This window comes from Dipodomys merriami, unplaced genomic scaffold (assembly GCF_024711535.1).
Source record: "Dipodomys merriami isolate MVZ:Mamm:240054 unplaced genomic scaffold, mDipMer1.0.p SCAF_50, whole genome shotgun sequence".
NCBI lineage: Eukaryota > Metazoa > Chordata > Mammalia > Rodentia > Heteromyidae > Dipodomys > Dipodomys merriami.
Window position 1 is genome coordinate 3,295,353 of NW_027206069.1, and position 70,162 is coordinate 3,365,514.

General features: G+C 54.0%; 1 protein-coding gene across 1 annotated transcript; it reads right to left on the minus strand.

Annotated features, from left to right (window-relative positions):
* Nucleotides 1-30,443: 30,443 nt before the first annotated feature.
* On the minus strand, nt 30,444-37,994 carry Dlk1 (delta like non-canonical Notch ligand 1). Its single transcript, XM_069997779.1, has 5 exons — nt 37,809-37,994; nt 36,528-36,591; nt 35,963-36,093; nt 33,338-33,479; nt 30,444-31,697 (listed from the first exon to the last, which is right to left on the minus strand). Exons 1-5 carry the CDS (start codon nt 37,873-37,875, stop codon nt 30,944-30,946), a joined length of 1,158 nt encoding a protein of 385 aa, XP_069853880.1. The 5' UTR covers nt 37,876-37,994; the 3' UTR covers nt 30,444-30,943.
* Nucleotides 37,995-70,162: the final 32,168 nt, after the last annotated feature.

A 70,162-nucleotide genomic window follows, 5' to 3' on the forward strand; every position in this document is an offset into this window, starting at 1 on the left:
AGCCAGCCGGTCAGCCCAACAAAGATGCTTCAGGATAGCTGCATTTCTTATCCCATGGCTGCAGGGCGGAAGCAAATGGAAGGGAGTGTGAGGAGGGGGTGGGGCAGGCGTGAGGACAGAGGCTGGCGTAGAAGCCGCTGCAGCCTTGGACGACTTAGCTGCGTCCTGGTCATTACTGTCCAGGTGAAGGGGTCATCCTTCCTCCACACACAGAGAGAGGCCCGCAGTTAGAACAAATGTGGTTCTTCAGCATCTGCTGATGCTTTGGTGGCTTCTCGGGGGTCCTAGAAAGACTGGGGGGACTGCACAGGGAGGGCTAGGGGAGAGGCGGGCGGGAGGCATTAGCAGAGGGCTTGGTGTGGGGACTTTGCTGTGTTTTGAACACCCAGCTGAGAACATTCAGGAAGGCAGGGAAGTCTTAGTCCTTCTTCGGCTTCCCCCATGGAGTTCCACAGGCCAGGCAAGTTACGCATGGTGGAAATCGGCGTGGCTTGTCATTCTGGAGGCTGGGGAACTCAACATCAAGGGCTGCGTTGGTGAGGGCCTTCTTGCTGTGTTATAATCCGGCAGAAGGACGAGCAAGCATGGCAAAGAGGAAAGCAGGCCAACCTCATCCTGTTTATCAAGAATTCACTCCCAGATGGAGCCCAGCACAATGGCTCACGCCTATAATCCCAGCTACTCATCAGGCTGAGATCTGAGGATCCTGTTCAAAGTCAGCCTGATCAGGAAAGTCTGTGAGACTCTTATTTCCAACTAACCAATGGAAGGCTGGAAGTGTATGGCTCAAGTGGTAGAGCACCAGCCTTGAGCATAAACGCTAAGGAAGATTGCCCAGGCCCTGAGTTCAAGTCTCAGTACTGACACGAAACCAAAACATTTTTAAAAAGGACTTACATATAAAATAATATACATATTGAAACCAACTCCAAAGATAGGGAAACAAAGGACTTTTGTCTTAATTTTTTTCTTTCTGATGACTCTGTATTCTTTACCTTATATATGGTATATTCACGTGCACAGCTGTGGGAGGGCTGGGGGAGGGAGAAAGGGTGAAAACGTGCAGCAGTGGAGTTCTTTGGACACTAATGAAAGCCAGTTATGCAACTCATGGGGTGGAGATGGGAGGGAGGGGCTGGGAGAGAATGGGGGAACAGAAGACACTGTCCCTATTGCCTGATGTATGAAATTGTGACCCTCTGTAGTTCACTTCTATAATCACAATAAATTAACTTAAAAAGAAAGAGAGAAAAAAGAACTTATTCCTAACCCACCAAAGACACAATCACCTCTTAAATGTCCACATTACCATGAAGACCATGAAACTGCACATACCTGTGGAGAAGTCTTGCCAACCAGAGTTCTTGTCAGATGACTCAGACAGTCTCAGTCCCTGGCAGCCACAGCGGGGACAAATAATGACCAGCCAGCCAAGGACGCCTTCTATTCACCAAGCTTCAAGGCCTGGCTGTGGCTCATGCTTTGAGGAGTTCACTCAGCCCTGGTTGGATCACGTTGGGTCCACACTGGCACCTTCCACCCTGGAAAAGAAGCCATCGTTCTTTGGCTGGAATAGACACCTTCCGTGTATCGGCTGTCTCCAGAGAAGCAGGGCCGACAGTGGGGCAGGGTGTTGGTTCTCAAGTAACTTGGAGTTCAAGTCCACAGTGCGGCTGACAGCATGGAGACCCAGCATCGCTATGTGGCAGACAGACATCGTCCGCTGGAGGCCAACTGCCCTGCTCAGGGACACCAGTCATGTTCTATTCAGACTCTCACCTGATTACAAGAGGCCCACCACATTTTGGAAAGCAACTTGCTTTGCCCAGGGTTCACCACTTTAAATATAAATCCCATCCCCATGAACACATACAATCAGCCGTAGCATCTGCAAAGAGGTTTGCTTATCCTGGCCAAAAAATAAAAAAATAATCCAGCCTGCCACTGTCCACTTCTTAACTTTACCCACTGTGCAGATGACAGGGTATGTGAACCACCAACAGGAGGTTTCATGCGGATAAAACCCCAGCAGAGGAGGGAGGACACAGCGCTCCTCACCGCAGGACCCGCCAGCCCGACCTCCACACCAGGCCATTTCAAGGCTGCTGGACCAACGGCTTGTTGTGGGCACAGCTGAGTGTCTGTCGCAGCCACTCCTCTGGTCCGGTGGAGGAAATTGTAACTCCCACTGGTGACCCAGCCCCTTGTCATCCCGGACAGCCGGAATCTCAAAGGAGATCTGCCAGCCAACAGAGGACAGCTTCATTGCTTCATAAAAATTCACCCACCGCAAGTAGGCAAGTTGATGATTTTCAGTGAATTTGCTGAGCTTTATGACCATCATCAGAATCCAGTCTAAAGACATTTTCTTCATCTCAGTAAGATCCTTCTTCTCCAGCCCCCAGCCTCAGACAAGTACAAAAAGAGCTGCTTTCTGTCTATGGATTTGTCCATACCTTTCTGGAACATTCTGTGTAAGTACAATCACAGATGATAGGATCTTTTGTGTCTGGCTTCCTTTGCTGTTGTTTTTAGAATTGATCTATATTGTAGCAGGCATCTGTGGTTCATTCGTGTGTGTGTGTGTGTGTGTGTGTGTGTGTGTGTACACACACACATACACTGAGCTTGAAATTTAGGGCTTCACACTCTCACTTTTTAGCTTATGGCTGGCACTCCACTACTGGAGCCATACATCCATTCCAGCTTTTTTGCTGGTTAATTGGACATAGGGTCTTTTTTTTTTAATCTTTAAGTAGCTGAACAAAGGGAGAGATCATCTTGTAGACTACTCTTCCTAGGCTGGCTTTGAATTGCCACCCTCACATCTTAGCCTCTTGAGTAGCTAGGTGTGAATCACTAATGCCTGACTTCCTTTCCCTGTTATGGATGGAGAGTATTCACTGGCTGGACAGGCCATTTGGCTTGTCTTGGTTTTTTGACTCTTACAAATTATGGTGTTGTGAATATCCATATAACAGGTCTGTATGGACTTATGTTTTCATTTACATATATATTTGTTCATATGTATGTGTGTATGTACATATAGCATCAGTATTGAAGCTTGAATTTGGGGCACTGCCCTTCAGATTTTTTTTTTTTTTTTTTTTTTTTTTTTTTTTTGTCGGTCGTGGGGCTTGAACTCTGGGCCTGGGCGCTGTCCCTCAGCTCTTCAGCTCAAGGCGAGCGCTCTACCACTTGAGCTACAGCGCCACTTCCGGTTTTCTGGTGGTTTATTGGAGATAGGAGTCTCACGGTTTCTCCTGCCCGGGCTGGCTTTGAACCGCGATCCTCAGATCTCAGCCTCCTGAGTAGCTAGGATTACAGGCCTGAGCCACCGGCGCCTGGCTTTCTTTTTTTTTTTTTTTTTTTTTTTGTCTGTTGTGGGCCTTGAACTCTAGGCCTGGGCGCTGTCCCTCAGCTCTTCAGCTCAGGGCAAGCGCTCTACCACTTGAGCCACAGCGCCACTTCTGGTTTTCTGGTGGTTCATTGGAGATAAGAATCTCATGGACTTAACTGCTGGGGCTGGCTTTGAACCTTGATCCTCAGATCTCAGCCTCCTAAGTAGCTAGGATGACAGGCCTGAGCCACCAGTACCCAGCCTTGCCCCTCAGATTTTTTTGCTGAAAGGATTAGAGGCGTGGCTCTGTTGGTAAAGTGCTAGCCAATGAGCAAAAGCATCAAGTACCAAATACAAATCCCAGTCTTATGATTTGTTTTGCTTAAGGCTAGCACTCCACCACTGGATCCATAGCTCTACTTCTAACTCTTTGGTGGTTAATTGGAGATAAGAGTCTCGTGGACTTTCCTACCCTAGCTTGCTTAGAACTGTAATCCTCCAATCTCAGCCTCCTAAGTAGTTACCATGACAGGAGTGAGTCATCAGGGCTTAGCTTTTTTATTTTTTCCTTAGATGTCTGGGAAGTAAACTGTTGAGACATTTAAGAAATTTATGCTTAAGTTAATTACTTACGTACTGATGCTGGAAACTGAACCCTGGGTCTTGCTCGCACTAAACACAGGCTCTGCCGCTAAGCTATGCCCTCTAGCTATGTTTAACTTTTTAAGCTGTTTTCTTCAAGATAGCCATTGTATTTTATATCTCCATCAACCACGCACGGAGCAGCCCATTTTCTCCAAATCCTAACTCACATTTGTTATTGTCTCTTTTTAATTATAGCACGTCTCGTATGTGAAGAGTGTCTCACTGTGGTTTGAATTTGCATTTCCCTAATGACAAATGTTGTCGGGTTTCTCTTCAAGTGCTTGTTAGCCCTTTGTTTACTTCTTGGGTGAAGTGTCTATTCAAATCTCTTGCCCATTTTTTAAAAATTAGATGTTTGTCTTCTTCTTGTGTTGTCTGTATATTCTGGTTTCAAGCCCTTTATCAGATATATGATTTGCAAATATTTTCTCTCAGTTTATGGCTCACCTTTGCATTTTCCTAATGTGTGTGTGTGTGTGTGTGTGTGTGTGTGTGTGTGTGTGTGTGTGTGTGTGTGTGTGTGTGTGTGTGTGTCTGTACTGGACTTGAACTCAGGGCCTTGTGTTTTTCCTTAGCTTTTTCACTCAAGACTGGCCCTCTACCTCTTGAGCCATACCTTCTTGGAGATAAGTGTCTCATGGACTCTTCTGCCTAGGCTGACTTTGAACTGAAATCCTCAAATCTTATCCTCCTGAGTAGTTAGAATTATAGGTGTGAGCCATCAGCACCCAGCTTCCTAATTATATATATATATATATATATATATATATATATATATATATATATATATGTATATGTCAGTCATGGGGCTTGAACTTTGGGCCTGGGTGCTGTCCTTCAACTCTTCAGCTCAGGCTAGCGTTCTACCACTTGAACCACATTGCCACTTCCGGTTTTCTGGTGGTTTATTGAGCTAAGAGTCTCATGAACTTTCCTGCTTTGAACCGTGATCCTCAGATGTCAGCCTCCTTAGTAGTTAGGATTACAGACACGAGCCACCAGTGCCTGGCTCCTAACAATGTCTTTTGAAGTACAAAAAAATTAAAAAACAAAAATCAGTTTAGAAGCGGTGACATTGTCCAAAAGGAAATATATTCTTTTTTTTTAAATATATTCTTTACCTGACTTATATAACTGCAACTTCTTTGTACATCACCTTTATAGTAACAATAGAGCAATTTTTAAGTTTATTTTTGAAATTGTCATTATAAAAGTGATGTACAGAGGGTTCTGGTTATATAAGTCAGGTAATGAGTACATTTCTTTTTGAGCAATGTTAACCCTTTCTAGCTCTCTTCCAGTACATTTTGTTTGTTTGTTTGTTTTTGTCGGTCATGGGGCTTGAACTCTGGGTCTGGATGCTGCCCTCAGCACTTCAGCTCAAGACTAGTGCTCTACCACTTGAGCCACAGCGTCACTTCCAGTTTTCTGGTGGTTAATTGGAAATAAGAGTCTCACAGACTTTCCTGCCTGGGCTGGCTTTGAACCGTGATCCTCAGATCTCAGTTTCCTGAGTAGCTAGAATTACTGGCGTGAGCCACCGGCACCCAGCTGACAGTTTAATTTTTGTTGAAACCCAATTTATTAATTTTTTTTCCTCTGTAGCTTGTGCTTTGGGTGTTGAATCTAAAAACTGTTGCCTAGCCCAGTATTACAAGACTGTTTTGCTGTGGGACCCTCCAAAAGCACATTTGCCTGCGTGTTTAGGGCTACTGCCCATGCTGTTGATTTATTTGTGGATGGCATGAAGTACAGGCCTAAACAGAGCCTTCTGCATGCTGAGAGGCAGGTGTGTTAGGTCATGGTTGGAGACCTCAGCCTTTCCTTGTAGAACAGTGATGGCACCTTCCTCAAAAATCAATTGACCACAGACAAACGCCCATGGCTCATGCCTGTCGTCCTAGCTACTCAGGAGACTGAGACCCAAGGATCTAGGTTCAAAGCCAACCTAGACAGAAAAGCCCATTAGATTCTTCTTTCCAATTAACCAGCAAAACACCAGACGTGGAGCTGAATTTCAAGTGGTAGAGCAGTAGCCTTGACAAAAAAGCTAAGGGACAGTGCCCAGGCCTTGAGTTCAGGTTGCAGAACACGCACACACTCACACACGCACACACAAATCAATTGACCATAATAACAAGGGCTTAGCAGCGGCCTCCCTGTCCAGTTCCATTGATCCATGTGTCCATTCTATGCTGAGCGAACACTGCTGGGATTAATGAAGTGGTATGGTAAGTTTTAGGAGTGGGAAATTAAAGTCCTTCCATTTTGTTCTGTTTTCAAAATTGTTTTTGCTATTTCAGGGCTTTCTGTTTCCATATAAATTTTAAGATCAGCTTGTCAATTCTTGTGAAAAAGCCTGCTGGGATTTTGATAGAGGTTGTGTTTGCTCTATAGATCAATTTGGGGTGAATTGCCATCTTAACAATATTGATTCTTCTAATCCGTGAACATGAAATGTCTCCATTTATTTAGATATTCTTTAATTTCCCTCAGCAGTTTTATAGTTCTCAGTGTACACCTTGTACTTCTTTTATTAAATTCATCCCTAAGTATTTTATTCCTTTTGATGCTACTGAATAAACATGCTTTTTTAATTCTCCTTCAGATTTCTCATTGCTAGGACATAGACATGATTGTGTTTTTTGGGTATATCAATCTTGTGTCTGTATCCTTGCTGAATTTTTTAATTAAGTATGATAATAGTTCTGTGTATATGCCAGGTGTGGCCTTGAACTCAAGGTTTGTGTTATCCTCTAACTTTTTTTTTCCCAGTCCTGGGGCTTGAACTCAGGGCCTGAGCGCTGTCCCTAAGCTTCTTTTGCTAAAGGCTAGCACTCTGCTACTTGAGCCACAGCGCTACTTCTGGCTTTTTCTGCTTATGTGGTACTGAAGAATTGAACCCAGGGCTTCATGCATGCTAGGCAAGCACTCTGCCACTAAGTCACATTCTTAGCCCTCCTTTAGCTTTTTTTCTCAAAGGAAACCCCCTACCACTTGAGCCACAGCTTTACTTCAGTCTTTTGTTGGTTAATTGATAAAGAGTTTCTTAGATTTTCCTGCCCAGGCTGGCTTCAAACAGTGATCCTCAGAACTCAGTCTCCTGAGTAGCTAAGATTGCAGGCAGGAGCCACTGACAACTGGCTTAAGTATAATAATTTTTTTTTTGTGGATTTTCTACATACAAGATCATGTGAATAAAGACAATTTCACCTTTTCTTTCCTAATGTGGATGATTTCACTGTCTAAAACCTCCAGTAGAGCTCTACTTCATTTGTTTTCTGTTTGATTGTGTGTTTTGTTATATGGCGCTGGGGATAGGGCCCCAGACCTCATTCCCACTAGGCATGCACCTGTCACTGAGTTACAACTCCAGCACCTACAAGGCTGAATGAGGTAGCAAGAATGAAAGTCCTTGCTTGGTTCTCAAACCCTCCAAAGGAAGCCTCCATCTCTCACCATTAAGTGTGACATTAACGCCAGGATTTTAATAAACCTCTCTTGATCAAGTTGGTATAATTCCTATCTATTTTGGATTTGTTGGAAGTTTTTAATTATAAATACTTTTTTTTTTGTCGGTCGTGGGGCTTGAACTCTGGGCCTGGGCGCTGTCCCTCAGCTCTTCAGCTCAAGGCGAGCGCTCTACCACTTGAGCTACAGCGCCACTTCCGGTTTTCTGGTAGTTTATTGGAGATAGGAGTCTCGCTGTCTCTCCTGCCCGGGCTGGCTTTGAACCGCGATCCTCAGATCTCAGCCTCCTGAGTAGCTAGGATTACAGGCGTGAGCCACCAGCGCCCGGCGTAAATACTTATTTTTTAAATGTCTTTTCTTTCTTTTCTTTTGTACTGGGACTTGAACTCAGGGCCTGGATGCTGTCCTTTAGCTTTCTTGCTCAAGGCTAGCACTCTACCACTTGAGTCACCCCTCACATCCAGCTTTTTGGTGATTAATAGAAGTCTCACAGGCTTCTTACTTCTTGATCCTCAGAGACATGAGCCACCAACATCTGGCTTCTCAAACTTCTTTTCTATGTCTATTTGGATAGTCACTGGTTTTTGTGCCTTATTTCATTAACGCAGTTTGCTAGATTAATGGGTTTGGGGATATTAGTCCATCCTTGCATTTCTGGGACAGATGCACTGATCACAATGTGTAAGACCTTCCATGTATTGCTGAGTCCATTTTGCTTAGGTTTTGTTGAGCATTAAAAAAAATGCATTAGCTTACTTTAGTGATACCTGGGAGATTTCATCATCACATTTCCACATTTGTTTACAATATATTCCAATCAGTCTCACCACCTCTATCCCTCTCCTTCCCCTATCCCTGCCTTCCAAAACTATTTTAACAGATTTCATTGCTCTATTTCCATAGATGCAATCAATCTACTTGGGCCATATTCATTCTGTCTTCTCTTCCTTGTTAGCCCAATGTGTAACAGTTGTTTGTCGGTATCCATGATATATACTGATCCGTATTTTCATTTGCTTATGCTATCTTTGTGTGTGTATGTGTGTGTGGGTGTGCATGCATGTACACACGCCAGAACTAGGGCTTGGACTCGGGGTCTGGGTGTTATCCCTTAGAGGCTGGCCCTCTATCTCTGGACCACAGCTCCACTTCAAGCTTTTTGGTGGTTAATTCGACATGAGAGTCTCTTAGATTTGTCTCCTTCAGTTGGCTTGATCCTCAGATCTCAGCCTCTTGAATTGCTAAGATTACAGACATGAGCCACCAGCACCCTGCTTCAACTTTTTTTAAAAAAAATTGACCAGAAATGGTTTGGAAGATGATGTATTCTGGAGAATATATGGTGTATACTTAGAATGAATATTCTGCTCTTGGGAAGCGGAACCCTGTCTGGATGTATCCAGTCTTCTATGAATGGGTTAGCAGGCAGAAAGCCCTGAGCTCCATCCAGCACTGGGCTGGAGTGACCCTCTCTTTCAGTGTTTCTGGATGCTGGGTGATAGCAGAGCGCCCTTGTAAATACTCATGTGTTTATATTAGTCAATTCATCCATTAAATTCCAATTCATCTACTAAAATCCTAAACCAGAAAGCGGTGGTGTTTGAGAATGGGGTCAGGGAGAGAAATCAGGCTTCATTGTAAGCAGGACTGCCGCCTTTATAAAACACCCGCAGGGGCTGGGGTCCAGCTGGTGACAGAGATGCCGGCCTAGCGCAGCGGCGGCCCTCAGCGGCGGCCCATCCCCGGCACCAGACAGACACAGCCGAGAAGGAACTTGTGTGTCTCTTCTTTACTCTCAGCCACCAGGCGCCCCTAGGAAGCAGAGTGAACCCGCCTGCCCCTGATTTGGGATTTCTCAACCACTACAAGTACACAAAATTGCATAAGCTACCCAGTTGATGGTATTTCATTAAAGTAGGCCAAAGAGATTAAGGTATCCATATGAAGCTTATTGTATGCGCAGATTCATATTTTTCATCCAATTTTGGAGCTTTCCAGCTTTGCTTATGTGTTTGCTCATTTATTCTTGATGGTACCAAGGCTTGATCTCAGGGCTCATACTATGGCTCAGCTTTTCTGCTCACAGCTGGTACTTTACCACTTAAGCCATAACTCTAGTCTGGCATTTTGCTGTTTAATTGGAATTAAGCTTCTCTTGGATTTGTCAGTCAGGGCTGGCTTTGACCCCCAGTTCTCAGCCTCCGGGGTAGATAAGGTCAAAGGTGAGAGCTAACAGTACTTGGCACTTTCCTGTTTCTTGATACTTTTCACATTTTTTAAAAATGGTACATTTAGGATAAATATGGGGAAAAAATTGGATTCTCATTTTCCTTCCCCAGGGAGTCTTGCTATGTTTGTTCATTTAGTGACTTTGTAAGACTAGATCTCACTATGTAGACAAGGTTACCTTCGAACTTCTAATCCTCTGACCTCAGCCTCTCTGGTGTTAGGATTACAGGCATGTCCCACCACACCTGTCAGGTAAATGAATTATTTAAGCTGGTCTCCCTCCATTGTGGATATCCTGAAATCTATGTTCTCTCTCAGAAAAAAAAATTTTTTTTTGCCTTCTTTTTTTTTTTTTGCCAGTCCTGGGGCTTGAACTTAATGTATGGGTTCTGTCTTCCTTGTGCTAGCATTTGACCACCTGAGCCACAGCACTACTTCTGGATTTCTCTGAATAGTTTATTGGAGAGAAGAGTCTCATGGTCTTTCCTGCCTGGACTGACTTCCAACTGTGATCCTCAGATCTCAGCCTCCTGAGTAGCTAGGATTACAGGCATAATCTGTCTCTCTCTGAGCTCTCTGTATCTGTCTGTCTGTCTGTCTCTCTCTGTGTTTTGGCTGGTTACAACTTCCCAAACTATCACCCCAGCCTCATGCCAACATAGCACTGGCCTTCCTGCATGGTTTGCTGGCAGTTGGTTGTCACAGTGGCTCCAGACATGGTGCTCTGCTCTGGAGTTCCACATTAGATCAGCGCCCCCCTTCCCACACCCCTGCCCCCGCCCCTGCAACAGCAAGGCTCTGGGTCTTGAGGCAGAAATGGCACACACTCTGCTGTTGTCCACCCAACTCAGCAAGTTTTATTGAATAACTGTCTTTCGATTTATTATATGCTTTGGTGAATTTCCAGAGGTCTGAAATGGTTGTTTTTTGACAATTGTGTCCAGTTTTATCATTGAGATGGGATTCACTGAGCACCTCCTCCCACCTTCCCACCCAGAAAACTTTAGCCTCAATTACAGGTCCTCCTTCCCTCCATCCCTCCCTCCTTCCTTCCCTTCCTTCTTCCCTGCCTTCCTTCCTCTTTTTTTCTCTCTCTTTCTTTTCTTTTTATGTATATATGAGTACTGGGGCCTGAACTCAGGGCCTGGGTACTGTCCCTGAGCTTTTTTACTCAAGGCAAGGGATCTACCACTTGAGCCATAGTTCTTCCAGTTTTCTTGATGGCTAGTTGGAGGTAAGTCTCATAGACTGTCCTGCACAGGCTGGCTTCAAACCTTGATCCTCAGATCTCAGCCTCCTGAGTAGCTAGGATTACAGGTGTGAGCCACTGGTGCCCCGTTCCCTGCTTATTTTCTGGATACTTCTTAGTACCTCTTCTCAGTGTATAGCAGGTGTCACGTGACGACTGAGCAGCGCTTTGTGACAAGACTTCAATGAACCTCAGGTACAAGAGTCCGGCCACCTTCCATAAAAGTCACCTTGGTCACTGTAGGTGTCATATGCCTAGGAGAGCCCCAGAGGAGGGGGAAGGGAGGCGGGAACAATGTGTGTCCACTGCTAGTTTCAAGATCAGCTGAAGCTGTAGTAGCAGGAAGTCCCTCCTACTGCTGATCCTGAGGAGAGTCTCTGCCCCGCTCAGGAAAGGAGGTCCAGTCACTCCCAGGAATTAGTAGGTGAACCACGCAGGACAGAGTGGTGCAGAGGACAGACTCTGGTCTCTACAATTTGACACCGATGGGCATCTTCTCCACCAAGCCGAGTCTCTCTGAACAGTCTCTGTACCCAATCCGAGGCTCGTTTCCTGTGCCAGCCCGCATCCCCAGGCTGGTCAGTGCTGAGGTGGAAGGGCCCAGGCCCGGCCCACCGTGGCCAGCCCCAGTGGACCATGCATCGCTCAGGCTTCACACTGGGGATTGTTGTTACACCAGCATGGCATCCGTATTCCTCCCAGCAGCCCCTCCAGGTTCCTGGACACCCCAGACACATATTGGTCTTGAGAGGGAAGTTCCAACGAAGCCCTTCTATGAAATTCTCCTCTCAGGAGAAGCCCAGCCTATGACAACGGCTGTTGCGCTCCCTTGATACAGCACATCAATGAGGCCAACGACGGCCACGAAGCGATGCTACTTCTCCATCTTCCCAGCACTGGCAGGGAGAAAAGGAAGGCACAAAGCAAAGTCAGAGAAAGCCGGGCGCCGGTGGTTCACGGCTGTGATCCCAGCTACTCGGGAGGCTGAGATCTGAGGATTGCAGTTTGATGCCAGTCCAGGCTAGAAAATCTTGTCTCTGATTAACTACTCAACAAAAGCCAGAAGCGGAGCTGTGGCTCAAGTGGCAGAGCACTAGCCTTGAGCTAAAAACCTTAGTTAGGAACAGTGCCAAGACCATGAGTTCAAGCCCCAAGACTGGTATCAAAGACAAACAAGCAAAGAGCAGAACGTTAGATGACAGATGTTAACGTTGAGGGCCACTGCTTGATGACTAGATAATTAGACAACGCTTTTGGATAACAGCGTCTAAATGATCATTTTTTTATGGTACTTTTTTTATTTTAATGTCCGGTCATGAGGCCTGAACTCTGGGCCTGGGCGCTGTCCCTCAGCTCTTCAGCTCAAGACTAGTGCTCTACCACTTGAGCCACAGCACCACTTCCGGCTTTTTTCTTTTTGCTTATGTGGTGCTGAGGAACTGAACCCAGGGCCTCATGCATGCAAGGCAAGCGCTCTACCACTGAGCCACCTTCCCAGCCCCTAAATGATCATTTTTTAAAAAGGCTACTTGCACAAGGCTGTGTGAGTTCTGAGACCTGACAATCACTTCTGACAATCTTGTGGCACTTGAAAGGCCTGGAAGAGAAAAGGAACAAGACCTGACCCTCCCACCCCCAGCACCCGCTCCCCACTCTGCCCATCGATCCATGACAGCAAGGATGCATCTCCTGCAGGTGGGAAGTAGGACCCCGTCCTGTGTGGAACCAACATGGTCCCCACCACACAGAAGGTCTGAATGACACGGTGGCTGGACGTCCTCACCTGGGAAGTGGACCAGAAGGTTCCAACTGCAAGCAGATGCTGCTGGTGATGGTGATGAATGGTGATGTGTGTGTGTGTGTGTGTGTGTGTGTGTGTGTGTGTGTGTGTGTGTGTGTGTACTAGTACTGGGGCTTGAATTCAGGTCTCATGCTCTTGCTTGTTTTTCTGTTTTCTTTTTCCTCAAGGCTGGTACTCTACCACTTGAGCCACAGAGCCACATCCAGCTTTCTGGTAGTTAATTGGAGATAAGAGTTTCACAGATTTCTTTTTTTTTTTGGCCTGGGTTGGTTTTGAACTGTGATCCTCAGATCTCAACCTCCTGAGTAGCTTGCGTTACAGATGTAAGCTAACTACGTCCAGCTCTGTTCTAGGAATTTGACAACCTCTGCTCACCGGTTGACTGCCTGCCTGGTTCTGCAGCCTGAAGAACACAAGGCCGGCAGGGAGGGAAGGAAGATGGCTGTGCAGTGGAGAGACCAAGAGAGAGCCTCGTCCTCAGTGGAGCCAAGGCCCCCACACGAGCAAGCCGGTGCGGGTCAGTTGCCTTTCAAGTTGGTGGTGTGAAGATGTTACAGAACCCCGGTCTTCTGACCCAGAGTGAAGCACACCCCTGGCCAGAGACCGGGAAGCAAGGGGAAGGCCCAGGTCCAGGTGGGCAGCTGCGCGCTGGGCCCAGTCCTGGGCCTGCAAGGCACCTGAACTGCCCAGCAGAGCTGAACAGGAGCAAGAGCTCCTGATGTGGCGTGGCTTCTATTCTCCTCCAAATTACTCAGGGTCTGAGTGTGTCCACCCTCACCAGCACACACAGGAAAGAACATTCTGGGTAACAGTTCAAACGAACCAAGCAGCCCCATTGCAAACCCACCAAGAAAACCTCTCGCCAACCTGGCACCCTATGAATTGAAGACATGCTTTCTCTCCGAGTTATGAAGAACAGTCACAAATCCACGCGTCTCTGTTACACAACAGTCACGTTGCTGCTCGTTGCACAACTGCCCTGCATGCAGTTTAGCACCCACTCACCCTTTCCCCAAAAGAGGCAGAGGGTGGGGTCCACCCTTCCACCTCTGTCACAGTCCCCCTCAAATACTGGAAAAGGAAGAATGACTCTTGCTGCCTTTATGCTAGATGTTGGAGAGGTAAGAGGTGGAACACAGGGCTTTTTGGGGCACACCACCCCTCCAAACAAAGAAATCGTTATTAGCCATCATTTCTGAACCTGGTTCCGTAGTCAGAACCAGAACTTATATTCCCCCAATGCCTGTGCCATGCTGCCTGTGCTCAAGCTAGCATCCCCCCATCCTGCTGCAATGCTTTAGGGAGTGACCCAAGCATTTATTTATGAAGCATTTGAGCCCCTAGAGTTCTTATCTGAATTGCATTATTATTATTATTTTTGGGTCCGGTCGTGGGGCCTGAACTCTGGGCCTGGGTGCTGTCCTTCAGCTCTTCAGCTCAAGGCTAGCACTCTACCACTTGAGCCACAGCGCCACTTCCGGCTTTTTTCTTTTTGCTTATGTGGTGCTGAGGAATCGAACCCAGGGCCTCAGGCATGCAAGGCAAGTGCTCTACCACTGAGCCATCTTCCCAGCCCCATTATTAATTTTTTTTTAATTAGGCTGAGTGCTAGTGGCTCACTCCTGTCATCCTAGCTACTCAGGAGGCTACGATCTGAGGATCACAGCTCAAAGCCAGCCTGCTCAGGAAAGTCTGTGAGACGCTTATCTCCAATTAACCACGGGAAAACTGGGAGTGGAGTTGTGGCTCAAAGTGAAAGAGTGCTAACCTGGAGCTCAAACACTGAGGGACAGCACCCTGAGCTTTTGCCCCTGAGTTGAGTTGTCCCTTGAACGCTGAGTTCAAGCCCCAGGACCAACAAAAAAAGCTGAAAGTGGAGGTATGGCTCAATTGGTAAAACACCAGCATGATCCTCAGATCTCAGCCTCCTGAGAAGCTAGGATTACAGGCGTGAGCCACCAGCGCCTACCTGGCAATGTCATTGATTTTAATCAGATCTCCAGCATACCAGATGCTGCCTTCAATATACAATGACAACGGAAGTGGGCCTTGGACAGAGTGGACCATGATGGAGCCCCAGCCAGCAACACGAGGAGCTCCAAGTAGCCAGGAGACAAGCTTAGCATCCAGCTCCAAGAAATGGCTGCATTTCAACACTACAGGCATGTTCCAGAAGATTGAAAGCTGAGAGGCAAATTCACATGCAGAGCTCAAGGAGACAGTGCCACCCTTCCATACAGTCCACCTACTGCCTGGTAATTGGCTGATCTCTCTGGGAGCACAGCTTCTCAGTGGGTCTCCAGGGTCAGCCATGCTGTGGATGACTAGCCCTGGTGGGGCTTGCTCAGCTGATGTGTGGCCCTCACCCCTCCCAAAAGACTGATGGTTCATGAGGTCATGTGACTGAGAAGAGAGGAAGAAAATGGCCTGACATCTGCTGGGCAGGCCACCCCGACCACCCAGCTAATAATGCCTTCCTCTACTGAGACACCCTTCAACTGTGGGTGTATATGTGTGTGTGTGTGTGTGTGTGTGTGTGTGTGTGTGTGTGTGTGTGTGTGTGTGTGTGTGTGTGCATGAACACATGCGTGTGTACGCATGCTGGAGTTTGAACTCAGGGCATGGGCACTGTGCCTTAACTTTTTTCATGCAAGGCTAGCCCTCTACCCCTTGAACCACAGCTCTACGTCTAGCTTTTTGGTGGCTAACTGGAAATAAAAGCCTCACAGATGTTCCTTCAAGGATGGCTTCAAACTTCAATCCTCAGATCTCAGTAACTAGGATTGCAGGTGTGAGCCTCTAGGGCCCAGATAGCCTTGGACAAATTTATTCATTCATTCATTCATTCAGCTGGTCTTGGGGCTTGAACAGCTTGGTGCTGTTCCTGAACCTCTTTGTGCTCATGGCTGGCATGCTACCACTTGAGCCACAGCACCACTTCTAGCTTTTTCTGAGTAGGTTATTGGAGATGAGAATCTCACGGATTTCCCTGAGCAGGCTGGCTTTGAGCCATGATCCTCAGATCTCAGCCTCCTGAGGAGCTAGGATGATAGGTGTGAGCCACTGGTGCCAGGCTGACAGTTGGTGATAATTCACATCCTACGCTGTGTGAGTCCCAGGGGTCTATCTACTTCCTTTCTGTTGGTGGTGGTGTGATACTGGAATATGAACCCAGTCGCTTCTTAGTCCTTAGTCCTTCTCACCAAGTTTGTTTTTAACTTCATTCCTTCTTTCCTCTTATTCTTTCTTCCTTCTTTCCTTTCTTATTTTCCCTTCCTTCCTTCTCTCTATCTCTTGTCCTTCCTTCCTTCCTTCCTTCCTTCCTTCCTCCTTCCTTCCTCCTTCCTTCCTCCTTCCTTCCTTCCTTCCTTCCTTCCTTCCTTCCTTCCTTCCTTCCTTCCTTCCTTCCTTCCTTCCTTCCTCCTTCTCTTTCTGTGCCTGTCCATCTGCCTTTCACTGTATTGGAGGTTGAACACAGGGCCTTATGCTTGCTAGGCAGATTCTATGTTACTTGAGCCACACCCCCAGCCCTTTTTTGTGTTAGATCATTTTTTTCAGCCAAGGAGTTACATTTTTGCCAGGGCTGGCCTCAGGATGTGACCCTCCTGTCTCCACATTTCAGGTAGCTGGAATTGTAAGCATGAGGTATCACCCTCAGCCTCACCTAGTCTTCAATTATCGTCTTTCCATTTCCCTGGCCACTCAGCCAAGCCATTAGCCACTACTCTAAAATCAATTGAAATCTATATCTCTGGCCACCTCTCCCTGGGGAGGAAGCGGACAGCCAACATCCTGTCTGCCCTCTGACAGACGCTCCTCCCCATCGTCCGGCAGCATGTTTGATTTGGGCAGGAACAGGTGGAACTACCTAAAAACTGGGATTGGAAATTTTCTTCTCCAGTGAGCTGAGCATAGCGCACATCCCACAAGACGGTGATTACAGACTGCCGGGAGGACACGCCGCCGCGACAACGCCAGCTGCTGCGCGCGGGTCACTTCCTCCCGGGGCAAATTTCTTGTGCTTTAAGGATTTTCTGGAACCTGAGTGCATGCACACGGCTTCCCCGTGGTGACGAGGTGCAGCCACGCGTGCCCAACGTGAAGACAGCTGTGCAGGTCAGCCACGCCTTGCCCGAGGGGCGGGCACCTCAGGTACAGGGCCCTTTGGCTACCTATGGCCAAGAGTTTAAGCTTGCCAGGCCCTGGGGACTCACACCTGTAATATTAGCTGAGGTCTAAGGATCTGGGTTCAAAACCAGTACAGGCCAGGCACCAGTGGCTCACGCTTGTAATCCTAGCCACCCAGGAAACTGAGATCAAAAGATAGTGACTGAAAGCCAGCCCAGGCAGGAAAGTGCATGGGACTCTTAGCTCCAATTAGCCATCAAAAAAAAGCCAGAAGTGAAAGTGTGGCTTAAGAGGTAGAGTGCTAAAACAAGTCGTTTAAATAAGGATACAGGTGGACCCGTTGCAGCAATGAGAAGTACAAGTTGTCATGTCGAAAACGAACTTTACAACTTTGGTGGGGGTGGGGGAAGGAGGATTGGGTGGGGGGCCGGGGGGGGGGAGGCTGGGAAGGGTAAACAAAGGAGGAGGCTACAACGCTTGATAAGACATGTACTCATTATCTTGCCCATGTAATTGTAACCCCTCTGGGCAGTATTTTCACAATTTAAAAAAAAAGAGGTAGAGTGCTAGCCTTGAGTAAAAGAAAACAAGTGAGAGCATGAGCAAGACGAGTTCAAGCCCTGCACACACACCCCCAGGACATATCAAAAATAGCTTCCCAGAGGCTCTCAAGGGGGTGAGGATGGCAAGACTTTGCTCCAAGATTCTATGGTCCACCCTGAGACTGCCCTGCAGGGGTGGGTCTCCCAAACACTTCTGCCAGGGGACCCCTGCCACACGAACGGAGCTTCTGGCTGACGTGGCCTGGCAGCCGGGCGGCTTGCAGAACGGCACGGCACGGGCCGGCACAGCGCTTTCTCTTGTTATGGGATTAGGGGTCAACTCAACACTGGCAGCTTTTCAGGTCACTCAGTCAATGGGATGGGGCAGGGGGTGGGGACACGCGCAGAGAGGGACGCATCCCTCTGACCTCCAACACACCATTGCCAGGAGCCGCAATCCTCTTATCAGGAGAGAAAGAGGTCCCGGAGGAGGCCATTCACCCTTCACTTTGGAAAGACCGTTCAAGATGTCCCCAAACTACCAGATTCCTCCAAAGATGTCTCCGAGGTGCCAGGTGGCTGGCTTTTTTTTTTTTTTTTGTCCGGTCGTGGGGCCTGAACTCTGGGCCTGGGCGCTGTCCCTCAGCTCTTCAGCTCAAGGCTAGCGCTCTACCACTGAGCCACCTTCCCAGTGGCTGGCGTTTTTGTGCCCTCTAACAGGCAAGCAAGTTAGCAGTGGCCCCGTTCGCAAGGTGCAGTCACCGTGAAGCACTGCAGGGGGTCGCGGGGGGGGGCTGCGTTAGGGGAGGGCAGGCAGCATCCATCAGGGTGCAGTGCTGGAGATAATACCGGCCCCCCCCACCCCACGTCGCTGAGGATTTCACCAACACTGCATTTTGGAAGCCAACTTACTTGGATGATCTTGACTAAAACGGGATTTGATCATGCATTCGCCAACCCAAAGCCGCCCAGTGCCAGGAGAGGCAGGTGGAGGGGCTCCACCCCTGGAATGGCATCTGGACGGGCCGTGCACAAGGGCTGAATGCCGGGCCACATGTCTCATAGTCCAAGATTTCTCTGCAGGTGCGCGGGATGAGGCTCTCCATCGAGTCACAGCTCTTTCCTTGCTGCTGGGACGGAGTTCACCCATCTGCTGCTACAACAAAATACCCTAGGCTCTGTGACTTACAGAGAAAAGAGGTGAATGGTGTAGCTTGCAGTTTGGAAGCCTGAGCATCTCAGATCCAGGTCCCATCCGTTCACTGGTGAGGGTCTTCCTGCTACATTACAACATGACAAATTGGCATCAGGATGGGAGCCTGGGTGGAGTCTCTGCCACCGCCATCCCCATGCCGGGGACTGAGTTCCCCACATGGGAAACCTTGGAGGGCAGACTCCGCCCTACAGTAGGGACTTAAATCTAGCACCCGTCCAGGAGGAGTACAGGGTTACGTTTAGTGTATTAGCCTCACAGAGGCACTTCTAGTAGCTTGTATGTGGCCTTTCCTAACATACTAACCCCCATTCCAGGGGCCAAAGGGTCCCTGGCAGATCTCTACATTGTTAAGGCCCCCTGCCCTGCTTCAGTTCTGCATTCCAGAGTTGGGAAGCTAACCACGGAGACAGAACTGAATACAATTCCATTGATCGGGCCTGGTGCTGGTGGCTCCTGCCTGTAATCCTAACTACTCAGGAGGCTGACAGATATAGCCAAGAGATGCTTAGGCACTTATCTCCAACTAACTAGCAAAAGGCCGGAATTGGGAGCGTGAATCAAGTGGTAGATCACTGGCCTTAAGACAAAAGAAAGCCAAGTGAGGCACCAGTCCCAGAAGAAGAAAAAGATCCGCCCGATTTTGCAAAAGCCCCCGCTCTGCAAGTGAGCAGGGATGCCCTGGGTCTCCGGGAATTCAGGCTGATGTAGAGCCAGCATCCTGCAATCACTGAAAAGGCTGAGAAGTTAAAGAAGTACTGAGTGAGAAGCCATGGCTCACACCTGTAATCCTCACTACCAAGCCGCTGAGATCTGAAGGAAGGTTCCAAAGGTTCCAAAGCCAGGCCACAGCAAAGTCCATGGGTGCTTATCTCCAATTAACTACCAAAAAGACAAAAATAAGAACTGTGACTCAAGAGGCAGACCCCCTTCCTGGAGCAAAAAGGCTCAGGAACAGCATCCATGCTCTGAATCCAAGGTCCTGTAGCAGCACAAAAAAAGAAGTGTGGAATTGAGGAAGGAAGGGAGGGAGGGAGGGAGGGAGGGAGGAAGGAAGGAAGGAAGGAAGGAAGGAAGGAAGGAAGGAAGGAAGGAAGGAAGAAGGGGAAGGAAGAAGGGGAAGGAAGGAAAGGAGGAGGACAGAGATGAATCAAGGAAGGAAGAAAGAGGTTCCTTTATAATAACAAAAACAATTAAAAGAATGGTGCCACAAATAATTGAATTATAAATAATAAATATGCTGTAAGTACTAATTGTCGAATTTATTTAATAAATGCATAGAGTATGTAAGTGTATTAATACCTGCCAAAAACGTTTGGATTTTATTAGGTTGATAATTCAATCTCATTCATTCATTCATTCAACAATTGTTAAACATACATATCTATTCTTTTCCTCCACTGATGTTCTGCATTTTGTTCAGGCCTTTTTAATTTAATGTGTGTGGTAGTACCCCACATTTCTTTATGACATATTTTATTTGTTCCTAAACTATATTCAATGTATGTCTTATACTTGCTAAGTACTCTGTGTAACGATTTCATGCTCAATACTTTTGTTTGCTAATTGTTTTATCTTTGGTTTCTTTGTTTTTTCTAGCTATGGGTTTGTAATATTCGCTTTCAGAATTATTTTCAAGTTATTACTTCAGTAATTCATTAATTTGTTTATTCTGTTTGATCTAATTTTTCTCAGCACACAAAATTGTGCTAATATAAAATATAACATAATAAAATGATAAAAATAATAAAATGATTATAAATAAATAAAAATACATAAACATAATAAAACATAACATAATCTTCTAGAAAAGAAGAAAGGAAGAAAGGGAGAAAGAAAGAAAGGAAGAAAGAAAGAAAGAAAGAAAGAAAGAAAGAAAGAAAGAAAGAAAGAAAGAAAGGAAAGAAAGAAAGAAAGAGTGAACAAGCTAGGTGCTAGTGGCTCACGCCTGTAATCCAGTGTGGGCAGAAAAGTCTGTGAGACTCTTATCTCCAATAAACCACCAGAAAACCAGAAGTGGCACTGTAGCTCAAGTGGTAGAATGCTTGCCTTGAGCTGAAGAGCTGAGGGACAGTGCCCAAGCCCAGCGTTCAAGACCCACAACTGACAGAAAGAAAGAAGAAAGGAAGGAAGGAAGGAAGGAGAAAGAAAGAAAGAGAAAGAAAGAAAGAAAGAAAGAAAGAAAGAAAGAAAGAAAGAAAGAAAGAAAGAAAGAAAGAAAGAAAGAAAAAGAAGGGAGGGAGGGAAGGAAGGAAGAAAGAAGTGCTGTACTGAAGCATGTTCTACAGCATTGTAGTAGATACCACCATGATGGCATTAATTGCAGGAAGGCGCTGGCTCCATCCTTATCTCCAGCGTGGGCCAGTGGCATCTTGAATCTTTTTCCTTTGAACTCTGGGCCTGGGCGCTGTCCCTCAGCTCTTCAGCTCAATGTGAGCGATCTACCACTTGAACCACAGCACTGCTTCTGGTTTTCTGGTGATTTATTGGAGATAAGTGTCTCACGGACTTTCCTGCCCAGGCTGGATTACAGGTGTGAGCCACCAGCTCCAGGTTAGCATCTTGACTCTTGAAGCAGGTCCCCAGGCCAGGCACAGAACCTGCCATGCTCAGCTCCCCAGGTGTGAGGAGGATGGAGCAGGTGATACAGAAGCTCCACCCTGACATGGCCGTGGTGGACTTGCATTGAGGTGGGCTGGTGCTCTCCCCCCTTCTCTCTCTCTCTTTCTCTTTCTCTCTCTCTCTCTCTCTCTCTCTCTCTCTCTCTCTCTCTCTCTCTCTCTCTCTCTCTCTCTCTCTCTCTCTCTCTCTCTCTCTCTCTCTCTCTCTCTGTGACCTCGGTGACCTGCCAGAGGACCTGTGGCCTGGAATGACTGCTTCCCAGAGGACACCAAGGAAATGGAGAATGAGTTGCTTCTGTTTGCATTCATTGTGAGGATAAAGTGCAGAGCCCTGTACGTGTCAGACAGTCAGATGCTCTAGCTCTGAGCCCCGCCGCTGCCCGCTTCCCACACTTTATGAGTGGCAAGGAGTGGCTATAGGTCGTTGGAGTGCATTTGGAGGCGCAAGTGGGATTTGATCTTACCATTACCACTCCCACACTCTAGCCCCATGGCCTCCAATGTGGGTTCTCCCTTCTCTGAGCCCCAATTTTCTCACCCGCAGCGCTGGAAGACACGGCATCCTCCTCCCAGGCTGCGAGCACACTTACACCACCACCCCTGGCACAACTGTGCATGAGTGTGCTCAGCAGCCGCTGGCCTGCCCGTCACCTTCTCTGGCGTCTCACAACCCAGGCATCGCTGGCATCAGGGGCCGGATAATTCTTTCTTTATTTTGATCTTTTTGGAGCAGTACTGGGTTTGAACTCAGAGCCTTGCACTTGCTGGGCTGGTGTTTTACTGCTTCAGCCACACCTCCAAACCTGCTCTTTGATGGTTTATTTTGGAGATGGGGGTCTAGCAAACTTTTCTCCCCAGGCTGGTGGCCTCCATGGCGATCCTGCAGAACAGACGGGCCTTCAAGCACGAGTTACCAGTGTCCGGCTTGCGCTGGTTACTGTTGAGATTAGGGTCTCACTTCCTGCCTGGTGCTCTCCTGGGTAGCAGTCGGCCATTTTAGGTTTTGTGTCATAGCCGGGATGGCAGGCATGTGCCACCACACCCAGCTTCTTTCTGCAGAGATGGAGTCTTGTGAGCTTTTCCGTCCTGCATCATGGAACCGTGATCCTCCCAATTTTGACTTCCACACAGGGTGGACGGCAGGCCTGTACCACCTCTCCCCCGCCATTGGTTGAAAAGGGATCTCATGTGTTTGTACAGGCTGACCTTGACCCATGACCCTTCCAATCTCAGCCTCCCCTGTGGCTGGGGTGACAGCAGGAGCCACTAGTGCCCGGCTCTTCTTTTGTGTTTCTTATTGGTGCGTATCAATTGTACAGTGGGGTTTCACAGTGCTATTCCCACATAAACACAAACTGTGTTTCGATCGAATTCTCCTTGTTAGTCCCCATTCCCTCTCTCATTCTCAACATGGTCTAGTGGATCTCATACTATATTCATATATATATATATAATATTCACAGTGTAGTATATACATATGTAATATATAGAATATATGTATATACTATATATATATAATGTGCCTCGATCATAGTCACCCCAATTACCTTCTCCTTCCTCCCTCTACGTCTAATACTATTTTTCTATCTAAATAATCCCCCTTTTAGAATCGTAGCATATGCTTCTTAGTTTTTTTTTTTTTTTTTGGGCCCGGTCGTGGGGCCTGAACTCTGGGCCTGAGCGCTGTCCCTCAGCTCTTCAGCTCAGGGCTAGCACTCTACCACTTGAGCCACAGCGCCACTTCCGGCTTTTTTTTTTCTTTTTGCTTATGTGGTGCTGAGGAATCGAACCCAGGGCCTTGAGCATGCAAGGCAAGCGCTCTACCACTGAGCCACCTTCCCAGCCCCCATGCTTGTTAGTTTTAAGTCCACATTTGCATATATAGGAGAAAACAGAATATTTGTCTTTTTGAGGTTGGCTTATCTTGCTCCATACAACAATCTCCAGTTCTATTCACTTGTTTGCAAACAGAAAAATTCTATTCTTTTTTCTGCCCAAATAATATTCCATCTCTGTATCTCTATCTATCTGTCACATTTTCTCTATCCATTCACTGGTTGTTGGACACCTAGCTACTGATTCCATATGCTGACCCTTGGTGACCACGTGTGCATGTGGACTTGCATTCATACGTATGTATGTTCTGTTTAGGTTTTGTGAGGCAGTATTGGAGTTTGAACTTGGGATCTAGTGTTTACTAGGCAAGTTCTATTCAGTATGAGCCAGTGGTACCCCTCTAGTTTTGACAATAAAGAATGTCACTGACAGCCAAATGTCTCCTAGGGAAAGCAGCTATCCTTGGCTGAGAGGCTCAGATAGGCACACTGTGTGTGCCTTTGTGCGCCAGTACTGGGGCTTGAACTCAAGGCCTTGAGCTCTTGCTGGGCTTTTCTGCCCAAAGTTCTCACATTTTCTCAGATAAACATTAGAATCCTCTTAGCAAGTGATCTAATGCAAGTAGATAGCACTGGACATCTAAATTAATGTGGGGATAATTTAGAGCTCTATAATATGATTTTTTTGTTTGTTTTATTTTTGGGGTGTCAGTCCTGGGGCTTTAACTCAGGGCCCGAGTGCTGTCCCTGAGCTTTTTGCTCAAGGTTAGCGCTCTATCACTTGGAGCTATAGCACCACTTTGGGTTTTCTAGTGGTTAATTGGAGATAAGAGTCTCACAGACTTTCCTTCCAAGGCTGGCTTTGAACCATGATTCTCAGATCTCAGCCTCCTGAATAACTGGGATCTTAGGCGTGAGCCACCATCTCCCAGTTATAATATGATTCTTAATCACTCTGTTTTCAGTGGGCTGGTTTTAGTGCTGATGTTTTGTTGTTGTTGTTTTTTAATTTTTGGGGGGGTCCAGTCGTGGGGCCTGAACTCTGGGCCTGGGCGCTGTCTCTCAGCTCTTCAGCTCAAGGCTAGCGCTCTACCACTTGAGCCATAGCACCACTTCCGGATTTTTTTTTGCTTATGTGATGCTGAGGAATCGAACCCAGGGCCTCATGCATGCAAGGCAAGTGCTCTACCACTGAGCCACCTTCCCAGCCCCTAGGGCTGATGTTTTTGTGTGCAAGAAGTGAGTTCTATTTGATTTATTGTGTTCTTTCTCCTGGCCATTTTCTTGTGGCTTTATTTGATTAATGATCATAATGGATATTTGAGTCATACCTCTGGGTTGCTTTTTCTTGTCTTCTCACTTTGGCTAGAGGCTCTAGAATGTTAGTGTCAATGGCCAATTTCATCTGCTCCTCTGCTCAGGAGGGAACAAATATCAAGGACTCAGCTGACTGAAGGGACAGTGCGGCAGGGTCTGCCAGGTCTCTCCAAGGCTGAAAGTAGGGCCTTAGCATAGCCACAAGTTATAAAGCTCTCCTCTATCAACAGAAACAGCCCACAAGTGAAGAAAGAGTACAGAAAAGGAGAAAATCCTTCCCAGAACACCCATCTAACAGGGGACACATATGCACAATATATAAAGAACTCAAAAAAGTTAAATAACCAAAAGACAAATAACTCCAACAAACCGGCAAATAAAACTGAACCGACACTTTTCAAATGAGGAAGTAACAATAACCTATACATCCATGGGAAAAAATGTTCATTATCATTGAGTTTCTACCTCACCCTATTAGAAAACAAGACTACAAAAACTCTGGTAAGGTTGTAGGGGAAAAGGAACTTTTACAGTCTGTTGGTGGGAATGCAAATTAATACAGATACTATGGAAATCAGTACGGAGGTTCCTCAAAAAGTTTAAAAATCGAACTACCACATGGTTTTGCTGTATCATTTTTCTGGGAAGACACCCAAAAGGATCAAAGTCTGCTTCCTGCATAAAGATATCTGTTTACCCGTGTTTATCGCAGCGCTATTCACAATGGCCTAATTACAGAATCAGCCTAGTGCCTACCAACCGATGAATGGATAAAGAAAATGTGGTGGGTAGATACAATGCAGTATTTTTCGGCCATAATGAAGAATGAAATTATATCATTTGCTGGAAAATGGATGGCATTGCAGATCATCCTATTAAGGAAAATAAGTGTCTTTGTGGTACACAAAGACAAGTATCACTTACTTTCTCTCATTTGTGGAAGCTAAGGGGAAACAATAACAAAACAAAACACCAAGGCAGTTAAGGTAGAAAGGGGCCCCCTGGGGAGGTGGGAAAGGAAGGAAAAAGAGGACAGGAGGAGAGAGCTAAGGAAAGGTAGCTGAGGAGTAATATGATTAAAATATCCTGCACACATGTGTGGACATGTGTTTAATGCAATTTATGCAAGTTTAAAAACAAAAAGGAAAAGGAAAAGATCTGGGTTCTGGTGGCTCTTGCCTGTGATTTTAGCTACTGAGGAGGCTAAGATCTGGAGTTAGGGGTCCAAAGCCAGGTCCAAAAGCCATGAGACTCTCATCTCCAGTCAACCTACCAAAAGACCAGAAGTAGAGTAGTAGAGCACTAGCCTTGAGCACAAACACTCAGGGACAGCACCCAGGCCCTGAGTTCAAGCCCCATGACCAACAGAAAAGAAAATCAAGATCCACCATGCGTCATCCATAGTGTGACCTGCCAGCACCCCCAGTCTGTGGGGTCCCGTGGGTTGCAGAACTGGGGGGTTCTCAAATTCCAGTTCATCATGAGGGACCCAGACTGGCTCTTGAGCACCAAGACCACACCCCACTGAGCCCGTGTTTTCCTTATTCCCTGTCCCAGATGGATGCCCCACCCCCCACTCCTGCCTTTACAGCTGTGCTTCTGGAACCTTCCCTCCACCTGTCCAGAGGCTGCTGAGTGTCCCTTCCCGGATGTCAGCTCTATGTCATTGGAACACATCCCCGAGCTCATTCCCAAAGGAAGTGTGTGGGTTCGCTGCAGCAGCTGGCCTTCCTGCTGGAGACCCGAGGTGGCCCGTGGAGGAAGGGCCGCAAGGCAGAGCCAGACCACCACAAAAGAGAGAAGAGGACACGGGGGAGGCCCACATCCCCTCCAGTGCCCACGCTCAGAGACCTGCCGGCCTCTCACCCCACCTGGCCCACCTTCCCAGGCACCTCCCTCGGGAGCCCACGCAGGGCTCAGGGCACAGAGACTCTAACACCTGGGCCTGTCACAAAGCAAAGCCCACCCATGCTGCCTCCCTGTTCCTGACCTCTCCAGCATCTATCCGCTGTCTTTGAATTCATGTATGAATGCCCAACTCAACCTGCTTTTCCAGAAAGTACTCTACTTGATCACGAAGGCTTTTGCAGGCGGACAGGGTGAGCTGGGTGGCGATGTCAGTGGGAGTTTTTGTCTCTCTCCTCTGGGGGCAGGTCGGGGGCACCAAGTGTGCTTTGTGTTGGTTGCCATTGTTTTTGATCAGGTGCGCTCAGCGATGTCTCCTGGTCTTCGTCCAGGCTGGGCCAGCGCCCCTAGCTTTTAAACTTGGGATGGTGTGAAGCCGCAGGCCAGCCGGCTGGGCGGGGCGGGGCGGGGCTTTGCCTTACCCCTGCCGGCTGCACCGAGGAATTTGGGGGGTCATATTTTCCCAGGGAATCCACCCCTTGCAATGGAAATCTCTGTATTTATCAACTCATCATCACCATGTTCCTTGCTTGCAGAACAGTGCCTGTGCTCTGTGGCTTCCTCTTTCCCCCCACTCCCCCTCCTTCCCCCCCCGCCCCCACCCCGAGTTCTGCTCTGTCTGTGGAGGAAATCCACGGAGAGCCACAGAGGGAAGAGCCCCGGGCACAGGGCTGAGGTTGTAGGGAGTGGGGGGAGACAGGAGTGTGGCCTCCATAGTGGGCTGTGGAGTAGGAGGAGTCTGGGACAGCAGGTCCGGGGCCTGGGCAGCTGGGGGCGGGGAGGGGGGTAGAGTGGCAGTGGCCTGACCAAGGAGAATCCAAGCCATGGAGGAGGTGAGGATGGAGGAGGTGAGGATAGGCCCAGAGCCAGGCTGACCCTTAGCCCAGCAGCGGCCACACGGCCCTTGGTTCTTGGGGTAGGGCGCCTTGTGGAACCTAGAGGGGTGGGCATGCTGGAAGGACCACGGGCATGGGCCCCTTGGGGTCCTGGGACTGGAAGAGAAGCAAGGGACCCGGTTAGGAGTGTGAATGGGGACCCCACACCACCCATGTGAACGTTAAACTCCCTGAGCTCGGTATCCCACAATCCTTCTCTCCCCTTGCCATAGCAACCACCCTCCATTAACCAGGGAAGCCTCAGATGGAGTTCTTGGGTTCTTGGGGTTCTGAGCCTTCCCCTCCAGCTGGTCCTGCTTAGGGCTCCAGGGCTCCTGTGTCCCCTTGTCCCCCACCCCCATATCCCACCATACCCAGCAGAGACAGAGAGGAGGTCCCTCAGAATCTGAAGGGAGCCTTCTGGGCTGGAAAGTTCCAGATTCCAAGTTCCCAGAGCCTGGGTGTGAAGGGCTGAAGCCCTTAGCTTTGCGCCCCCACCCCACCTCCCACCCCGGCCACACTGGAAGAGTTGGAGTTGGGCCAAAGCAGGGCCCCTCAAAGAATGAGCCCCTGAACCCCCACCCCGGCCTGTGGGTATGGCCGTCACCCAAGGGGACCCAGCGTCGTCGCGGACGCACACACAAAAAACCAAAGAGACAGATATAAATCAGCCCTTGTCATTTATTCTCAAGGAAACAAGGTATTTTGCATGTCTGGGCTTGTGGTAAACGGAAAAGCTAAAAAGAGCGCCATGGACACTTCATTTTTTTAAACATTTTGGTCACAGAATTATCACTCCTCCTCCTCCTGTTCTCCGAATTTGGGACCGAATTAATGAACATGTCTCAAACCGCTATCTTTGAGCTTCTCCGTTTTGTTGCGTAAACTACACACTACACCAAACACACGAGGTGTGGATGGGCAGTCAGAATCCCAACACTCTCAGCAGATCTGGTTTCACCATAGAGTATGGAATGGACCATTTCTGCGTGCGTGAAGACCTCGGTGAGGCTGGCAGCGCGGCTCCACCCGCAGGGGTGGGCGCACGCGCGCGGGGGACGCTGTTGAATTTGGGTGGGGCGGCCTCAATCAGGTGCTAGTTGGTCTCGTGGGAAGGTAAAAGGGTGACCCTCGGAGGGGGCGTCTGCTCAGGACTCTCCAGTCCCACAGTATGGTATTCGCACCACGTGGCTTCCTGTGTAGGGAGACGAGGTATGCCCCCCACCCCTCCCGGGCTGTCCCCCACTGCCCACGTCCGGTCCACAGGTCTCTGCACATGCCTTCCACTGAGCAGGTGCTTGGAAATGCTCCCTGATTGGGTGAAGGGTGGATGATGAGTGGGTGAGGAGCAGGCGGGGTAGGAGCCAGGCCGGGGCCTGAGTTCTTCTCTACCCCATGGAGGTAAAAAACATAAAATGAAATAAATAAAACATAGGAGAACCAGATTGTTCCGTCCAATCTTGGAACTCTGCACAGGGGCGGGGGTGGGGGTGGGGGGCGCAGGACAGAACCGTCCGCGCCTTGATTAAGGTCTCACGCGGAGAGCAGCCAGGCTGGGCACCGAACAGCCGCCTGGCGCATGCCAACGATTCAGAATTTTTTTTGTCTTTTTTAAAATTTTGTTGATTTCTTAAAACAAACTCAAAACTATGAGATGGGAGGATGACGTGGTTCCGTGGGAAGGAGGGCTGAGGTTCTGGGGGAAGGGTTCTCAGGGCTTGTGGGTGGGAGAGCAAGGAGACCTGGGGGGAGGGAGGGAGGGGTGGGCCCCAGAGGGGCGGGGGGAGGGGGAACTTGAGGGGGAGGGGCTTGGTGGTGGAGAGGTAGAGGATGGGGCAGAAGGGGAACCTCAGGGTGCGGCTGGGGGGGGGGACCAACAGTGGTGAGGTGGAGCTTGGCACACTGCCAGTGATTGGGAACTTGGGGTGACCAGAGGAGGGAGGGGCTTGGGCTGAGGGCTTAGGAAGGACTGGGGCTCAACGCTTGGGTTGAGGGAGGGCCGGGCGGGGCACTTGGGGGTGCTGGTCGGGCAGGCTGGGCGGGCAGTCAGGGGGAGGAGGAGTCCGGGCTGGGGGCCGTGATGGGGTTGATGTGTATGGCGGTGACGCACATGACGGATGTGGTATGGCTGTGATGCACATGACGCGGATGAGGAAGGCAATGAAGGCAGGTAAACACGGCACATCCTACTTAATAGAGCTAAGAGTATAAATTCTTCTCTAAATAATTTAAGAAGCAAAATAGTCTCAACTGGTACCCAAAGGGCTGTGTAGCGGCCGCCGAACTACGGCGCCGGGCAGCTACACAGAGCTCCGTCCCATTGCTTTCTAGTTTTTTTTTTTTTCTGCAAAAAAGATAGATGCTCTCTCCAAAACACAGAAAAAAAAATAATAATAATAAAGACACCCACAAGAAAGAAACCAAAAGTCAAATTCCTAATTTAGAAGCTGGCTAGGTGTTCTGGGATCTGAGGGTTATTCACTGAGCAACACAAAAGTCAGCGTCCAGACCGGACGCTGCTCACAAGCCACCATTTCCACTAAAACTCCGTGAAAACCTGGGTGGGGGTTGGTGCTGCAAACTCAGATTCTGCCAGGGGGGGCACTTGCGGTTCAAGGTTCAAGACTCCAGGGGCCTCTCTACTCTAGAAGGGAGGAAGGCAGGCATTAAGTGTGGGGGTTCAGAGGTAAGGTTGGGGTGAGGGGCCTGGCTGCCTGAGTGGCAACTCCAGATGGCACAGAGTTATGACTCCAAGGGGCCAGGTTGTTGTTTTTTTTCCCCCTCAAATGGGAGGCAGCCAGGAGGCGCCCCCTCTGAGGAATGCATTGGGAATCGGTGCCATGTCAAGTGTGCCTCCAGGATAGGCCAAGACCATTAGGATCCTAGGATGAGACTGAGTCTCCATCAGATCCTTATTCTTAGGGTCGGAAGTGTTCGGAATATTCCCCCTCGCTCCTCATTCTGAGGTTTCCAGCCAGAGAGGATTTTGGTGGTGGGTGGGTGTTCCAACCCCTCCTAGAGAAGGAGGGGTGGGGGAGGAGGTGGGCCTGGGATTGGGGTGGGTGACTCGCTGAGCGGGGCTGGGATGGGGTCCTGAACCCCTCTCCTGTCCTTCCCCCCCTCAGCTGCCAACCCAGGACTCGCGCTCTCTCTCTCTCTCCTCTCTCTCTCTCTCTCCTCTCTCTCTGCTTGTCCTACAGCCACTGCACTCTGCGAAGTCACAAAGCAATCAGAAAGATCTAAGGGCGGTTGCGGTGTGAGGCCGGATGTGAGTGCGAGTTGGATGTGGCACATGAGACTTAACGAACGAAAGAGATTTTTTTTTAGCTGCTTTTCACAGTGGGTGGTCATGCACAAGACTCGTATGGTTCCACAAGGACCCGGGTGGCCGAGACCCCCTGGGGAGAGGGCGTCGGGGCACCCAGCCCTGGTTCCGTTACCATGTTTTTTTTTGGTCTTTTTTGATATTTTGCTATTTAGAGTTTAGAATAACATACTTATTTCTCTTAACTCGTGTAAGGATTGAAATTCTTATTATTCTCATCATTATTTGTAATCATGCATTAAGAGGGAGAAAGGAGGATTCACTTGGCATTAGCGTGTCACACGGCCACACGATGACAGTAGAGAAGCGCAGCAGGTTCACCAGGTTTGACACAAACGCCACCACAAAGCTGAGCACAGACCGCATCTAAGGGAGCTTCTGCAGAACCCCGGGGGGGAGGGGGAGGGGGGGAGGAGGGGCCTGCAGGTAAGGGGAGGGGGGTGCTGCTTAGATCTCCTCCTCGCCGGCCTCCTTGTGGAAGGGGCTGGCATCCACCTTCTCGGGGAAGATGATGTTGACGGCCAGCTCCTCTCCACCGCTGTACTGCAGCAGCAGGCTCTTCTTCTGGCGCAGCATGTGGTTGTAGCGCAGGTTGGCCACCCAGGCCTCGCACTTGTTGAGGAACACGATGCCCACGGTGCCCAGCACCACCAGGCTGGTGAGCACGCCCAGGATGGTGAAGCAGATGGCCTGGCCCTCGGTGAGGGGCGGGCTGCTCTTGCTGAGCTCTTTCATGGACACCTTGAGGACGCGGTGCTCAGGCTGCTGCACGGGCAGCTCGTGCACCCCGGGGGTCAGGCGGTAGGTGAGCCCGTAGCCGCTGGGCAGGTGGGTGACCTGCGCGGGGGTGGCCGCCCGCTTCTTGGCGCAGGTGGGGCCCGTGAACGGGGGCTTGCACAAGCACTCGTAGCTCACCTGGGCCTGGGTGTGCTGCAGGCAGGTGCCCCCGTTCTGGCACGGGTTGCTGGCGCAGGTGGTGACCGGGCGGCTGCAGGTCTTGTCGATGAAGCCGGCGGGGCAGCGGCAGCGGAAGTCGCCCCCGATGTCGGTGCAGACGCCGGCATTCTCGCACGGGTTGGGGGTGCAGCTGTTGGCCACGATCTCGCAGAAGTTGCCCGAGAAGCCAGGGGGGCACAGGCAGGAGGCATGGGAGGCCCGGCCCTCATCGTCCACGCAGGTACCTCCGTGCTGGCACGGGGAGCTGGAACACAGGGCGGGGGTGGGGGGAGGGACAGGGCCCTCTGGGAGTCTGGGCTAGGACAGAGGCAGAGGCGCAGGGAGAGGGGAGGCCTGGCTCCTCCAGAGAGAAGGAGGGAGGGGGTCACATACCCAGGATGGGCCTCCGAGAAGGAGGCTCACCATGGTCCAAGGATGGGGTACCCACCACCCCCATCACGAGGCCAGCCTGGAGTAGACCTGACACCCCATCCCCCCACACCCCACGTCAGGAGACCCACATGCTCCCTCGCCCCTCACTTCATTTCTCCAGCCAGAGGACTGATGGTCAATCACCAGACAGATGGGGAAACTGAGGCTGGGAGAGGAATCACCAGTGACAGCCCAAGTTTGGAAGGAGACCCCAGCCCCAGGCTCAAGTCCCTGGGCTGCTGGCATAACCGAGCTAGAAGGGACATGGCTCAAATCCCCCCCCCACCCCGAGGGAAGGTGGGGGCTGAGGGAGCGAGGCTGGAGCACAGTGTCTGTCTGTCTATCTGTCTGCGGTGGGCTGTTTCACTGAGGCCCATCCACCCGCGGGCAGCGAGCAAACCCAAGCTGTGTGCTCAAAGCAGAGCACACAGCAGTTAATGGAAGCGCTTTCAAAGACGCAAGCTCTCTGTCATGTGGTAAATGCCAAAACTCCAAAGGAAGAAAGAGCCCTAAATACAAGAAGCAAGTGTGGCTGGTCGGGGGCCTAGGACGCTGAACAGCTGGGCTCTGGGCCTTTCACAGTCCCCCAGGGCTCTATTGTGACCCACTGGTTCAAGTCTCTTAGAGAGAAGAGTAAGAAGGCTCAAGTCTGGCTTTGTTTTGTTTTGTTTTTTTCCCCTCGTTATACACAGCAATGGGGGTGTTCAGTGATGATCCCCTCAGCTGACCCCCTGACGAATACAGACCTTTAGACACCACCCTCTGATCTAGCTGCGGGTTAGGCACCTTCCTGGGTTCTATTTGAGAACACCCCCCTCCCTCCTCAGCTGCTGGTTGGGGACTGGGTACCTTCCTTTGAGATCTTGAATGTAGACTCTGCCTCAGGCTCTCTGCCCCCACCCCCGGCCCAATCTAAGTGTGAGAGCTACTGGTGTGTGTGTGTGTGTGTGTGTGTGTGTGTGTGTGTGTGTGTGTGTGTGTGTGTGTGTGTGTGTGTGTGAACGAGGCTGAGGGGATGGGAAGCCCACTTTCCTCTTTCAGAGACCCCCCCATGCCTCCCCACATCTCAGGTTCTGAACCCCAACATCACCCCTGCAGTAAGTAAGTGGTTTTTGCAAACACCTTGGCCCTGCTGAACTCTGATCTCTTATTCCTTCCTTACCTGAGGACAAGATGCCGCTCAGAGCCCGCCTCCTTCCCTGTTCCCAAGCTACCTGTCACTCACAGGCAGCAGGACTTGGGAACACCAGGGGAATATGAAATTGCCTTGGGGGGGGGGAATTTATGGAAATGGCACCTTTCTCCCTAACTCTCCCATCAGAGGGGTCTGCGGGGGAGGGGCCAGGGAGGGCCTCCCTTCTTTGTGGGCACATAGGTCCAATAGAGTCAGTCTGAAAGAGGCTTTTAGGGGTAAGAAACGGCATCAAAAACAGCCTTCCCTGGGCCGAGCAGAGTGAGGAAGGCAGTGTTTACCCATTGATCACACACGGCCCGTCCTTCTTCTCGCAGTCCTTGCCAGAGTACCCTGGGGCGCAGGAGCATTCGTACTGGCCATTGTCTAGGTTCACGCAGGTCCCATTGTTGGTGCAGGGGGTGGAGATGCAAGGCCGGATATCTGGGGGACAGAGAAAATCAGAGGCCCCCAGTGAGGTGCGTCGGACCCCGAGGGAGCTGCCGAATGGCTCTGCTCTAGGAGTTTCTACTGAGAGGACATAATGACTGCTCCCGACCCCCCCCCCCCAAAAAAAACCCCTAGGAGATGAATACATTAAAGGCTGGAAAACTAAAGTGGCTTGCTGTGTGGAAAGGAGCTACGGCTACTACTATTCAGCAGACTGCTAGCTGCACCCTCTTCTTGTCCTGCCCCTTACCAAGATGGTGTCCCTGAGCTGAGATGCTCTGGGCTCCCCCCTCCCCGCCCTCTCCCACCAGGCCCAGCTTCCTATGATTAGGGAAGGAGTCTTCACGTCTTCACCACCACCGCCTGCCCTTCATACTATGCCATCAAAGACCCCAGCAGAGGAACAAGAAAGCTGACCTCTCCCCACCTCCAACTCCCTCCCCACCCCCACTGCTTCAGGTTCCCAACTAAAGGGGTCTGAGGTCAAAAGGCTGCATCTTCTCAAGGCAGCAAAATTAGAGCTATTTATTGGATGCTGGTACATTTGCACTGTCTCTTAACACCCGGTGTCAAGCTCACTTCATTATTCAGGCTCAGGAAGCCAGGGCGGAGCTGAACAAAGATGTCTGGGGTGAGGGTTCGCTGAGGTAGAGACCCCAGCTCTAAGCAGGGCCTGAAAGGCTCCTTCCCCAGCGGCCCTGCCCACTGCCGCAGGGCTGCAGAGTTCAGCTCCTGCCCTCCCCGTGCCTCAGTCTCCCTCCATACAAAAGGAAGGGCTCTCTCACACACACACACTTTTTCTCTCTCTGGCTGATCCCCTAGGGTTTTCTGTCAGTTAAGTGGGCCTGGCAGCAGGACGGAAGTCCAGGCAGGCCTGGGCTCTCCTCCGCTCACACCACACGTGTGTAGATTTTCTTTTCTTTTTCCCCCCTCTTTTCAAAGAGACCCGCGCCCTGGTGAAGACCGCAATACATCAACCAGAAAAAGGCTGAACGCCATGTTGATGGACTCTCCCTGGGAAACCGGCATGGTGGCGGGAACATAAAAAGGAGGATTTATCTTTCCCGGATAGAGCAGGCACTGCTTTAGCACAGGGAGGCTCCACAGCCAGCTCCTAATTTTCTGCCCCTAGCTCGTTTGTCACTCAGAAGCTTCAATTTAAGATATAAGAGCTAGAAATCACCCCTCCAAACACACACACACACACACACACACACACACAAACCTCAACCTCTCCTCACCCTGAAATGCCAAATCTAAGTACTAAGGGAGGACCCCTAAAGCCGGGCAGGGCTCAGCTCTAACGAGAGACTGGGGGTGGGTCTCCTCAGAGACTGCAGCTGTGGCCACAGCAGGCAAAAGGAGAAAGGGCTGGCAAATACCCAGTGGCTAATCCCTCCCTCCCTCCCTCCCGGGGACCCCAGCCTGTCCAGGCTGCCTGGTGTGGAGGGGATCTAACCCAGGACCCAAAGAGAGAGGGTCTCGAAAGCTCCAGGCATGGGGCTCTGTGTTCATATACCAGGGAGGGTAAGCTCTAAGCTAAAAGTCTAACCCTGATCCCTAATAGTCGTTTTCTCCTAACCCCCCAATACCCAAGCCGTTCAAAGCAGCAGCTGCTGCTGCTGCTGTGGGCTGAGGGGCTGAGCGTGAGTCAGCTGCAGGTAAAACCTTGCATCATATGGGGGGGGGGGTTATGGCGCAGAGACAGTTTGAGCAGAGGTCCTTTTGTTGCTCTGACCCTCAGTTTCCCCATTTGTACCACCACAGTCTGCTATGGTTGGGAGGAAGGAAGCCCAGGAACAATTGTCTGTGCTGTTGCTGGGAGATTTTTCTAGAATTTCAGTTTGCTTGGACTTTGGGATGGGTTTTAGTGAGAAAAGACTACAAGGTCCATTTTGCAGTTTGAAAACTGCAGCAAAGACAGGCCACTCTGTGACTGGTGTGTGTGTGTGTGTTTGTGTGTGTGTGTGAAATTAAATGACAAAGATGGCCTAAATCTAATCTGTACTTTCACCCCTTTTAGCCTTTCCTTCCCCAGCTCCCATCCTATCTGGCCCCCAATCCTGTGGGTCTTCCCTACCCTAAGAATGCCCTAGCACCCTCTCCTGATTTTGTTTCTTGATGTCTAAGCCCTGAGCTGAGGGGGGTGCTTGCCCATCTCTGCAAGTCACAGACCTACACGGGCTGCCTGCAGTCTGGGGTCCAGGGGCTTAGTTGTGTATGGGGGGGTTGTTTTGTAACTCTTTATTCAACAGGCAGGTCCTCAGACCCCCTTCTGCGGGTGCTAGAGGTGAAGAAAGCAAAGTCCCTACCTTTGGAGAGGTGCTGGGGGGCACAGAATGGGTACCTACAAAGCGCCCTACTTGTGCTGGGAGGAGGCCCACCTGAAGAGGAGGGGAAGGAAGGGAAGGGGGGCAGCCTGACCCCCCTGGGAGGCCAGGGGATCGGGCTGAGGGTGGGCAAAGGTGGGTGCCCACCTATATCGCAGAGTTTGCCATCCCAGCCAGGCTTGCAAATACACTGCCAGGGCTTGTCGCAGAATCCGTTCACACAGCCGAGAGAGGTCACACACTGGTCACACATGGGGCCCTGCCAGCCAGGCTCACACCTGCGGGAGGGAGCGGGAAAGACAGGACCGCATGAGAGAGCAGGGGCGGGGGTCCACGGGGGGCCGGGGAGAAGACCCTTGGAGGGGAAGCCCACACAGAGGCGGCCTAGGGGGTCTCTCAGCATCCATCACCTGAATGCAAACCCTGGAGAGGGAAGTGCTGAGGCCCAGACACACGAGGGTCCCAGGAGTCCGGAGAACTGCGTTTGCCGCAGTGGCCCGCAGTGGTCTCTTCCTGCTCCAGCTCTCCTGGCCCCCACCTCGTCCGCCCCCGCTTCCTTCTCCCTCTCGCTCTCCCCCCCACCCCACCAGTTTTCTGCAGGAGCGAAGAAGATGTGACGCAGTTTTATTACCAAGCTCCCATCTCTTCACCCCCCCTCCCAACTCCATGGCTCCTCAGGATTCTGCCTTGGACCCCCACAAGCTGCAATTACCTGCAGTTCTTGTCCCCCTTGCAGAATCCATTTATGGGGTCGCAGGATGGGATGCATTCAGTTCCTGGGATATGAGAAAGGTGACAATTCACCCCACAAGGCCGGGGTGTGGGGGACATGAGCCTGATCCCCTCTCTTTCCCCAGCAGCCCGCTAACCCCCTTTGGGGGGGTTAACAAGGGCCCTCTGGGGTGCTGCTAGCCTGGCACACAGTAGGGAGGTCTGATCTGCCATGCTCCCAGCTGTGGGGTGACCACGGTGCACTCACCCTGAAAGCAAAACAGAGGCAGGCACCTCTTCCTTGCCCCCCACCCAGGAAAACATGACACCGTGAGTACCCCCCCTAAGAGCTGGGATATGGAACAGTAAAAGGAAACCTTTTGACCACTAGACATTTGCCTAAACCCTCATTCTGGCAAAGTGAGCTTTGAAAAAGGGACCTGTTTTTCGAGAGGTGTCCGTTCTGGGGGAAAGCTGGGACAGGTTCGCGGGCCGCTTCCCAGGTAAAGGGATTGGAATGGATTATTTTATTTTCGGATAAAACATGGTCGACTCTTCCCCTTCCCCCTCCCCACCCTACACTCTCCGCATTAAGAACGACGCAAGCCTTCCGCACCGGCTGAGATTCCACCACTGTTGGGATGCTGACACTTTAATAGTCACCTGCTGTATGCATTCACTCAACTAGCTCCTCGGCTTTCCAGACAGCACCCCCCCCCCAAAACCACTGGCGCAGTGGGGGGGGGGCGGGCTCGCGCAGCCGGAGACAGATGGCCGCGGCGACAGGAGTGTCGCAGCCCCTCACCTAGAGACGCAGCACCGCGCGGAGGGGGCTCGGCCTGCGCCCCCCGAGCGGGGCCGGGGGCTTCGGCGGAGAACTGGGGAGGGGGGCTACGACGGCCAAGACAGCCCCCCTTCGGGGCCCCCCAAAACCGGCTCTCCAACACGCAAGCAAGGGACATCGCTAAAGTTGCGCCCCGAAGCTTTTTTTTTTTTAACAGAAGACCTTCCTTCTCTCCGTCCCCGCCGCCTCACTCCGCGGAGCGGGAAGGGGCTGGGGTCCCCCACCTCCCCGACACCTCCTCTGGGACCCCCTCCCACCCTCACGGCCGAGCTGGACGCGCCGGGGCGGCGGGGAGGGCGAGCCGGGCACCGCGCGCGCGGGGCTTAGGGTTAGGTGGGACGGGCGGGAGTTGGGGCGCACGGGACGGGGCGCGCGCGGCGCGCGCGGGGGTCTCCGGGCAGCCGCCGGCCGGGCCGCCGCGGCGGGGGGCTCGCTTACCACGGGTGCTGCGGCCGATAGCCAGCAGGAGCAAGAGGACGCGCAGGAGGGCTTCGGTCCCGATCATCGCGGGGCGGCCGGGGTCGCGGTCCGGGGAGCGGGGCGGGCGCCGATCCGGCTCCGGGCGCCGCGCTGGGCTTCTGGTTGTGGACGCTGAAGGGGGCGCGGGCGCGCGGCGAGGGGAAAGCCAGGGCTGCACCGGGCTGCGCGCTGCTCTCCGCCGCCGCGAGGAGCTGCCGCCGCCGCCGCGCGCGCCGCCCTTTCGTACCGCCTCCCCCCCCCCGCCCGCGGCCCCCGCCCCCGCCCCCGCCCCGCGCGCGCGGGGCCGGCGCCGGCCAGTCCCGCTGACCCCCGCCCCTCCCGAAGCCGCCTCCCCCCCTCCCAGGCGGCGGCGCCCGGAAGCCCGCGCGGATACCCGGGCGCACTCGAGGCTGGACGGGTTACCTGCGCGCCTTCTGCGGCGGGGCCGCGGCGGGATGGCGGAGCGGCCGGCCGGCCGGCGGGATGTCGGGGCGGGCGGCGGGGCCGGCGGGCGGGCGGGCGGCGGGGATGGCGCAGGCCCGCTCCAGGCGGGCGCGGCGGCGGCGGCGGCGGCGGCGGCGATCGGTCCCGGGCCGCGCCGGCGAAGCGCGCCGCGTCCCGCGCGCACACCCACACGCGGGACGTCCCGCACGCACACGGGACGTCCCGCACACGCGCCCCGCGCCTCACAGACCCAGCAGGATCCAGACACACAGCACGAAGACGTGGAAAATGCACATGATCACACAGGCACTCACGAAAACTGCCAGGAAGAGTCGCAAGTCCTTGTACTCCCGGGCCATGGTGGGGCAGGGGTCCTGAAGACCCCCTGGCGGGGCCTACACACGTGCAACCGTAACACACACGACAACACAATCACACCCCCGCAGAGGGCAGGGGTCACACCCCAGGGGTCTCCCGGACCCTCGGTCACCGTCCCCAAGCAGTGGCTGGGCGCAGCTCGGAGATCTGGGGCTTCTTCGGGCAGGTGCGTGTCTTCCACAGGGAGACAGGCGGAGCGCGCGCACACCTGACCAGATGGGGCGGCCCCCAAGCCCCCTGCCGAGGCCCCAGCGTCCAATCCCCTCCGCCCGCGCACGCCGGTGTCACACTGAAACATAAACACATACACAGCCCAAGAGTCACCGGTACCCGCGCTGGCGCCCCCCCCCCCACGCACACATAATGAGGCTCTTGGTCACATGCTCAGAACAACACACGCATCGAGTCTCCCAGCACCCAAGGCTCCCGACACGCCGCGAATCCATCTTGGTGCTGCGCACTGACAATCGCACCAATGTGTCACTTGCGCGCAGCCACACACAAGACGAGCAATATTCCAGACCCCCCCAGGAGACCCCGGCCCGGGGGGGGCGTGGGGAGGGGTCAGCCATGACCACTCGGACAGATACCTGCTTGGTCCCTAGAGAAGGGCCTCTACAGGCCTCACCCCACGATGCCAGTCCCCGCTCACAGCCCAGCCACAGATGAAACCCTCCAGTCTCCAGGGAAGCCCCCTCCCCAATCCATAAGCTCAGGGGGGGGAAAAAACCCCAAAAGAATAAATAAAAATTAAAATTAAAATTAAAAAATTAAAAAATCCCCCAAAAAAACAAACCGGGAAAAAAAGAGGTAGGGGAACTGTCGTCTGCAGCCAGCCCCCTGAAAGAGGGTCAGGATTTGGGGATGGTCTTTGGCAGGATGCTTAATTTGCATAGATGATGAAATTCCATCTAGATCTCTGCTGCTGCTGTGGAGCTGTGGCTTAAGTGGCAGAATGCTAGACTTGAGTGACAAAGCTAAGGGACAGTGCCCAGGTCCTGAGCTCAAGCCCCCTGTACCAGTGCACACGCAGCATGCGTGCGCGCGCGCTCAAGTGCACACACACACACACACACACACACACACACACACACACACACACACAGTCTGCTATATCTCTGGTGCAGTACAGTGAGCTTGTGTCTGCCCAGTCACAGTCTTCTCGTTCTCCACAGTACTTGGGGGAGAGTGTGCGTTTGGGAACCTGGAGGTGCGGCCCCCCGTCCCCAGGGCCCATCTGACCACTTGAAGACACACTGTTGGGCTTAGGGAAGAAGGTCGCATATAGGTTCCTGGAGCCAGCACTCCTTGGAGCTGCTATATGCTGGTTCTACCCTGAGGGAGATGGGGAGTGGAAGGAGGGGACACACACCCCCTTCTGAAGGGGGACGCTGTTGGAAATGGCTTCAAGGTGCACTGAAAGGAGTGTTTGGGCTGCCTGCTACATGCCACATGCCCCTGAATTTTTGTAGTCCCTCTGGCTTCCCCAGGGTCTTCCCTCAAGCCAATAAACTGAGTCTAGCACAGCAGGTGTTTTGTACTAGGTCCCTCCTTGGCTAGAGCAAGAATAAGACCATGGCCAGCAGCTGAGAGCCTGAGTAGCTGCTGTCACCAAGGGCTCTCTGGCCCTCCATCCTCTCTTCCCTCCTCTAGAGGCCCCGACTTCAGTCTCCAAGATTAGTTCTCATAGCAGGCAGACCTGGGAGGGGTAGGTTCTCAGCCGGAGCCCATGGAAGACACAGGTGTCTTGGACTGGATAAAACCCTCCCAGACTCCTGTTCAAGTCAATGGAGGGGAGAGCCGCTGGAGAGAGCACAGAGGGGCCGCCCCCACCTAGACTCCTTCCCCACCCAGGCTCCTTCCTGCCCTTGTCCTCCGTGGAAAGGGAGGGAGGCTGGCATCCTCACCCAGGGGAATAACAGTCCAGTGGCCACTGGCTTAGCCTGAAAGGCCAGTCTCTGGGCAGAGGGGCAGGAATCCCAGCCTCCCCCCCACCCCACCCCGCGCTTTCTCTGAGCTCTGCTTTCTTGCCTCTGCTCACGGAAGACACACCTGCCCCCGGCGGAACTCCAGCAGAAAAGTTCTGTTCTTGAAAGTCCTAGCGACAGCCTTTCCCGTCCTTTCTCCTACTCTGCCACGGGTGCTTCTGCTTCCGCCAGCTCGAGAGCTCCAGCAGGATCTCTCTGACCGGGGTCCCCTTCAAGGGAATCCCGCACGGCAGCGGTGGGGTGGGCGAGGGGAGAGGGGCGGGAGGGGGGGGGGCTCTGACCAGACTTACAAGCCCGGGGGCTTTGTGTTGGTTTTTTCTGGTCTCCATAAAAGCATTTGTAAACTCCGGGGGCTGATGATTTCTTTGTAGCAAGCAGATGCCGGAGAAAAGGGGTCGCGGAGGAGCGTTCTGGAGGGGCTGCGGGGACTGTCACAGACTGCGAGGCCGCACAGAGAGAATGAAAATGCCAATCCAGTCCCTGGGGGAGCGATCAGCACAGTCTGCTGCGACAAGCCGAGCCGGGCCAGAGGCTGAGGGACTGCGCTGCCCGGCCCCTCCCCGCGCCCACCGCCGCCCTGTGGGGACTCTCACCTTGGACCTCACGGGGGCTCAACCCCCCACCCCATGCTCTGCCCACCCACCCCTTGCTGCCATTGGAACTCATGGACTGGGCTGCCTTCTTTGGAGCGAGCTGAGCCGTTCCTTTCTGCCAAAGGAATGATGGTTTTACAGCCCCCAGCCCCTGGTGGGCAGGGTGAGGAAAGCAAGTGGAATTTGTTTCCAGAGATCCACACAACCCAGCCAAAGAAGGATCCTTGGTGACATTTTCTGAGGGAACTAAGAAAAATGTGTGTGGCAGGTGGAACTGGAAGGGCATCAGAGAGTGGCTAGTCCCAAAGACGGAGGGCACCTGGGGCTTCACCCCCCCCCCCCATCCTGTACTCCCACACCCCTGGTTACCTTGGCTCTAGGCTTTGTTTCTGGAGACTGGGTTGTGGTTTGGGAGGTGTCTGAGCCACCATGGATCCTTCCCACATGGTACAGATAGGGAAATGGAGGCCACGTGACATCTCACAGGTACATTTGTTCTTTCTCCCGAAACCATACCTGCCTGGTGCTCACCCCAAAGGAAGATAGGTAACCAATGCCTGTTAAGAGTCCTAGAGCTGGGTGCCCGTGGCTAACATCTGTAATTTTCACTACTTAGAAGGCTGAGAGCTGAGAATTGAGGTTCAAAGCCAGCCTAGGCAAAAACGTCCAGGAGACTCTTATCTCCAATGAACCACCAAAAAAAAAAAAAAAAAACCAGGAGTGGTACAGTGGCTCAAGTAGTACAGTTCTAACTGTGAGCAAATTAAAAAAAGAGAGAGAGAGAGATCAGGGACACAGTACCCAGACCCTGAGTTCAGACTCTAGGAAAGGCACCAAAAAGGTGAGGTGGGAGAATTGGAGAAAAATTTGGTTTTGTTTTTTTTTTCTGTCAAGGAAAGGGGCTGAGGGTGGACGATGGAGAATGGATGAGGGGCACACCTGGCACATTTTGGCTCAAGAATATTGATCATTTGGTTTCAAATTCAATCAGAGAGACAGCTCTTCAGTTTCAAGTGGCAGGGAACAGGGAACATGGCCAAGGAGGCCGGAAGTGTGGGACCCCATGGTGGGGGGAAGCCTGGAGAAACTACTGACAGCCCCCACCCCTTAAGATCCTGTGAGCTGGGAGGGGCTCCACGCCGCCCCGGTGGCCAGTGCCTACGCAGCCCCGCCTGTGACTCAGCGACCGGAAGCTGGCTCCCCCAGGCCCCTCAGCCCCTGGCCGAGCAGGGCAGGGTGGGAATGCCAGGGGGGCCCAGGGGGGATCAGGATTGGCTTAAGGTTGCACTCCTCCGCTGCTGATCAAAGCGACATCGTCATCATCGATGATAAGATTCAAAAATAGATTGCCCGCTTCCTTTCTTCACCATTGGAATCAACAGCGATGTCAGGTTCACAAGTCTAATTTGTCCACGTCATTCATCAAATTATCCTCTCAAAGGTGTCACTGAATCACGCTGGGCTAGGGAGCTTGGGGGGGGGGGTGGCTCTGGAAGGGTTAACCGAGACTCTTTACCCCTCAGACCTTGTAGGTAAATTTACCCCCAACCCGGGGGTAAGAGGGAGGGAGAAAATAGGGGACCAGAAGAAAAAAGACCCTTTTCATCACTTGGCCTGTCCGTGCAGGCTTTGGCAAAGACTACAGCAATTCTTCATTCATCAGAAATTCCCAGAAGTTAATTTTCCATAAAACAGGGGCTCACCTCCTTAAAGGCAGTCTTTCATCTGTCCAGCATTGGTTGAGCCCCTAGAGTGTGCCTGGGGCCCAGGCAGCGGCCCCAGAGGGGGTGGGAGGGGACCGTGAAGCATCCCAAGGTGCGATGGGATCCTTAGGCACCTCCGAGACTGAGAGGAGGTATGGGTGCTGGGTCAAGCAAGGGGATAGAGCAGTCCTGGGGGGGAAGGGGGCCCTGAGCTGAGGGCATAGGCACCATACGATTTCTTCAGAACAACACTGTAGTTAGACATGGACATCTTAGAGGTGTGTGTGTGTGTGTGTGTGTGTGTGTGTGTGTGTGTGTGTGTGTGTGTGTGTGTGTGTGTGTGTGTGTGTGTGTGTGTGTGTTACAGGGAACACTGTGAGTTGAGCAGGATGCCCCACACCTGCAGTCCCAGCTACTGAGAAGCTGAGGTAGGGAGAATCTCTTGAGCCAGAGGTTTGAGGCCAACATGGACAGCACAGGGAGACTCCCCCTTCCAAATAAACAAGCAAACAAATGGATGGGTAGGCTGTTTGGTTAATTAAGGGTAGATTAGCACGGTTGTAAGAATGAGGTTGGGGAAGGATGTAAATTTTTCAATATTTGGAAATAAATATTTTTAATTTTTTTCTTTTTTGTGTGGCCTCCACCCTTCTGACTTAGCTTTTTTTTTTTTTTCCTCCCTCAAGGCTGTCATTCTACCACATGAGCCTGAACTCCACCTCTGGCTTTTTGCTGGTTAGTTGGAGCTGCCTCTGAACCATGCCCCTTGGATCTCAGCCTCCTGAGTAGCTAGGATTACAGGAGTGAGTCACGGGCACCTAGTTTGAATTATCTTCAAGTAGTTGTAGGAATCCGTTCCTGAGTACAATGCATCCTGGGCGCCACCCCTCCCCACCTCCTCCCCCATCTCTCCCAACCCCACCCCTTCCCTCCAGTTCCCCGGTTCCATTTTTGCATATGTATATGGGATATCATGACTTTATTTGCCCACCCTTCCTCTCTCCACTGTCTTCCCCCTTGCCGTGCCCCCCCACAGACAACCCATAAATCAGCATCCTACTATTTATTTGATTAAGCTGTATCTTAACAGCTCTCCAGCGTTGTCCGGCCTCCTCTGCCACAGCAAACCGGACCCTCAGAGCATGAGTACCCCCCACCCGGCTTTTTCACATACCGGAGTGGACCTATGAAGGCAAGCCCAGACGAGATGCTGGGAACCGGGCCAAGCCACCCACGCCCGCCCCTGGAGCACCCTCTCCTCTACCCAGGGGCCCCCAGAAAGTGGAGCTGTTCAGAGACACTGGCAAAGGGCTTCACAATCGAGCAGAAGCCAGAGACCACTTCTAACCCCAGAAAAGAGAATCACCTTGCCGTGCCGAGCACAGCTCTGAAGCCCCCCCTCTGGGCCCGGGATGGGGAGTTAGGGGGTGCGCTGCCTCTCACGTCTGTGGCTCTGGAAGGGAGCATGTGTGGGGTATTGGCAGGAAGCCCTGTCAAGTTTAAGGCTGTGAAAACACAGCTCTCAAGGAATCTAAGATGTTCTACTACATTCTCCTATTTGTAAGGAAGCATTTCCATTTTCATTCAGTTATATTCAAAACACTGTAATGTTGTCAGTGAGCTCCGATGTCTGGGACTTCGGAATCTTCCAGAAAATAAGGAAGACTTGGCTCTGTCCCTTGGGAGAGGAGTGGCGCAGATGATCCTCTCCCCCTCCCCTTCCCTGTATCCATGAGACCAGGTCCCCCCACTTGCCTGCCCTCCGTGGGTGCTCCCCAGAAGTGTGAACAAGGGAAGGGCCATTGCCGCCTCCCAACCACCCCGGGCACATCTTCCTGGCTGGTGTTAATGGGTTTCCCACATGCCCTGACCCCAGCAAAGCCGGGAGCCTCTGCTTCAGCACTGTGTCCCGCAGCCCAGGGGCCTGCAGAACTGTGTATGGATTAAGTGAATTAATGAATAAATGAATAAGACACAGCGTGTGCTCCGCGGGTTTCCATGGGCCCCTTGCAAAGAGTGTGTGTCCTAGCAACTGGCCGCGACTGCGTGGCCCTTTCCAGCAGCCCTAGTCTGATCTTCGGGTTCCAAAGGTTGACTCTCACCCAGTCTTGGGAGTCTTGGGGGCCCAGAAGGGAGAGGCCCGAGGCGGAAGCCTTGCCCACCCGATTCCCCTCCCCATCGCTCCGCCCCCTCCAGTCCTTGCATGAGGAATCAGAGGAGCAGCCACGTCAGATCATCAGATCTCAGAGTGCACGCAGAACCCCCCCCCCCCCCCCCCGCCACCTCTCCCCAGCTCCCGACTCCTCTGAACTGCTCTCCATGCGAGAGCCGTTCCTATGGCGACGCTGCACCTCCGAGCCCCTACCTAGCCTACTGCAGCCCTGCTCCAGCCAGGGATGGACGGCGGGGGGCCAGTGTCGGGTCCCAGCTAGCCCTCACTCCCTGCCTCACACGCACATTCGGGTGCAGACTGTTTATTAGGACGCATTTGAACTCGATCACTGAGCAGAAAGCTTGCTTTCTTCTCCCCCCTCCAGTGTGGTGGCTCCCCCCTGGCAGGGACAGCTGGGTGACAGGGCCCAGAGAGGGTGGCTGTCGATGCGCCACGCAGCAAGGACTGGACAGAGCACCACTGGAATGCTGGGGAGCGGCGGTCACCAAGAAGACCGTGGAAACAGGTCCTTCAAAGTCCTTTGAATTGTGCAGCAGCCCAAGCTCGTAATCTGAGGTTTTTGAGAAGTAGAGAGAGAGAGAGAGAGAAAGAGAGAGAGAGAGAGAGAGAGAGAGAGAGAGAGAGAGAGAGAGAGAGAGAGAGAGAGAGAGAGAGAGAGAGAGATTCAAGGCCAGCCTGGAAATAAAGTTCAGGAAATGGATAGGTGTGAGAGTACACAGCTGTCATCCCAAGCTGTAGTGTGAGCACCGGCCTGGCACAAAGGCTGGTGCTGTCATCCCAACAACAAAGACATGCAAATCAGGGGGATCACAGTCCAGGCTTGTCCTGGTGTACAGGGAGACCCTGTTTTCAAAATAACCAGTGCAACCAGGTACAGTAACCAAGTGATAGAGGGCCTTCTTAGCAAGTAGGAGATGCCAAGTTCAAACCACAGTACTGCCACACACACACACAATCACATATATACACACTACACACATATACATACATGATGTTTGTACATTCTTTGAGGAACCCACAAAGCCCCTTGTTTAAAAGCATCTACTCAAGGTCCAATAATAAAGCCCAGAGAGCCTGCCATGGTCCAGTATTCCTATAATCACAGCATTCAGGAGGCTACAACTGGAAAATTCTGAGTTCAAAGCCAGCCTGGGCTTTTGTTTTTGAGACAAAAACCTCAAACAAAAAAAAAAAAAAAAAGGAAAGGTGGGTTGTGGGGTGGGGGGGTGAAGGGGGGAGGAAGAGAAAGGATAGGAAAGGAAGAGACTGGAAGGGAAAAGACAGGAAAGGGAAGGGAAGGGAGAGAAAGGGAAGGGGAAGGACGAAGGGGAGGGAATTCAGTCACAAGCACTGGAGACACGGCTTCCTGGGTGGCTTATGGGGCTGGCTTGTTCCTCTCCCCACAGTCGTTCTTTTTCTTTCTCCCTGCTCAGACTTCAGCTGCCTCTGCCCAGTGGGAGGGAGTCTCAAGCTTCCCATCGGGTCCCACAAGGGCCTCACCGCATTGCGCTCGCTGGAGCCCAGGCCCGACTCCTGGCTCCTGCAACCTCTGGCCTGTACACATGGGTTCAGGGCCTGCAGGGCTTTGCGATCCATTCCTGTGCTCCCCTTCCAGCCACCACCAGCCAGGTCCCGAACACCTGCCTTGTACCAAAGATCATCCACCTCTGGGTGGCCTGCCCCCCCATGTCCCCCAATCTCCATCTACCCTGGAGCTATGGAGCAGAGGTTTTCTCCTGAGGATGTCCACCCCAGGGCAGTCACTCATACAAGGGGGAAAAGGGAAGGGAGAGGGGGAGGGAGGAAGAAGGGAAATGCTGAGAAGCAGGGAGGGAGAAAATGTGTCCTCCCCAAATTTATGTCAGCTTTTTCAAAACTCAGAATCAGGCATGGGGGGGGGGGGGGTGGCGCTCCTATTAAGTATTTGTGGGATTGAATTGTAGCATCTTATCCAAGAATCAGTAAGGAAGCGAAGGGCTTATTTGGGACCGGAAATGGTCTTTTAAACCCAGGGAGGCTCCATCTCCCTGGGAAGACTTGCCTTCAGCCTTCAGCCCTGCCTGATTGATTCCTTGATAAGTTTCTTTTCAGTGGCTCTTTCCCTGCCTCTCCCTAATGGGACAATTATTTCTAGCTGTGTTTTACTTACTTCTGCTTCCTCTAGGACTGGAGGAACTGCAGTGACAGCTGTTGGCACCTAGCAATGGGGACCCCAGCTGGTCCTGACTCGCCACGGCTGGACCCTTCTGTGTCTCCCCAGGGCCTGGGACATGATGGGTTTGGTTTTTTTTTCCTTTGCTTCATTTCTTGTTAACTAGCATGATCAGTGATTGTGTATGTGGGGGGCATTTCTCTCTACACAGGTTGCACAGCTGGGAAGAGAAGATGGCGGGGTATCACGTTAGCCAATGAGCTGGAGGCTGATGAACAGGTCTGGAAGCTTCTGGATGGGAAGCTCCCTGCTGGTGCTATTCTCCTCTGATTGGTTTTGTTTGTATGTTTGATTGTTGTGTTAGTATTGGGGCTTGAACGCAATTCCTGGGTGCTTTCCCTGAGGTTTTTTCTGCTCAAGGCTGGTGCTCTACCACTTGAGCTACAGTTCCACTTCTGGCTTTTGGGCAGTTAATTGGAAATAAGAGTTTCATGGGCTCTTTGACCCAGCTGTCTTTGAACCACAGTCCTCAGTCCTCAAATCTCGGCCTCCTGAGTAGCAAAAACAGGTATGAGTCACCACCAGCACTGGGCTTTAGACTTCTCTTTAATAGAACGACTGGGTCAGGCCCCTGCATACTACAATGGGAGGCTCGGGTCGGCCCGAGGCCTGACCACAGCCCTGAGCAGCACCTACAGTGCAGAGTCACTCCTGGGCTCCAGGCCTACCTTCTACTCCCCTGTTGTTTAACAGCTTGAGTGAACAGGGGACCAGGAGCTGTGAGCTAGGAGGCCTGCGTGATTCAGACAGGGCTCAGCAAGGACAGATGGCACACACAAGATGGTGAAACCAGAGAATTTAATAAAGAAACTACTTGTAGAGAGGTGGGGGGAGGGGCTGCAGTGGGCCCACTACCCACAATCCTGCAGGTGGAGGGAGCTCTGGGCCGGAGCTGGGGGGGCGGGGCGGGAAGACATGAGGAGGCTCCAACCCACGAGGACCCCACAGGAGAACCTGACCTCCATCTCAGCTGATGTAGGGCACTCAAGTGGGCCTCCAGGAGCTCAGGCCAATGGCAAGGGGGTGGCTCCGCGAGTGAGAAAAGGCCAAGAGCCCCCCACAATTCCTAGCGCCCAGGTATCCAGCTGCCACCATCTCGGTAGGGGAAACTGAGGCTAGTGGCAGAGCTGGGATTGGAGCCCAGGCCTCATGCCCCTGAGTCTCACTGCTTTGGCTACTCGTCCGCCTGTCAGGGCTGGCTCCGGGGTGGGGAGCAGCCATAGGGTGCCATTCCGGTCACCCACACGGGAACTTCTATCCCTCGCCCCCCCCCCCCCCTTCAGAGCAACACACAAGATCCCAGAAGTCAGAAGAGAAAAGAATGAGGAAGGGAATGGTCAGTCCCCAGGGCCTCAGGCCTGGGTGGGGCAGCTGGGTGATGGCTGGGGCAAGGTACAGAGCTGCAAGTCATAAACTGTCACCATGAAGAGGAGGCAGGAGAGGGAGTTAGCGAGCCTCAGGCTTCAGGATGTAAGAATGTGTGTGTGCATGTGTGCGCATGCGTGTGTGTGCACATGCACACATGTGAGTGTGCATGCACGCATGCATCTGTGCAAGGGCTTGTCAGTCTTTAGTTAAAGACCCAAGAGTATGCACAGGCTGAGAGGCTGCGGTGCTGAGCAACAGCCTAATTGATTAATTGAATGAGGCGCATACGGCTTGCTCCTCAGTGGGGACAGGAGGATTCGAACCGCCGCCGCCCCCGCTACCTTGACATGCTCTTTGATTACGAAGAGCCTGAGCTGTCCAGCCCAGGCTTGGTGGCAGGGGAAGGGGGGAAGGGGGAAGGGAGAGAGCTTTTTGCCACTGTGCTTCTTGTACTTAGAAGCACTCTCTGGCATTAATTGTGCTTTTAACTTTCAAAGTGGTTTCCCATTGATTTTATTTACTCTTCAAAAACCCAGCATTTATCATGCTTTGCCTCAGAAGCTGCTACGGCCCTGGCTCATGTCTGATTCTCTTCTGCACCCTAGTCACATAGGAAGGGCACAGGAAGTGTTTGTTGAGTGAAGACATACAGGACAGATGGATGGATGGCATGGTAGAATGGCCTACAGGAAAGCTCTCTCTGTCCTTGTACTTTTGGTAAACTGAGGCACGCCCAACCACTTTCATTTGGGTTTCAGTTGAGCTGCCCTTCCCGTATCTATCACCCTGGCACATACCATGTGGGGTGTAGCTCTTCTGGGGGACAGCCTCCATTCTGCAGGTGGAGCTACCCATGCCAAGCCCTGAATGGCTCCGAGGGAGAGCTGTGAATCACCTGGCCCGCACCTCAGGAGGAGGATACTCAGGACTTTGTCGCTCCGGCGTGTCGGGCCTGGTCATGGGCTGGCGCTGGGCTCAGGCAGAGTGAAGCTGGCACCTGGCACAGCAGAGCAGGGCCGCCCACCCGCCCGCCCTCCCCACACGGTGAACAGATGGCCGCCGGCTGGGCTCCCCACAGGACGCGGGAAGCCATTGCCGCTGTGGCACCCCTGGAGGCTTGGGGGTGCGCTCCCGCTGTGGCACCCCCTGGAGGCTTGGGGGTGCGCTCCCTTGGCCTGCACATCCTTGTTTCGGTATTTTTTTTTAAACTTGGCCCTGCGTGTGAAGGGAACAGTAAGCGATGATTTAAAGGCTTGACTAATTCAAACCCCTGCTCTGAGGCGGTGGAGAGCCTCCACAGCTGGCCCCGTCTCTGGGGGCCGCCAGCTGCAGACGCCCAGCAGCCCCTGCATCAGGTCCCAGCACCACCCCGCCAGTGGCACCTGGGGGGCCGTGGCAGGCACCCCCCCACAGGCTCCTGCACTCGGCCCCCAACTCCAACCTCACATCCCATGCAGCACAGCCCCTCCCGGGAGGGGTGTGGGGGAGGCCACAGCCACCTCCCTGGCAGCAGCTGCTTGCTCATTAGCCGTCTGTCCTCCGCCATCTTCTCTCCCCAGGCCCCAGGAGACCCTCCCTTCAGACCCTCTCTCCATCCATTCTCTGAGGCTCAGCTTCCAGGTCCCACGTCCTCACCCTGAGCATGGGCCAGGATGGGGGGGGGAGGGGAGAGGGGAATCTATGAGGTCCCCCAGGGTCACCCCCCCACCCCCCACCCCCGCCCAGCCTCCCCGCCCCTCCTCCTGCAGGGGTAACCTACTGGTCAATGGGGAAGCCCTCGGAGAAAGCTCTGCAGTGTCCCTGGGCAAAGACAGGTGCTCAATCAACAACCACCCTCCTGGCTGGTCATGGAGCCGGGAAGATGGCCATCCTCCACACGTGACCCCCCGACAGGTGCCCTGGGACCCTCCTGGGAGTCCCTGTCCAGTCTACCCACACTGTTCTTTGAACAGATGAGTCCTCGGTGTGAACATCTGGAAGATGGGACTGAGAACCCTGGGAAGGCTACGGGGCACTGGGCTGGGGGCAGGGAGATCATTCCTAATCATTGGAAGGCAGGGCAGCCAGGCCACCTGCTTGGGGTGTCTCCGTGATGACTGGACACCCAGGAGCCCCCATTGTCCCCTCCCACGTGGGGCTTCGGTCTGCCTGCGATGGACAACCACCCCGTCCAGAACTGAGTTTTGGCCATGTTGCCAAGTTCCACATCTGTCCAGTCCTCCTGCCTGCCCGCCAACCCCCCCCATCCCCCGGCTTGTTGCAACAGATGGGGACACGCTTGCGTTTGCAAACACAAATTGTGGCATTTATTCCTGGGCTCCTGGCCCCGGCAAACAGCTGTGGCGAATCTTCAGGGTGGGAGAAGGGGGTGGAGGTGGGGGACTGGGTTTTCTCCCAGACTCGCCCCGAGGGCGGGAGAACAAACCGTGGAATCAAGACGGGCACAGTGCTAATTAGCAAGTCGGCAGGCCGTGACTGGGGGCCGAGGGGCCGGCTGGCCCGCAAGAGCCGGGGGCGGCTGTGCGGTTGACACGGACGCTGGCAACGGCGGGGAGCGCACCTACGCCACCCACCCCACCCTGTACAGTTTGCCTGGGCCTCAGTTTCCCCCTTGATCCTTGGGGGTGCTCATACCAAAACCCAAAGGCCACCTCTAGGACGTGGGTCCCGCTGCCCTCACCCTTTCCTGTCCACCGCGGGGCTGGGCTGGGCTCCCTCCGCTGCTCCCGGCCCTGACTCCCCACTTCCACTTTCCCACGAATCTCCCCAGTTCCTATTGTGTCCTCTATCTGAGGACATTTCCTTATCCTGCCACTTGTCAAAAACTCTCCTCCAGAAGCTAGCCTGGGCAAACACTGTCCAGAGAGCTCCAGCGTGGCCGAGGAGGGCGAGGCCTCGCAGCCTAGCTGTTATCAGAGTGGCCACTTGGGCTCGGGCTGGAAATCCCTCGTCCAGTTTAAGATCCTTCCCCATGGCGGGGGGGGGGGGGGGGGCAGGGGAGGACAGAGAGGCTGAACAGAGAGTTCAAGAACAGACAGGCAGACAGACAGACAGGGAGGAGAGGGGGTTAGGGCAAACTGCTTGGACTCTGAGCTTTGCAGCAGAGCTGCGGCGGCACTGAGAATCACTCAGGACCGGCCTCGTGGGTCCCTGGGAAGCACCCTGCGGCTGCAGGCAAAGAACAGGAAAAGAAGAAGAAGGGGAGGGCACAGTGGTGACTCAATGAGCAGCTTGAGCAGCCGCCTGAGCGGCCAGAGTGGCCAAGGCGGGCCACGTTGGACCCTCTCCTGCTAGCCAAACTTCAGAGGTGCTGAAGCAGCCCAGGCAGGGCCTGGGAACCCCCGGCAGGCCTCCCAGTGGAGGTGACCGTGACCTTGGGGAGGGGCCTAGAAGGGTTCAAATGAGACAAATCCCAAGGCAGGGATGAGGAGGGAGATCTGCGGGCAGCGGGGCAGGCTGGAGCCAGGCCAGGGAAGGCCAGGGCCAGGCTAAGTTGTCAGTGACCCAGAAGAGTGACAGAAGCAGCTGTCCCTGAGCGGCGGGGGCGCGGGGCCACCAGGGGGCCCACCAGGGGGCCAGCCTGCCGGGCAGTGTCGTGGGAAGCCGGGGACTGGTTTTGAGCGGGGAAACCTACAAGGCCAGAGCCTTGGAAAGCTCCAAGCGGTCATTGTGGCAGCCATGGCTCAGGAAGAAGAGCAGGGACAGAGAGGCCAGGAGGACAGAGACGGGGAGGGTAGGGGGCCTGGGGAGGAGGGCAGGGAGATGCAGGAAACCCCAAACTCAAAGCCGGGGAGCATTTCTGCCCCTGGCTCCCACATTCACAGACCTATTTTCTGACGTTCCTCTATTTTCTATGTAATACAGAGAAGAAGAAAAAAAAATACGACTGAACTATCCTGATTGTGAAGCTCAGACAAACGGAGCTGCAGACCATTTCTGCAGACTCATTTCTGTAAAACAACAGAAAACATCCCCATGGTAGCCACTTTCCTGTGGTTGCTTATGGGCAAAGCTCATCAGAGCACCCCACAAGAACCCTCCCCTCACCCGCACCTTCGGCGGGCAGCTGGGCATGGGGAGGGGAGGAACACATACGGAATAAAGTGCCCCAGCCAAGGGCCAATTCCGTCCTTCAAATAACCTCTAAAATAAATGGAAGTGCATCGAGAAACCCCACGCCGCTGGAAGTCTACGTGGGGCTAGGGTGCTCCCCCGATGGCTAGAGGGGAACTGGAAGGTTGGTTTAGGCCTAGAAGGTTCCAGAAGGCATGGATCTCCCCCCTGTACAATCTTCTTGCCTCTTTCCTGGGCCTTCTTGTCCCCCGGAAAGGCGGGTGAGGACCCTGTGGAGGCCGCCGCCCCAGTCTCAGCGGGCCGCCTGCGCCCCCTGCTGGCGGGTCTCCCCGCAGCCAGCTGGGGGCACCGACCCCCACGGGGATGTCTCCATGGCAGTCCCCTCGTTTTCCCCACCCCCAACCCGTGATGTCTCTATTTCCTAAAACAATGGCACATGTGGAGGGAAGATAAGAGGAGAGCCGTTATTAATGAAACAGGGGAGGGGAGGGGATTCATGATCGTTTTCAGCCTAATGAAGCCCGGTGAAAGCTCTCTCTGGAGTGATAAATCCGTCTGGGGCCTAAGTCCTTCCAGCCATGGAGTCACAAGCTTGTCATAACTCATGTCGCACAACTCACAACCGCTTCTCCCGAATTTCCTCCACGCAGCCCGCTCCGGAGGCCCGAGAGCAAAGCCTGGGAACACATTTTGGAAACACAGAATTTCACACCTCATTGTGCAACCATGAAGATGACGACGCAGAGGATTTTTCCCCCTTTTTTTCCTCCCGAGTCTCTGTCTCCTGCATGGACAGGGAGGCAGACCTCCCCAACGGGGGGCAGTGGGATGGGGGGGAGCCTCCAGGAGGCATCCAGGGCTCGTGGGCTGCTGTCACCGTGGTTCTGCCAGCCAGCAGTGGCCCAAGAGGACAGCTTAGTCCCCCCTGAGCGTGGCACCCTGCAGTGGTGGTGGGAAGCAGGCCCCTCAGAGCTGCTCCCCCAACCCCCGGGCCTGCAGACCCCTTGCTCAGTCCCTGGCCTTCCAGTGACGGCTCCGTCTATCCGTTCCCAGCAAGCACGGCCAGGTGTCTGATGCCCTGGGAGCTGCTCCAGACACAGTCCAGACTCCGGGGCCTGCTCAGGAAAACCTCCATCTCCACCACACAGCTGGCCTCATGGCTCCCCTACAGGGTGGTGGGGGAGAAGCCAGCCCGGATGGAGGGGGGCCCAGGGTGAGGAGGGGGTGAGGAGGGGGACGGGGTGGGGGGCTCGGGGAAGAGCCAGGGGCCTGGCTGTGGTGTGGAGGGAGGGCAGGCCCAGCCAGCTCCCCACCCTTCCCCTCGCTCTACGGAGGCAGGACGGGTCCCCCACCTTTTCCAAACCCTCTGCAGTGCCAAGCCCCCATCCTGGGGCCTCCTCTGCACACACGCGAGCCCATTTCCAGCCTGGTTCTCAGCACCCCCTCGTGGCTCTCTGGCGGCCACGGGAGCCCAGGAGAGGGCAGGGGAGGGCCGGGCAGGAGGCTCCCAGCCTAGGGCCGGTGGAGCCACCCAGAGGCCTCGGCCGGTAACTAACACCGGCCCGCCAGGTGTGCCAGGTAAGGGCAGAGAGCAGGTAGAGCCCTGGCCCTGTTCCATGTCCCCGTGGGGACCCCTAGGGGTGGGGAGTGTAGGCACACGGGAGCACTCTAGTCACCCCTTAGAAATCCCATACCCCCCCCCCAGGGCAGCGGCAGGAGGGAGGGTGAAGAGGGTGTGGCCTAGCACTTGTCTCTCAGCTGTTTGAAGAGATAACACTGGGGTTTGTTGTTGTTTTAATAAAGACTGACTGGTGAACCGGCACCGGTGGCTCACGCCTGTCATCCTAGCTACTCAGGAGGCTCAGATCTGAGGATCACGGTTCAAAGCCTACCTGGGCAGGAAAGTCCATGAGATTCTTATCTCCAGAAAACCAGAAGTGGCTCTGTGGCTCAAGTGGTAGAGCACTGGCCTTGAGCTAAAGAGCTGAGAGACAGTGCCCAGGCCCAGAGTTCAAGACCCACAACCAACAAAAAACAAAAACAAAAACCCTCTCTGGTGGTATTTGTTTTCCTCCTGAAATAATGCATGCTGTTTAGAGGAAATTTGTAGACAGCTGAACACTAATGAGAATTTCATCCAAACAAATGCACACGCCTCCCCACTGCGCCTCCCTCCCTCCCCCCTTCTTCCCTCCCAGTCACGCTCTCCTCCTTCACTTCCCAGCCAGAACCAGACCAGACCGCGTTCACCAACTGCATCAGAGTCTGTGGATGGTTTGGGCCATAGTTGGCTGCTAGATCTCTGTAGGTTGCTTTGCTTTTTTAATGTGTTTGTTTTGTTTTGTTTTATGTGGTGGTACTGTGGTTTGAACTCAGGGCCGCGTGATTGGGACGCAGGTGCTCTCCCACTTGAGCCACGCCTAGCTGCTAGTTTCCAGCTAGGACTTGTGGGAATTAAAATTAGACTTTTGATGAGGAGACAGGAATCGGCTATGTATCATTTTCCCAAGCCTTCAGATTCATTATTTCCACAAGGTTTTCAGAACTAGAATCTTTCTCTGAGCAGAAGTAGATATAAATATGGATACAGGCAAGGGTGCGGATAAACATGGACACAAATGTATCTTTTTGCTGTGCTGAGGGTTGAACCCAGGACCCTGCACGGGATGGGCATGCACATTCCACTGACCCACCACACACACACACACACACACACACACACACACACACACACACACACACTACCCAGAAATCTTTTTCTTTAAAAAAAATAGAGAGGAGGAGGAGGAAGAGGAGGAGGAGACAGAGGGAAGAGGAAGAGGAGGAGACAAAGGCAGGGGCTGAGGATGTAGTTCAGTGGTATAGGTTGCTTAGCACACATAAGGCTTGGTCTTCAGTCCTTAGCATAGGGACACAAAGGAAGGCAAAAAGGAAAAGCAGAAGAAAGAAGAAGGAGGGAGGGAGGGAGGGAGGGAGGAAGGAAGGAAGGAAGGAAGGAAGGAAGGAAGGAAGGAAGGAAGGAAGGAAGGAAGGTTTTAAAAACTAGAACTTCGGAGGGATTGACCTGAGTCATATGTGTGGATTTTGTTTGTTTGTCTGTTTTGTTGATCATGGGGCTTGAACTCTGGGCCTGGGCACTGTCCCTCAGCTCCTCAGCTCAAGGCCAGCACTCTACCACTTGAGTCACACAGCACCACTTCCAGTTTTCTGGTGGTTTATTAGAAATCAAAAGTCTCATGGACTTTCCTGCCCGGGCTGGCTTTGAACTGTGATCTCAGCCTCCTGAGTAGCTAGGATGACAGGCGTGAGCCACCGGCACCCAGCTTTTATCTGCAAGTTCTTACAGTTTTCCTAATTACTGACTCATTTGTGTAGCACTTTGTAAATTAACAAAATTTGCAAGCAAGCTCACAACTTCCCGTCCCTCAGCACGTCTGGGAGCTAGCAGCGTTGCTGGGCACCGGCTCTGGGCCAAGTCCCCCTGTCCTTGGTCCCCACTCCACAGACAAAGGAGATTCTGTCACTTCGTTGGTGTCCAGCCTCACAGTAATCCGGTGAGTTTCAGGTGGCCACGCCTCCATCGGCAGCCTCCTTCCCTCCCCTAGCCCAGACGCCAGGGAGCAGGTGGGCATCCAAGTGTCCGGGACCAACAGGAAGCCAGGGCGCTACTCAGGTGTCTGTCTGGCCTCTGAAACAAGCTCAGTCTGTCCACGCAGGCCTGCGTGTGTGTGGAGGGTAAAGCACAGTGGGGCCATTGGCCTGGACCCCCGAAACCTGTCCTGACTCACCACACCCCCAAGCCAGCCAGCACATCCGCCCCCAGGTCTCCAGCCAGCACTGTTGCCCTCGGGTTGAACTGGCACCACTGGACCGCAGCAGACTCCTCTCCAGCCACCCCTCAGCTGCACACGCCTGGGCCCGGCGGTCCCTGTGATATCCGGCGCGATGCATGCAGCTCAGGATCCACCAGCCGGCCTCCGTCCCCCAGGGATGGAAGCGGTCCCGTCAGGGTGCCCATCTGGAAGCGAGAGGGTCCGGCCTCGCCTCCCTCCCTGATGGGGTGTGGCTCTGGGGGTCTGAGTCAGGCCCCCTCTTTTCTCCTTCACCCCTGTACCCTCCTGTTCCTGCTCAGCCTGTCAACACAGTACCAGACTCGTGCCCGTTACCTTGGCTGCAGCGCCATCTCCACTAGCAAAGGTGAATGTGCATGGCTCACTTGTGGCCCAAGCTGGGCTTTGAACTGGGCACTCACCTGTCCCCACTTCCTCCTACAACCACCACCTACCTACCTTCCAGGAGGCTCCCAGCCCTCATCGGCTCAGCCTCCAGTCAGCCCAGACTGAAATCCCTAGCTACAGGAAGATCGGCACTGTCAGTGCCACCTGTAATCCCGGCGATCCAGATGGCTGATATTTGCCAGGCCAAGCAGGAAAGCCCATGGGACTCTTATCTCCAATTAACCAGCAAAAAAAAAAAAAAAATCTGGAAGTGCTGGTGTGGCTCAAATGGTAGAGTACCAGCCTTGGGTAGATAAAATGAAGGGGCAAGCACTCAGGCCCCGAGTCCTGGCACCCATGCACAAAGATTAGCACTTCATCAACACCTCTGTTCAAAAATCGCCCTGCCTGGAAGCGGGCAGTGCCTGGACGCCCGGACGTCAGGTGTCCTGGGGTCCTCGGGGGCAGATGGCCACTCCTTCCCAGCCTGGTCCTCTTCCACGGTCTACCTTGTTTTCCTAGGCCAGGGTGACACTGATAAAAAAAACCAACCCAGAGACAGGAACGGGGCCCCAGCCTGGGCACAGAGCTGAGCAGGGTGGGGGAGGGGCTGGGCCGGGCCAGGGCTGCCAGGCGCCCATCCCCGCTCGCTCAGCCCGGGCCCACAGAGCCCACAAACGTCACACCTCGCCGCCATCTTCCCGGGGCGTCCAGAGATACAGGAACATGAGCGCTGACTGTCCCAGTCCTGGCTCTCTGGGCGACTCGAGGGCGCTGGAGAGCAGATCCGTTCCGCCTGGAACGACTGAAGTCCAGCCAGGGTCAACAGGGCCCGAGCAGACAGACAGACGGCCTTTATCAACCCCTCCCAGACACCCCGTGCTGTCACGGCGACCTGCGGGAAAGGAGGCTGCCGATGGACACGGGCTGACTGCGGCCTTGTTCGGGTAGACCGTGCCCCGGCCTCGTCTGGCCCCGCACAGCAGGGCTCCTTGTTTGGGGCCGTGGGGGGCGCTGGGGGGGCGTGTTGACCTTGGCGGGCTCACAGCGCTCCCAGTGCCGGGCGCCAGGCCTGCTCCGTGCTGCGGCCGCTCGATGGGAATCACTGTATGGTAGTCGGAGGTGTCGGCAGTTCCCGCCCTGCAAATGTCCACAGGCTAAAAATACGATGCTGGTGCTGGGCTTCGGAGGGCCTCGGGGCCCAGTCCCACAGCTGTCCCCATCTCAAGCCGCAACTTGGGCCCACCAGACGTCCAGCTTTGCTTTTCTGCAGTTCAGCTTGCGTGGGGAAGCCGTCCCGTGGGGTGGGGACAGCCGGCTCAGCTGCGCGTCCTCTCTCCCAGGGCCGGGGGTCTCCTGGGGGCGGGCACGGCAGGCAGATACTGGGAGATGTGACCGTTGGGATATGTCAGCCCAACAGCGCCCGTGTGTTGAGGGCTTTGTCCCCACCCGGCGGTGCTATTTTGTCAGATTCTGGAAATCCCAGGAGGTGGGACCTCCTAGAAAGTTGGAGAAGGAAGTCTTGGGGGCGTCTTGGTCCTGGTCCCTTCCTGATTTCTTCCTTCCCCACTTCCTGTCCTCCGTGAGGTGAGCCCACCCCGTCCCAGGGGTGCTGTGTCACTGCAGGCCCCCAATCCACAGAGCCCAGGACCCTGGACTGCAGTCTCTGATGTCACAAGCCAGGTAAACCCTGTCCCCCGTTCTTTCAGGTGTTTTGGTCACTGCTACCAAAAGGAAGGCGCATGGGCCTCCATCAAACCCTCAGAGAGCTGCTTGTCAACTCCCAACTCGCTCTGCGCCGCAGCCGGGGACCCGCAGAGCCTTGCTCAACCTGCAGGCGCAAGCGGAGGAGCTGGCAAAGCCGCTTCTGAGCGCAGGCGGGAGGGCGCAAGGGTCTCAGGCCTGTTCTCACAGCAGCACCGCTCCACACAGCCCGGAGGGGGAAACAAGCCCAAGGCCACCACGCAGACACATCGTGGGAAATGATTCTGCCGTGAGAAGAAGGCAAAGAGCGTTTACCACACCACCACGCGGTGTGGCCAAGAGGAGCCACACTCAGAGACGGGGTGGCAAGAGCGGTCAGCAGGCAGGAAGAAGGGGAGGGGGAGTGGGCTCTGCTGGGCTTCCGCTGGGCTTCCATGGGGCCCCAGGCTCCCGTGGGAATGGCAGGGAGCGCCTGAAGACCAGTGGCGCTGGGATTTACGCCCCCGTGAATGGACCTGATGCCCCTGAACCCCACACTCAGGAAGAAGGCTTTGTTTTTGTTTTTTCAAAGGTATTGGTGGTTTCCACCTGTAATCTTGTCTACTCAGAAGGCTGAGATCACAGGATTGTGGCTTGAAGCCAGGTTGGGCAGGAAGTCCATGAGACTCTTTTCCCCAAAGAACCACCAAAAAGCTGGAAATGGTTCCATGGCTCAAGTGGTAGAGTACCAACCTTGAGCAGGAAAAAAAAAAGAAAAAAAAACCTAAGTGACAGGTCCCAGGCTCTGAATTCAAGACCTAGTACCTGCACACACACGCATGCCCGTGTGCACACGCACACGCCTCACATGCATATATGCAAAAAGAGGTAAAATGATAACGATTATGTTACATAATTTTATTCTTTATTTTTATTTTATAGTGCTGGGGATCAAATCTGGGCCCACTGACCTATATCATCAGCAGTTTATTATAATCTTAACTAGCAACCAAAAGAAGGTAGAAGAGGAAGAAGAAGAAGAAGAGGAGAAGAATGAATAGATTCGTTCTCCGGTCTTCTGTGGCACCTCCCTGTGTCCACACCATGCGTGTGGACATTTGGGGGACTGTGTGTGATGTCCCTCCTGGGGACATCTGGTCCTGAGGAGCATGTCTGTTGTCACTGAAGCTTCTGGTATCCAGGGTAGCTAGCGAGCTGCTGGACATACAAGGTCTAGGAGGGCAGCCACTGAGAGCCATGCAGCCCAACAGGGAAGATGAACCAGGAGGAGAAGCCCTGCCTGGAAGGACCAAAGGTGACAAAAACAGCAGCCACGCTCCACAGACGCCGGGGGTCTTCTCTGTGTCTTTTGGGGGGGGTCTGGTCGTGGGGCTTGAACTCTGGGCCTGGGCGCTGTCCCTCAGCTCTTCAGCTCAAGGCTAGCGCTCTACCACTGGAGCCACAGCACCACTTCTGGCTTTTTTCTTTTAGCTTATGTGGTGCTGAGGAATCGAACCCAGGGCCTCAGGCATGCAAGGCAAGCACTCTACCACTGAGCCACCTTCCCAGCCCCTTCTCTGTGTCTTGAGGAAGAAACAAGATATTTCCTAAGGGGAAAAAAAAAATCTTGGTCATCTGCATGTTTGTGTGGAAACAGAATTTTACTACCTAGCTCAGGCTGGCCTCAAACTCAGCCTCCTCCTGCCTCAGCCTCCTCCTGGGCTGTGAGTGGTGGTGATGGGTGAAACTCCGGATGTCAGGGCCCGGGGCCTTGCTCCTGAGGCTCAGCGAGGAGCTCCCACAGAGAAGACTTGACCATGAATAAATAGAGCCAGATGAGCAGGACACCAGCCTTCTTAGTGTGGAGGGAAATGTTCCAAAATTAGATTCTGGTAATGGTTGTACAATTTCATAAATTTATGAAGCACGATTAAATTATACTCTTAAAATGAGTGATCATTGTGATCTATAAACTCCATGTCAATAAAGCCAGTAGAAAATCAGCTACCTAGCGAGGTGCGGGGGGGCTGACATCTGTAATCCTAGCTACTCGGGAAGCTGAGGATTGCGGTTCTGAGCCAGCTTGGACAGATATGTTCATGCGGCTCTTATCTCCAATTAACCATCAAAAAGTCAGAAGTGGAACTGTGGCTAGAGTGGCAAAGCGCCAGACTTGAGCAAAAAAAAAAAAAAAAAGAAAAGCTAAGGGACAACAGCCAGGCTCTGAGTCAAGCCCAGAACTGGCATTAACAAAAAGAAGGAAGAGAGGAAGGGGGGAAGGCAGGAGGGAAGGGGGGAGGGAAGGAAGGAAGGAAGGAAGGAAGGAAGGAAGGAAGGAAGGAAGGAAGGAAGGAAGGAAAGAAAGAAGGAAGGAAGAGGGGAAGAAGGGAGGGAGGCAGGGAAGAAGGGAGGGAGGGACGGAGGGGAGGAGGGGAAGAAAGAAGGAAGAAAGGGAGGGAGGAAGGAAATGAGGAAGGGAGGGAAGGAAGGAGAGAGGGAAGGAGGGAAGGAGGGAGGGAGAAAAAGAGAAAACCAATTACCAAAACCTGAGGGTTCTGTGGCATCCCCGTCCTGAAGCCCCTGCTCTGCGGAGGTAAGCAAGGGAGGAGGCGGTGTACGGCGGGCAGCCAGCGCCCTCCACAGCCCCCGGAACAGACGGCTGTCACTCAGATGAGGGGGTGCCACTGAGTCAAGGGGTTCAGAGCTACACTGTCCACGGCACCTGGTGCCGTCCTGCTTTCCCTGTCTTGTCCTGCGCCCTGCGACAGCACAGAGACAAGATGCAGGGACGGAGGACAGCTGGGGCTGGGGCGGGCGGCGGGGCAGTGGCCAGGGGAATGCCCCAAGAGCCAACGCTTGGAGCTGGCTCGAGCCGAGACGGTCTCCTTGTCAGGTGCGTGCGTGGCGTGGGTCTACTTACGTCTCCTTGTCACGTGCGTGCCGTGGGTCTACTTACGTCTCCTTGTCACGTGCGTGCGTGGTGCGCTTCTTGGCGCTTCTGAAAAGCGAGTTTGTCATCGTGGGGCCCCAAGGTGCTGGGCTCGGAGGTCCCCACAAACTTTCCGCTCCAGGCACAGCCGCCTCTCCCCCCAGGCCCACCCCTGGCATGCTCTGTGCCTCAGTTTCTCCAAATACAAAGTCAAGGCGTCTGTAAAGGCCATCCTGGGGCTCCAGGGCCCCGCGTCTGCCATGTGCAGCCCTCTCCTGCCCCTGGGCCGGCAGTGCCCACAGTGGGACCAGAGAGGCTCCCCTGCAAGTCCTCTCCCCCTCCACCCGGGAGAGGAGCTGGGTGGCCAGGGGAGTCACGTCGCTGACCCCGCCTCCCAGGGTGTCCGGACAGCCCTGGCCTAGCCAGCCCCTCCTGTCCACCACCATCCTTCCTGGGTCACCGCTGCCTGCCCATCCCGGGACAGAACCAGGGATGGCTGCACAGATGGGAAATGGCCTGCGCTGGGACGGAGCCAGGCGCGGCTCGGCCCGGGGCCTGCTGCCGGCCGGGGGCTCGCCTGCCGCCAGCGCCTCCATCCCCCGCACACGGGGCACGTGTGAGTGGCCTGGGGCACTGACAGGAGGCCGGGGGGCTTCAAACACCCGATCTGCCTTGAATACATACGTCTTAGATGGATTGCTGTTGCTGTTGTTTGCTCTGGTGTGGTGCTGTGCCGATACCGTGCCTGAACTCAGAGCCTGCACTCTTGCTTTAGCTTTTTCACTCGAAGCTGGTGCTCTGCCACTTGAGCCACACCTCCAAGTCTAGCTTTTGGCCAGTTAATTCGAGATAAAGAGTCTTGGAGACTTTCCTTGTCCAGGCTGGCTTTGAACCGAGATCCTCAGAGCCCCGCCTCCCGAGTGAGTAGCTAGGATTACTGGCGTGAGCCACACGTGCCTGGCCGTGCTGTGTGTTCGGTTTGGAGAGAGGATGCAGAGATGAGGGTCCAAGATCCGCCTGGAAGACTCCTGGCAACAACAAATAAAAAACAAAAGGCAAGTTTTGGAACCAGGGCATCCTCCGAGATTTTGTGGTCACCTCTGGGCTCAGGGACGCAGTCGGCACTGGCAAGGCAGGCATTTATGTTCTTTATGCCCATTCTGTTCCTTGAGGTATTAGGGAGGCTTAAGGAAGTGTCAGTACAGGGACTTCCAGGGGCTTAGCTGTGTCCTGACTACCATCATATGCCAGTCAAAGCCTGGGCATCAGACAAACCCCCCACTGTGCACGGTCAGGCCTGCCTCTAGAATGTTCCCCAAAGGCCCATGGGTGGAAGGCTGGGTCCCAGGGCTGCAGGGTTGGGGCCCTGGGAACTAATCGGATGCTAAGGGCTCTGCCTTCATCCACTGACAGCAGGTTTGTCATTGGATGGGTTGGTGGGAGCCGGTGGAATCTTGCCCTGAGGGTTCTGCCTCGTCCCTGGTCCCTTCCTCCCTCTGCTTCCTGGCCTCCATGAGGTGAGAAACTCCGCGCCACCACAGGTGTCCGCCATGATGTTGGCCAGCACCGGCCCCAGAACAATGGAGCCAGTTGACCGTGGACCGGACCTCTGAAAATGTGAGATGTAAAAGCCAGCCTTTCCTCCTTGAAAGCTTCCTAGGCATTTGTCACTCTCGGGAGCTGACTAACATGGACACTTCTTGTGGGGACAGACAGCCAACACGGCGGCCGGCTGCCGTGTGAGTGGCCAGGATGACCTCCAGTGCCTCAGACCAGGGCACCAGGAAGGCTTATCTTCTGAATACAGACCTGCACGCCTGTTGGCATCCAGACAGGAGACCGGCAAATGCAGAAGTCCTGGGGCAGAGGCTGGTCTTGGTGTGGGGGGAGGAAGGTGGTGGATGATGGCGGTAAGGTGAAGGAGCTGGAGTCACCAGGGCTGTGGGGGATTTCTGTAGACTTGCATTTGACTAAGTGGGACCTGGATCTCTGGACAGAGCAGGGCTTGGGTGGGTCACATACGCCCGAGATTCCTGCAGTTGCTGGGTAAGAGAGAGGGAAGGGGCGTGGAGGGAAGCAGGGGGCAGGAAGCTCTCTGCGGTCATCCCACGGAGACTAGAAGTGGGTTTATCTTAGAAGGCAGGTCTCAGGACAGCCCGGCTGTCTCAGGACTCCAAGATGGAGCTGGGCACCAGGAAGGTCAAAAGCTCCATCCTGAGCCCACGAGACACCTCTGCGGCCACACTGGAAGGGGATGAACGGTCCGGCTCAAGGATGAGGTCCTGGCTGCAGACATAAATTCACAACGCCGCAGTCAGGGAGTGGAATTTACAGCGAGGACCCGGTGAGATCACCAGCAGGGACCCCAGACGCCTGTCCCTGTGTCCACCATGAGCTGTGGCTCCCTCCCTCTGGGCCTCTGCACCCCGGCCCCAGCCCGGCGCCCACCCGGCCAGGCGCGGTGGAGATCCCTGGGCTCCGGCTGGAGGTCATGGCCCGTGAGGACATCATCAGCTTGGAGCCGGCCACAGAACATCGCGACCACACTGCTGACCCCATGCCCGAGAGACATTAATGAGTTTCCCCAACCCTAAAGCAGAGACCTGGGAGGGGCCCCTGATTGCCCAGTGGAAGGAATTGAGTGCTTGCCCTGGTGGAGTTGTCTGAGTTAATGAATGCTGAGCGGATCTGTGTTTTGAGAGGAAGCATTTGACGCCATCCCTACAGTGACCCTATTCCCCAAGCCTAGGACCAGAGATGCTGCCTGACACACAGGCTGACAGATGGCCCAGGGACCAGGCCGAGTGTTTGCAGTGGGACTGTCTCGCCTCCGTCCCCCATTTATTCTCCTGGCACGCCGCGCAGGATATGAAGAACTCACAGGCTCCCCGCTATCTCCACACGTTCACTTCACTAAACCGATTTGGGGAGATGTTATCTCTGGCTCCTGCTCCGAGGCGGGAGCGAAGGGCCTCCGGGAGCGAATGCACTTCTTGGACGGTGATTTTCCATTTTTCTGCCCGCTGTCTGTTTGCCAGACAGACCCAACTTCCTGCAGAAGCTGAGAAGGCTGCAGAGCCTGGCACCGCAACGCCAGCACGCCCGCCCAGGCAGGGTGCCCCTGCCAATGAAGCCACTGTGGAATCATCACAGCCAGCTCTGATGGGCACGTTAAAGGTGCCAGGCCTTCTGCCAGGTGTCTTCTATGAGCTGCCTCATCCTACCTCCTAGACTCCCTGGAAAACAGAGATCTTCATTATCAGCGCTTTCCGGAGGAAAGGGTAGAGTCTCAGAGAGGCAGAGCCACTTCCCCCAAAACACACAGCACGGAAGACAAAGAGAAGCGGGCAGCCGTCACCCTCCAAAGCTGGAGAAACGGGTGGGAGTGTGGAAGAGCTCGGGAGTGTGAAAATCAGGGTCACCTCAGCGCCTGCTGAGCAGGGGAGGAAACCGAGGCACAGGTCACTGAACTCTCTCCTTTCAAAGCAACTCTCCTTTCAGGCTCTAGAGCCTGAGAGCCAGGAGCCCCTGGGCCAGGCGATCCAAGGTGGACGGAACTCCGGGCAGTCCCTTCCCTGAGCAGCTACCCAGACAGAGGTGACGGTGGTGCTGGGGCCACGGCGGGGGGGAGGGGGAGGAACGTCCCTGCCTGTTCTTCTGGTGGCGAAGGATCTAGCCAAGGGCTGGGCGATGGCTCAAGTGGCCAAGCGGCTGCAGCAGGCCCTGAGTTTAACACTGAAGAACAGCTAAGCACCATGCATGCTTGTACAGACTCATGCCTGCACTCCCAGCCACTCAGGAGGCTGAGATCTGAGGACCACGGTTCAAAGCCAGCCTGGGCAGCTAAGTCCAGCAAAATCTCCAATTCATTAACTAGCAAAAAAAAAAAAAAAGAAGAAGAAGAAGTAGAGCTGCAGTCCAGTGGTCCATCCAACCTTCTATGCACAGCAGCTGTGTGACTGCCAATGAATGACTTAACATCTCTGGGGAGAGGTTGCCTGTAACACAGGAAGGCCCCAGCATCGGGGAAGGAGGGGGGCTGCACCCTCTGTCCTCAGCCAACTGCTCCAGGGGGTGGAAGAAGAGCAGTATTAGAGCGATGGACAATGCCAGGCCCCCACCCCAGCTCTAAAAGCGCAGCTCCGGTCCCTGGGGTCCCTCCTCACCAGGCTGTTGACACATCTGTCTGGGGGTCAAACGGCCCTGAGTTTCCAAGTCCCCATTTACCTACCATTCCTCAGGTAGACTCATGACCCTACACAGAGGTAGGGCCCCCTCCCCCCCCCCCACCTCCACAGACACAGAAGGAAAAGTCTAGAAGGAAGAGCCAGATCTCCACTGCCTGGTTGTTAAGATTCACTGAACCTTCGGACTAGCCACAGAAGCAGCTTACTTTCAAATTAGTCAGCCGGCGTGAGTCACCGCTCCGCCAGCGCTCGCTCTGCGGAGAATACAGATGAGGCCGGCGGGCTGAGGGGCCCCCGCGGGGGCTGGCAACAGCTCGCCCCCTCCACCCCCCCCAGCCCCGCAAACACAGGAAGTGCAGGCCCGCAGGACCCTGGCCAGCACAGCTCCCAGCGCGGCTCCTCCAGCCACCGGCTGATTCATCCCCCCCCACCCCCCAGCCTGAGAGCAGGGGCCGCGCGGCCCGGACGTCATGTCCAGACATCATGCCCAGACACCCAGGCTGACGGCAGAGAAGAGAGAGGCACAGGGCCACGCCTCAGAGGCGAGAGGAGGCTGTCCGCGGAGAGGAAGAGCGAGCAAGCCCCACGCGCTATGTCCACGTCCTAGGGAGGCCCCCGAAGCCCCCGTGTTCACATTCATTCATTCACGCATGCATTCATGTGTTCACAGCTAGCCAGCCCTCAGTCCTCCACCACCGCGTGCTCTGAACTGTCCCACGTAGACTGGCGTGGGGTGGAGCGGGCGGCTCAGGGGTGGCCAGGGAGGGCGGCGGGGCCGGGAGGAGGCCCAGGCCGGCCCTGGCTGTCCATGCCTGCGTCCTGAGGAGCCTCCTCACGAGGAGAAGCCAGCCTCGGTGGCTGTGGGGACAGATGAGCAGGTGGCTGGGGACACACGGCCCCACGGCGACGGTTCGGTGTGAGCCACAGGGAGCGGCCAGCTGGTCTCTGGGTGTCACAGGGCTGGGGCCTGCACAGGGTCCCTGGAGCCAAGATGGCATCCTAGGGAGGGACTTCCTGGAGCTAGCCAGGGCGTGGCCGGGGGGAGGCTGGCCACGTTGATGGTCACATGAAGGACCCCTGGGACATCTCTTCACCCACCTGGGGAGGGGAAGGAGGGAAGGAAGGAGAGAAGCATCCCGCCTGATGCCTGCCATGTGCTTTGTCCTGGGCTCACAGAAGATTCTGGAAGGGCCAGGCAGTTGGTTCCTGCATAGAATGGACGGCCAAGTGTGTGTCCGGTTCAGAGGAAGAGTCAGAGGCATGACCTTGGCTTCAGTCCCCCTTTGTGAGGGGGACCCAGGACCGTGGCCAGACCCAGATACCCAGGGACAGAGCGGTGCTGAGACCCAGGACCCGTCCTAGGGGCGTGGGGGCCGTCCACACCAGACCCCCCATGCTTAGGAAGGCCGTGTGTGTGTTTGTGTGTGTGTGTGTGGTAGAGAGCCCTATGTTGGGGAACAAGTTGGGATACACTCAAGCACCCCCCTCCGCCCCTCCCCCAGATTCCCAGTTCTGACAATGCTGGCAATGAGGTTTAGGCTCAGACATGAGGTTCAGCCACCGCGGGGAGGTCTGGGAGGGCAGGGGGGTCAGAGGACACCTGGGAGGTGGACACTGTGAGTTTGCCCCGCGAGTCTGGGCACAGACTGCATGCAGCCTTCTTTTTACCTTTAAGGGGCGGGGGGAGGGGGGAGTTAAGGGTATTAAGTGTTGAAGCCAATTTGGCGGAGGAAGAGGCTCCCAGGACTCAGCTCCACCCAGGGCCTGCGCTCCCGCCGCCCGCCTCCTGCCCACCGCCGGCGGAGGCGTGACCCGATTTGTTCTCTGTCACTTTAGCCTGTCATGTTTCATTAGCCGAGTCTGGGTTTGGGTTTCTCTAACACGGACGCGCCCCGCGCCAGGCTCAGCCCTGCCATTTCAAGCCGAGCGGGTACATCGACTGACGCAGCCGAGTACAGCTGGCCGGCCAGGCACCCCGCGAGAACGCCCTCCCCCCACGTCCCCTCCCTCCCCCCCGCCTCGTGGCTGGCCCGTGGAAGGTTCTGGATCAATGCTCAAATAGCTCTCATCCTGTGGCGGCCGTGATCTCAAGGGGCTCCTCCATGGCCCGGGGTCCCTGGAGCCCCCCCCCCCGGCACCCAACAAATGCATGCTCCTCCCTTATCTGTCTCCAAGGTGCAGACGGTCTGATTGAACATATTGACCTGCGCCGCTCTGCATCCGCTCTGCATCGCCCATGGTGGCCTTTCCCTGAGGCCGCTGTTTTCAAGTTTCTCCCAGGGTTTATGACAAGGGCTTTGTTGGCACTGGGTGTTGGTCATAGCTGGGAACTGGTGGCTCACGCCTGTCATCCTAGCTACTCAGGAGGCTGAGATCTGAGGATCACGGTTCAAAGCCAGCCTGAGCAGGAAAGTCCCTGAGACCCTGATCGCCAATGAAGCACCAAAAAGCCAGAGGTGGAGCTGTGGCTCAAATGGTAGAGCACTAGCTTTGAGTGAGCACAAAAGCTCAGGAGACAGCGCTTAGGCCCTGAGTTCCAGTCCCAGTGTGTGTGTGCGTGCGCACATATACACACACACATGTGCACACATACACACACTTAAGAGCTTGTCTAACTTCTTGCTGTGAGGTGATCCTGTGTGCATCTCAGAGATGCCAGTTCCCCAGAAAACAGCAGGGATTTCTTTTGGTTTTTCCCTGGCACAGTCTTTGATCGTTGTTTCTCTGGGCAGAGTCATCTGGGAGAACCTAGCTACGGGCGACCATTTCTGCTCTGGGAAGATGGCCATTTCCTACGGTTCTACCCCAAACTCAAACGAAAAGTGACAAGCTGCCATAGGCCGCTAGACAGCCAGGACCAAATGGCCATTTCTCCTTCCTCCTCAGGCTAGGATTCCTGCGGTGACTTTTCCACATGACATTCAATTTTAGGAAATTAATTCCATCTCCTGACTGGCTTGTTCTTCTCTAGCTGGTGTCAGCCGAGTGGCGAAGTCGAGCGGCGAGGCGGCGGGGTCTGTGGAGGATGGCCGAGCTGCCTGCCCGGGGCTGGCATCTCACATCATTGACTCCTCTCTCCAGCCCGGGCTGGTGGAGACCATTAGGAGCACCCCCCCAGCCCCTACCTCCGCCCTTCTGCGGGCAGGCTGGGGACCCCTTTCCCAGGCCCCGGGCACCCTCACCGAAGGGTCAGCTCTTGGCGCCTGCAGCGGGTAGAGGAAAGCAAGGAGACGGGAAACGGCGGGTGCCTCCTGGGATCGTGCTCCCTGGCCTCCACCTCTGCCTCCTTACCCCCCGCTGTGGGGAACATAGAACCTACCCTGCCTACTTCCCTCACCTCCTCCCTGGGGTTCGCAGCACCAGCCCCTCCGGCCCCCAACTAGAGGGCTGGGGGCTCTTGGTGTCCCTTTGGACTGCCCCCCAACATTCCCATCTGACAAAGTCACACCAGGATGCAGGGTCAGATGCCACCTCCCCTGAGAGCCTGGCAGAGTAGGTGACACGGGTCCCTTCACCCCCAACCCCATCAGCCCTCTGGGACCGGGAGGGTCATCATCCTCCTGGCAGATGACAGCAGCCGGGGAAGGACATTTGGCACGGGACAGCACGTGCAAAGGCCGGCGCTCCGCCTCAGGACGGCAGAGTGAGGTAAGATGGGGGCGCCGAGGCCCCTTCGCGTCCCCGCTCTTATTGGCAGAGCCCGGGGGGCCCAGGCTGGGCCGCGGCTGGAGGACAAGGCCGAGGCTGAGGGCCAACAGGAGGCTGCCTCCGTCCCCTGGCCCGCACCCGCCTCTGCTCCCCCGTCCCACAGGCTCCCGGCCAAGTTTGTTCTGGCCATCGCTCACGTCTTTTTTTATTTCTTATGAGTCTGGAGGTTTGTGGAAATGATTCCTTCGTGGGAAGTCACGGGCTGCGGGCCGGCTGCGGCCGGCCGGTGTGGGTGCGGGGAAGTGCTCGCGAGCCACGGCCGCAGCAGGTGGGTGGGGAAGCCCCGCAGGGCCAGGATCCCACGAGCCTCCCAGACGGCCTGACTCTGACCACAAAGAGCAGCCCTGGGCTGTGGGAGGCAGGTCCGAATCCCAGACCTGTGGCTCAAGACGGCGATGCCCCGTGAGCCCTCGAGCTCTCGCTCTGGGTGAGTCCTTACACAGACCACGGGGTGTGTGTGTGTGTGTGTGTGTGTGTGTGTGTGTGTGTGTGTGTGTGTGTGTGGCCATGATTGTCACCTCCAGGGCCCCCGAGGGGGAGGGGACACCCCCCCCTCGCTTGGTGGCAGGTGAACACATCTTGAGCAGCATCCTGGCCGCTCCGCCACGGAGCTTTCTGGAAGAGCTGCGGCAGGCAGGAGTTTTCTCAGCAGAAAGGAATGCAGCCAGGGACAGAG

Excerpts from the sequence above, each read along its gene's own strand:
- Dlk1 (XM_069997779.1), bottom strand. The coding sequence starts at position 37,875 with ATGATCGGGACCGAAGCCCTCCTGCGCGTCCTCTTGCTCCTGCTGGCT. Across the intron at positions 33,480-35,962 it reads TGGCAAACTCTGCGATATAG|ATATCCGGCCTTGCATCTCC; the intron begins GTGGGCACCCAC and ends TCTGTCCCCCAG. Across the intron at positions 31,698-33,337 it reads GGGCCGTGTGTGATCAATGG|CTCCCCGTGCCAGCACGGAG; the intron begins GTAAACACTGCC and ends CCTGTGTTCCAG.